The following is a 72,089-nucleotide window of genomic DNA, read 5'->3' on the forward strand; positions in this document are numbered from 1 at the left end:
ATTCACTCAAACCAAAGCTCTGATACCAACTTGTAACGACCATAAAATTCCAACCAATTTAAACTTTTAAAAAAACAATCCGATTTCATTAAATTATTACAAAAAGGTTTTCAATACAATTAATTTAGAGTATTCCCAGAATCACATCACAACATAAACATGAGGAGCGGTACGATCACGCCTTTTCCTTGCCACGGTCTCCTGAAGAACCTGAAAAACATTAAACCACAACTGTAAGCTCGAAAGCTTAGTGAGATATCCCCAAAATACCAACCACATATACCATACACACATAACATGCCATATCATATTCGATCACAGAACAGCCATGCACTTCGGGTCTACTGTGTGGCTGGTCCGCCGCACCGGCCAACAGTCCCCCTGGTCCACCCTCCGAGTCTAGCCATATACATCAAGTCTGCAGTGTGATTGGTCCGCCCGCACCGGGCCTTCAATCCACCTGGTCCACTCTCTGATTCTACAGTATGACTGGTCCGCCCGCACCGGGCCTTCAGTCGGCCTGGTCCACTCTCCGAGCCTCAGCACGTCTGGCCCGCCCTCTTGGGGCCTACAGCCTATCCGGACCGCTTGCTGGGCCTTCGGGACAACCGGTCCGCCCTGGGTATCTTGGCCTACAACAAAAAGCAGGACCCGCCTCAACCCAACTCCAGTCCAACAACCATGTGCACATAAAAATACAATCATATAACAATTCACAGTCAACAAGCCGATCTAGCAGATCACATAACATATCATCATCCTAACCAGGATACCGACCTAACCGGTCACTAGCATAGCATCATCCTACATAACAGGATTCGGACCTTAACCAGGTCTCTAACATTTACCATCCTAGCTACCAGGATGCAAACATATCAAAGCAATAACATAACAACCAATACCCGGATCTCAATCCGATAAAGGGCCGGACTTGGTGCCTTAGACCCTGTTGATATAGTGAGGATAACTCACCTCGCACTTCCGAAACTCTAAACTGAAGAAGCAGATTCCCGAATCACCACCTCACCGAAAATCCCGAACTAGCCATCATAGCACAAATAATCATTAGGCTAAGCACAATACCCTTCCAAGGGTAAATTAACCAATTTACCCTTAACTCATTTCGGCCCAACACTGGATAAGCTTTCAAGCCCACTAATGGCCCAAAGTCTAAAAGTCCGAAGCAAAGCCCACTATTGGCCCAATTTACTAAATTGGGCCCACCACACCAAATGGGCCTAGACCCATGGTCCATAATAATTAATGGGTCCACAATACTCCATCCATAATGTCTAGTAACGGCCCAAAATCCATCAGCCCAATAACAGCCCAATCCCTAAGGCCCAAAATGAAAAACCCAACAGAGGGAGTATGTTGGGCGTACCCTCCTTGGTACGCTGGGCGTACACACTGATTCGCAAATGGGGATCGGGGAACTGGCCCGCTACACGGGGGCGTACTCCTAAGTTACGTGGGGCGTAACTTCGCTGCTCATTAACTCCTCATAACTTCTTAATGGCTTAAGCTCTTAAGCCCAAACTTCAGATCCTTAGGCCAAATATGCCTAAGATTCATAAAGTCTCAAACTTTATCACTTGGGACGTCTATAAAGCTCTTAATCCAAGGTCTTAATCCATTAAGACCTACTTATCTCACACATCGAACAACCACAGCCCTTGGGACCTCATTTTTCTCACTCAAGACCTCTCCAAAGGTCTGAAAGGACAGATAATCTCGGCCAACTCAAAGCATGCCCCAAGATGAGGACTTTTGGGACAAGAATGATGTCAAAACTTCACAATACTTAGATCTATGCAATATAAATGACAAGCAAGAAGCTTTATACCTCAGATAGGCTCCAAAGGATGATATCTTTCTAGATCTACAAGCTCTAGCCACTCCACTCCTTCTTTGACAACTTCCACTTTCTTCTTCTAGCCTCTCCTTTGCCACAATAAGCTTTTCAAGGCCAAACACACCCAACAATGGAGGTGGAACGGCTATATAGGGTTTCTGAGGTTAAGAGAGAGCTTATGGAGGCTAGGGTGTGAACCAACATGTTCCTTATATAGTGGCTGACCCTAATTTTAGGGTATTAGAACTTTGAGAGTACGCTGGGCGTACCTCTAGTACGCTAGGCGTACTCAACCTTGCACCCGCGTCCACTTACGCCCTTACGCTGGGCGTACTCGGCGTGTCCCTAAATTTCATATTTGGCCCTCTTTTTCCACTTTTCCCACAACATCACCAAAATACCCTTCCTCTTAAATATCGGGGACTCACAATTAAGTACTCTTAGGAACGGGGCATTAACCACAACGCACCACCTGGCATTAACCAAACCAGGTTCCTTAAGACACACCCTTCGAAGTCCGAACTCAACTTTCCCTTTTCTTGCGGTGTTCTGACCACCGCCTCAAGCTGGCCACCGGCTTCACCCTTTGATAACCACACTTATCAGATTCTACACTTATCAACCGAGTACCACTCCATGGCACTTTTCTCGATCCTGATTACAATAATCACTTGACTCTTACGAGCTAGATATAACCCTGAACCACCTGGTTCCCGATCCGAGTCCAATTCTATCCATTCCATGTTGACGTAATGACACATTCTTCAGCCTCCGAGCACTCCCACGAGTTCTCCTCTTACAATCGCATGCACATGCTGAACTAGCTCTAGCACCCTCGGGATGGGAAAACCCGTCACACTAACGACACCTCCAAACATCCCCCAGGATGAATCACCACTACATACACAATTCCTTGATCATAGTCAATCTGGGAATCCAAGACTCCATCCCTGAGGAGGGACATTTGGGAGTTCGTGTCGAAGTCGACGGACCGGACATTTGCTGAGCTCCTGGAAAATGCCCGGAAGAGGGAGATTGAGTTGGAGACTCAGGCCAGGGAGGAGACCGAGTCTCATAGGATGGATCAGCGGTCGGCTCAGTCTCTGCCGGTAGCCAAGCGGACCAAGTCCATTGATTCGAGGACTGGAGGCCAAAAGGGCTGTACTTGCGGGAAGTGCGACAAGGGTCATGAGGGGGCCTGTCGATCGGGTTCTTGCTACTAATGCGGCAAGGAGGGGCATATCGCCAAGGATTTCCCTAAGGGATTTATGGTTTGCTTTCATTGCAACCAGATGGGCCATCGGAAGGCCAAGTGTCCACAGTTGCATCAGGGATCTTCACCTGCTGCTAGGGTTACCGAGGTTCGACCAGTGAAGGCCGAGGCTCCGAAGGCTCGTGGGAGAGCTTTCCAGTTGACTACGGAGGAGGTCCGCGCGACACCCGATGTTGTGGCTGGTATGTTTTCTGTATTTATCTTTTTGTTGAGATATTGTGCTTATATGATGTTATGCATATGTACTGTTTGGTGAGTTCTGTACCTGCTTTGGTGTTATTTGACTCGGGTGCGATTCGGTCATTTGTTTCTTTGGCATTTAGTCAGCACATTAGTATCCGTTGAGAGGCGTTGAGTCGACCTCTGTGAGTTTCCATAGCTGATGAGCGAGCAGTGTATGCTACGGATGTGATTCGAGGATGTATCCTTGAGATCTTCGGTGTGGAGTTCCTGATAGATCTGGTCCCGATTGCGATGGGGGGCGTGTGTGTTATAGTGGGAATGGATTGGTTGAGCCGATTTGGAGCTGTTATAGGCTGCGAGCGTTAGTTGGTGACGATACGAGACCCCAGTGGGGGAGTGCTTACGGTGTATGGCGAGGGAACCCGATGTAGGTCAGCGTTTTGCTCGGCTGCCAGGACGAGACAGAGTTTGCAGTAGGGTTGCAGTGGACTCGTAGCCTATGTGTTGGACATGCGAGTGGCCGCTGGGAGGCCAATTTCGATTGCCGAGGTTCCGATAGTGTGCGAGTTCCCGGATGTTTTTCCCGAGGAATTACCGGGTGTGCCTCCCGAGAGGCAAATGGAGTTCCGTATCGATTTGGTTCCGGGAGCAGCACCTATTGCCAAGGCACCTTATCACCTCGCGCCGCCATAGATGCAGGAGTTATCCTTGCAGCTTCAGGAGCTGCTATGGAAGGGGTTTATTTGACCGAGTAGCTCGCCTTGGGGAGCACCGATCCTTTTTTTCAAGAAAAAGGATGGTTCCCACCGGATGTGGATTGATTACCGAGAGTTGAACAAGTTGACGGTCAAGAACCATTATCCGTTGCCGAGGATCGATGATCTGTTCGATCAGTTGAAGGGGGCATCTTGGTTCTCTGAGATAGACTTGAGGTCAGGTTATCATCAGATGAGGGTTCGGGATGAATATATCCAGAAGACAGCGTTCAGAACTCGTTATGGGCATTACGAGTTCATGGTGATGCCTTTTGGGCTCACCAATTTACCATCTACGTTCATGGATCTCATGAACAGGGTGTGCAGGCCGATGTTGGATCGGTCGGTGATCGTATTTGTTGATGATATTTTGGTGTATTCGAGGTCTAGAGAACAACATGAGGAGCATTTGAGGGAGATCTTTGGAGTTCTGAGATCGGAGAGGCTTTATGCCAAATTCTCCAAGTGTGAGTTCTGGTTACAAGAGGTTCAGTTCTTGGGACATCTTGTCAACCAAAATGGGATATTGGTCGATCCGGCCAAGATTGAAGCAGTCATCAGGTGGGAGGTGCCGAGATCGCCCACCGAGATCAGGAGCTTTCTGGGATCGGCCGGCTATTATCGAAGATTTATTAAGGATTTCTCCATGATCGTCGTGCCACTTACCAAGATGACCCGGAAGGGTGTCACTTTTTCCTGGGGTCCGGAGCAGCAGACCTCATTTGAGACACTTCGCCACAAGTTGTGCGAAGCCCCGGTGCTCGCACTCCCGGAAGGGATGGAGGATTTTGTGGTGTACTGTGATGCATCGATATCCAGGTTGGGAGCAGTGCTTATGCAGAGGGGGCATATGATAGAATATGCATCGAGGCAGCTGAAGCCTCATGAGTCGAGGTATCCCACCCACGACCTGAAGCTGGGGGCTGTGGTGTTCGCCCTCAAGATCTAGAGTCACTATCTGTATGGGGTTCGGTGTACCATATACACGGACCACAAGAGTCGGAATTACTTGATGGATCAGCCCAACCTGAATATGCTCCAGAGGAGATGGTTGGATGTGGTAAAGGATTATAATTGTGAGATCCTGTACCACCCGGGCAAGGCTAATGTTGTAGCCGATGCTTTGAGTCGTAGGTCGGAGAGCGCCCCGATACAAGACATTTGTATGAGGTTGACAGTGATGACTCCGGTGTTGGACACCATTCGAGGGGCCCAGGCGGAGGTTGTGAGACCGGAGAACCGTAAAATGCAACGGGTGATCGGGCAGGTATCGGAGTTCGTTACCGATAGTCGAGGGCTGATGACTTTTCAAGGCCGGATTTGCGTACTGTTTGTAGGCGGAGCGCATACCATCTTGATGGAGGAAGCCCATAGGTCGAGGTTCTCGATCCATCCCGGGGCCACTAAGATGTTTTTGGACCTAAAAAGGGATTATTGGTGGCCCTGTATGAAGAGAGATGTCGCATGGTTCGTGGAGAGGTGCTTGACCTGTCGCAGGGTTAAGGCCGAGCACCAGCGTCCACATGGTAAGTTGCAGCCATTGGAGATTCCCGAGTGGAAGTGGGAGCAGGTTACCATGGATTTTATCACCAAATTGCCAAGGACTGCTAGAGGTGTCGATGCAATTTGGGTGATTGTGGACAGGTTGACGAAGAGCGCTCACTTTCTTGCTATCAGTGAGAGCTATTCTATTGAGAGGTTGGCAGAGTTGTATGTGAGGGAGGTAGTATCAAGGCATGGAGTTCTGATATCGATTGTTTCAGATAGAGATGTGCGATTTACTTCCATATTTTGGAAGAAGTTTCACGAGGAGTTGGGTACGAGGCTACATTTCAGTACCGCATACCACCCACAGACTGATGGGCAGAGTGAGTGGACGATTCAGACGCTCGGGGACATGCTCCGAGCATGTGTGTTGGATTTCGGCCAGAGTTGGGACACGTACTTACCCTTGGCAGGTTTTACCTACAACAACAGCCATCATTCGAGCATTGGTATGCCACCCTTTGAGCTTTTGTATGGGAGGAGGTGTCGGACCCCCATTTGCTGGGGAGAGGTAGGGCAACGTGTGATAGGTAGTACAGAGACCGTGCTTTAGACGACAGAGAAAATACAGCAGGTCGGACAGAGGTTTTTGACCGCTCAGAGTCGCCAGAAGAGTTATGCAGACAGGCGCCGGTCTGAGCTCGAATTTCAGGTCGGCGACTTCGTGCTCCTGAAGGTCTCTCCTTGGAAAGGAGTGATCCGATTCAAGAAGAGGGGCAAGCTGGGGCCCCGATATATTGGTCCTTTCAGGGTGATCGCGAGGGTAGGAAGGGTAGCCTACCGGTTGGAGCTACCTACGGAGTTGGGTTAGATTCATGACACCTTTCACGTGTCGCAGCTGAGAAAGTGTATAGCCGACGAGTCGGCAATGGTGCCATTAGAGGATATTCAGATGGATGCGAGCCTGAACTATGTTGATAGACCGGTGGCAATCAGGGATCAGAAGATCAAGGTTCTGAGGAACAAGGAAGTGCCACTGGTACAGGTCCAGTGGCAGCATCGGAAAGGGTCAGAGTTGACTTGGGAGCCGGAGCAAGAGATGCGGGAGCAGCATGCCGAGTTGTTTGCAGAGTAAGACTTCGAGGGCGAAGTCTGATTCTAGTGGGGGAGAATTATAACATCCGAATTCCCAGGTATATTATTTATTCTTTTATTTTTGGAGGTTTTGAGGGGACTCGGCGAGTTACTGCTTAGACTCGCCGAGTAGGGTCGCGGATTCTAATCCGGGTTCATGGCTGGACTCGGCGAGTTCAGGAGGTGGACTCGACGAGTCCATGCTGTTTAATGAAACCCTAATTTCCTGGGTTTGGGACCTATTTAAAGGCCCTTAGGGCCGTCATTTGCGGCTACCAAACCCTAGAGAGAAACCCTAAAGGAGCTAGAGAGTTTGTGAGAGGATAGGAGCCATTTCTTGATCTTTATGATTGATTCTTGCAAGAAGGAGGTGTTTCTAGCTTAGAGGAGACCAAGTAGGTTGTGCATCTGTGGATTTCGAGCAAGTGACTTCATCTTTGAGGTATTATATCGCCCCTTTATCTGTTTTGTGGAAGGAATCCATAGATGTAGAGTTTTATGACCTTTATTGGAAGAAGACTGTGATTATATGGCCCTATTCACTTTGATACTTCAGATCTGGATCCATAGTGGTCTATGGAGCTTATCTCAGCTGACTTTATGTTGAGATATGGAGGTGTTGAGCTAAGGATGTTGCTTTTGGGGCTAAATCATCAAGTGAAGCGTCCTAGACGTCCCACGAGTGTCAAGACTTGAACTTTACGTGTTTATCAGTCTTGGGAAGGTCAGATTTATGGATTCAAGGAACAGATCTGACCTCAGGAGGCCATTTGAGTTTGTGCATGGCATGAACTCGCCGAGTGCAAGGAAAAACTCGGCGAGTAGGGTTTGGGTTTCCCGTGAGTCACTCAGTGAGTGGACTTGCCGAGTTGGGGGAATAACTCAATGAGTCAGGGGGGAATCAGAGGACTGGAGTTCAAAGCGGAACTCGGCGAGTTGATCTTGAGACTCGGCGAGTTGAGTCGGGGTGGCCCCGCGATTCATATCAGGTGGGACTCGTCGAGCAAGGGGAAGGACTCGACGTGCCAAGCGAGACTAAAGAGTTAGTGGACATGTGTAGACTCGCTGAGTCGCCCAAGTGCACTCGACGAGTCGGGTCAAAGTTTGACCGTTGACTTTTGTTGACTGATAGGATTGGTCAACAATGTGGCCTTTGAGTCAGAGAGGGGTAAAATTGTCTTTTACCCTTCTGAGGGTGCCAAGAGTGGGTGGAGTCTAGTCCCGAGAGATATATTTATGAGAGTATTTATTTTATGTGATTAGGCGGAGGCTAGATCGTATTTCTTCTGAGTCAGAGATTTACCGAGACATCTGAGATGAGTCTTCTCACTATACTGTACCTGGAAGGGTACCTATGTGTGACCGAAAGGTCTGGTATGCTATGAGATTTATGCATTGTATGCTATGAGTTGCCTGTTTCGTATGCGCTATGTGTGTGATATGTATGCTATGCTTGATATGGGCTGGAAGGCATTATGATCTGGACCGGAAGGTTGGGGAGTTATGGACCGGATGGTCGAAACGGGTAGGACCGGAAGGTCGTGTGGAGTATGGCCTGGAAAGGCGTATGTGTGTAAGTGGTATATTGGGGAACTCACTAAGCTTCTTGCTTACAATGTTTATGTGTAATGTCTTTCAGGTTCTAGTGAGGACCATGGGAAGGCAGCGGCATGACTCGTACACACACACAGGCGGATTCGGATATGATTGATTTTGGGATTGATATGTTTTGTATTACGACTATGTTACATTGGATTTTTTGGTTTGTCTTGAATGAAATTATGTTTTAAAGAAATGAAAAAAATTGGTTTGAAAATTTACGTTGTTATAGCATACACACACGTATGCCCAACGTAGTCAGCTACCACCTTTCTCAAATAAGGGACTTATCCTGCCAAAACTTCAAAATTCCATAGCTTCCTCGAGATAACTCCGTTTCCAATGAAACTCATACCCATGGAAAGGTGACGAGGTGCCTACACTTCTAGCAACTCGTCGCAACCCCGATGCTTCCTCATGCTCGGGTTGCAGCCCACGAACCCTAATCACAGACGATCCAAAACATGATGTTACATTTGTGCTTACAATTATTGATTTTTATGTGGTAGGTATTTCCGAGGACAGCGGGACGGAGAAGGTCTGATTGTAAACACTCGCTGGGAGATTTACTACTAGGACAGTTTATGAACTCTGATATTGTGATACTGGTTGTTTTGGGATAATTATATATTTGATAACTTGGTTGTAAAATCTTAATTTTGAAAAATTAAAAAATGAAAATTTTGGGATATGTTTTGTGTTGTGACATACATGTTTTCTAGCCCTCCTATAGTCACCTAAACTCACCTCAATCCCAAACTTTTTATAACATCCAATATGAGTTTTCTAATACTAATTTTCTATGTATGTAAAATTTCCTTGGTATAATGACTGCCTATCAAAGCACATATAACAATTGACTCCAACTCGAATTTCGTAGCATAATTGTATGTAAAATTATGTTTTAAATATTTAATCTTGAAAGAGTGATCATCACCCATCCATGAAGCCCATAAAGTACAACCTCTTTGACAACACATCACCAACAATCATTTAGTATCATTTTTTGAAACATAGTGGGTATCCATTTGTCATAGCATACTTACGTAACATATTTTTGATCACTTTAGTGGTCTAAACTATCATCCCTAATATAGGATTATGCTTTTTCCATGCTGAGTTCTCATTAAAAATGGATTGAACTTCAACATCGGGATCATTATCTCCTTACCAAAAAATTCATCATTAGTTATCTTGTTCATGCAACAGACTTTATCATTAAGTTCATCATAAAGTGAAAACGTATTCGGAGTATTTTCTCCATGTATACATGGTTCTACTTCATTAGGACTCTCCACTTCCCCTTTATCTCCTCAAACCATTCATTTAATGAATGATGTGTTTAAAACAAACTAGTTTTAATCCTAACAAAATCAAATGAAAACAAACACATGTAGACAGTGTACCTATCGATAGTAGTTTAGTTTAAGCAAGTAGGGTATCGAACACAGGGAACGGTAACAATGAAATTAAGTACTAGTATTATCTAATTAAAAACAATTAAATAAAAAAGGGGGGTTTTCTCTAGTTTTTCAAGACTAGAAACTTAATCAAGCACTTTAAAACTCAAACAAAGACAATTAACAACTAAGAAGAATAAGAAAGGACAACTACATTCAATGATAAAAGAGACGTCTGTTTAGATTCGATTCACTTATTCCTATGGTTGATTTCGTGGCAAGTGCAATGAATTAATACATCAATGGTAACCGATTCCTAATATGATTGGGTTCATGTTCATTATTACCAATCCTTTACTAGACAAGTTGATTCAAACAGTGATCAAGTGATTAAATTAACAAGTTTCATAGTGTTCAGTTCGTATCAAGCAAGACTTATAATAATAGCTAATCAAATTTGTTCAATTCAATCAACTCATGTATAGATGTTCATCACACATGCTCACACATTGATTTACATATTTTATAGTTAACCCTAGTTTCATATTCACTATTCCTAGGCATACAATCTTATATTCATAAAACTATATGAATCAAGTAATCAAGAAGATATTCATGCAACTCAATCACTTATTTGTTAACTACAAATATTTATCATCAATACATAAGGATCTTTAATAAGCTTACCAAGATGAATAACCAAATTAATATCAAATCAACCACTCAATCAAACCATGTTCATAAGATTATCTCATCCAAACAGAAGTAAAAAGCTTTTAGCTCATATCTACATCAAATAATAACCTAATTTCAAAATCTAATGATTCAAACATGGTTCATAACAAAGATTAAGAAAAGAAGAATGATTATTTGCCTTTGATTCTCTTTGAAATTGTCTCTTATGTTGAAATCTCGAAAATAGCAGCTCCAAGAACCCTTCTGATCTTCAAAAGTCGTAGCTAGCCTCTAGCAAAAGTTAGGTTTTCGGGCCTATAAGTTATCTATTTATAGTTTCCAAAAATCGGCCCAACTCGTCGACTTTTTTAGAATAACTCGACGAGTTTCTTTAGTAAATCGCGTGGCCAGCGTGTACGGTAAGGCATCCTTAAATCTAGAATATTCTAATAAACTCGTCGAGTTTGTGCTAAAAACTCATCGAGTTTCTTCTTTTATTTAGCTTCTTTCTTTAATCCTTGATCTTTAAGCTTCCAATCACTCAATCCTCTTCCTTTTTCATCCAAGCATGTCTTTTATTGCTGAAATTGAAATATTAAGCTAATTAAGTATCTTTTGTTCATAAAATGATATAAAATCAACAATAATTAATAAGATAATGAATGATTTATAAGACTAAATAAGCCCATATCAAAATACCCCACACTTGACTTTTGCTTGCCGCCAAGCAAAACCGAATTTTAGCACAGTAATACCACATAAGACAATCTCAATCGAACCCAACCATTATGCCAAGACCGCAATGCATGCATTTGTGTCTAAAATTTTCCTAAGAACCCCCCTCAATTCTAAAAACTCACAATCCTCATAAACACTCGCCCACTTCTTTTGAACAACGCTCATTTTATGCATCCCTGCGAATCCATCCCCAGAAAACTTTCTTAACCTCAAGTCATTTTTGATTAAATCCCCAAGCACACATACGAAAAAATAACCTAGAAAAGAAAATTATAATAAATAAAACAAATACAACTTTTTGATTGAATCTTCTGTAACTTTTCTTCATGATATTCTTCTTTGTCTTCATAGCTCTGTAGATTCTTTATTCAAACATTTCATCACTCTTTTTTTTCACGCACTTTTTTCACTCAAAACTGAAAACCTAGAAAAATATATGCTTAAGCAAGGGAATTTAACTTCATCCTTTATTGGTTAAAGGCATTAGTCTAGTGTGCAATGACTATTTAAGTTTTCCTGGATACATTTCAAGTACACGATGATAAACATGTTACGATCTTCAAACTAAGCGAGGTTGTGTTTTTGTCCTGTTATTTCACTAGAATAAAGGCCGCCACAAATGCACTATAATGTATATAGGCTCAACTAAACATTTGGGTCCTCTTGCAATCATCAAACATAATATTAACATGGAATCCTAATTGCTTTACCAAATTTTTCTAAATTAGGCCCTAGCAATTTTTATGCAAATTTTCAAAAATTAAACCTAGGATTCTAATATAACTAATGTAATCAACCCTCTACCCCACACTTAATTTATGCAATGTCCCCATTGCATGTTATGCATGAAAAACTACATAAAAGTAGAGAAAATTAGAAATTGCTCGGAAAATAATCATTGATAGCACAGTCAATTGCCTCCTTAAATTGTAGTCAAATCACCAACTCAAAGGTAAGAAAAAGAACCACTCGCCGAGAATAAAGTGAACTTATTAAGTTTAGTTGCGAAAACTTCAGATTAGGGATTCTTCGAAGGAACTCATCGAGTTTATTTAAAGAACTCGACGAGTTTTGCTATCTGTGAACAACATATTCCCCAACTTCATTTTTCGATTGTGGCTTTGAAGGGAATGATTATGGCAATATTTCCCTTCATTCTTCTATAGCAAAACATATATTTTTAGTTTTTTTGTTCACCACTCTTGCGAATAGACGTAATCCTCTCACTCTTCTCGTTTTAGACTCGATTTCACTTCATACCCCTCACGCTATATTCTTTCATTCTTTCCCTCAACATATATTCTGAGAACAATAAAAGAAACAAACAAAAAGTAATAAAAGGAAAACACACCAATTAAAATCCTAAATTACTAGAAGTTTAAACATCAAAATAAACACACCAAACAAACAAAAATAAACAAAGAAAAATGGTTTAAACAAGACAACAAAATAAAAGATAAGGAAAGGATAATTAATCTTCATCTTCACTTTCTTCTTCTCCTAACCCGCTTCCTCCGGCTCCACTTTGACGCATACTCTATCTTTCACTCCAATTCCTCACATATGGATATTCTGGTTCATTTTCTATCCTTGGAATCATCAAATGAGACATCAAATGAGCTAAATTCCTATGTCCATAATTCAAGCTGCTTGCAAAGTCATCTTGAAACGCCCTTTGCTCAACATTATAAGGATCCATGCAAAGCTCATCATTTATTGGAATAACGGGAGGATCTTCTTGCATATGTGTTGGTCGTGGACGAACCTGCCTCCCCGGTTGTGCCGGTAATTCCGCATCATCCACTAATGGAATATTAACATGGCCCTCGCCATAATCTACAATAATTTTAGCCCTTCTAAAAAGAAGAGGACTAAATGTGGGTTGTGGCACCATTGTTAATTGATTTCCAACCCTCCCTTCAAGAATTCCATAAGATCTTACCAATTTGGTTATGAACATCCCACCACATATCCTTCAAGTTGATCTTTCCTTCACTCCACTTTCCGCTAAATACTTTGCTAAACAATACGAAATGTTACAAAACTGGTTAGGTGTAAGAATACACAATAGAAAGAAAACATCTCGGCTTGGCACTTTATCATCATCCCTTCTCATATTGATTGCGCTTGCGATAAGGCGATGAAGAAGATGATGGACAGGTGATCGGATGCTTGCTTCTTAGGCCGCGGATGGAATATAAACTCCATTGACAATCGTGCTCCACCACCTTGCTGCATCCTCACTATTTGGAAAATCCTTGTGACATGCTTCCATAAAAATCCCAAAGGCTTCCATCATTGCCACATCTCGTTCATACAAATCCATTCGCCATGCTAGTTCTACCACACTACATTCCCGTAACTCACCCCCAAGCATTAAAGTAAGAGCATTTGTATCAAAATAGTCTTCACTCCCATGGAACTTGATAGTAGAATAAAAATCCCAACATAATTCCTGGTATACTGGCTCTTGCAATCGGAAAAGTCTCCTCCAAGGATCACATGTAATCCTTACTCCATCTTGCATGAATACCTTGGTGAGATGAGGATTCATTCGTTCAACCAACCCCCATTGCTCTAGACAAGACCAATGTATTTCATTAGGCAAGTAGAACTCCTTTTTCAGTTTCTCCAGTTTCCTTTTCCATGCTAACAATGTGGATTTTGAACCAATTTGTGGAAAATCAAGCCATGGACAACCCCTTTGACTTCCTTTAGAACTTTGGCCCCTATTTCTGGACATCATTCTGCAAAACCATAAATCACAGAAACGCAAACAAACATAAAAAATGTTAAAAACAAAATAAATTGGCATCCCAACGTCATGAAGTCGTCGAGTTCATGCAGAACTCGTCGAGTTCCGCAGAAGATCCAAAAAAAATTTCGATCTCCAACTCTCTTAAACTCAAAGATTACTTTAGGGTTTGCTTGGGGTAGATATTTAAGCATTAATCCATGGAAAGAACTAGCAAAACCATCCTAATTTAGTCTAATTTGAAACCCTAATGTTTATAGGAAAATTCAAAAATTGAAGAACTTTAAACCAACTTGGGCCTACATATACTAAAAATCGGAGCTTTAATAAGAAAAAGAGAAGAAATCTTACCTTTAGAAGAGATTTAGAATACAAAACACCAAAAAGTGAAGAGCTTGATTGGGAGGTTTCTCTTCTTGCTGTCGACGTGGGGAAGAGGATGAGAGAAAGACAATGGTTTTAAGTTTAGGGTTAAAACTTATACCCAGCAATAAATAAAATATATTTTTTTTTTCAGAAAGACTGAAAATCGCGATTTTTTTTTTAAATGGACTCGTCGAGTTTTTAGAAGAAACTCGACGAGTTTTTCTTTCTGTATGAAAAAATTATTTCTACTGAAAACCACAAAACACCCCACACTCAGCTTTGATAACCCTCCCAGCAATCATTTAAGCAAAATCTGAAGATGAAGACTCATAACACAACATAAAAAAAATAAATGAAAAATAAAGTACTACAAGAAAAAGAAAACAAACTCAATTGTCGGGTTGCCTCCCGCAAGCGCTTCTTTTTTTTGAGGAGTCTTTAGCTGGACTCCTTTCCGCCCTACGTTGTAGCGGTTGCCTCCAAATCGAGCTCTTCTTCAATTTCCGCTTCCTTTAGCCTGCCCTCCTCATATCTTTTGATCCTATGCCCATTTACCTTACAACTTATTCCATCTTTATTCCACAATTCAACTACCCCATATGGAAAAACATGTTTAATTGTGAAGGGTCCGGTCCAACGAGTGTGTAATTTTCCTGGAAAAAGTTTGAGTCTTGAGTTATATAAAAGTAATTTTTTCCCTTCTTCAAACTCCTTATTTCCCTTCAATCTCGCATCATGCCATTTCTTTGTCTTATCCTTATAAATCAACGAGTTAGTGAAAGACTCGTTCCTTAATTCCTCCAAGGCATTCATTTGCAAGAGTCGATTGGTACACAACTCATTGGGGGGAAAATTGCACGTTTTCAAAGCCCAATAGGCTTTGTGCTCCAATTCCATTGGTAGATGACAATTTTTTCCATAAACCAATCTATAAGGTGTTGTTCCAATAGGTTCCTTGAATGCGGTCCTAAATGCCCACAATGCATCATCTAACTTATCTGCCCAATCTTTCCTATGGTTGCCTACCGACCTTTCCAAAATTCTTTTTGAGGGCTCTATTCGTTATTTCAGTTTGGCCATTTGTTTGCGGATGATAAGGTGTTGCAAATCTATGGCGTACACCATATTTTTGCAAAACCTTTGCTAGTTGTTCATTGGCAAAATGGGTCCCTCTATCGCTTATCAACGCCTTTGGTACTCCAAACCTAGAGAATAATTTCTTCAAAAATTTCACCACCACCCTTGCGTCATTTGTTGGTAGCGCTTGTGCTTCGGCCCACTTTGATACATAGTCCAACGCCACAAGTATGTATTTGTGCCCTTTTGATGATGGAAATGGCCCCATGAAATCTATACCCCACACATCGAAAACTTCACACACTTGGATGCTTCTTTGAGGCATTTCATTCTTTGCAGAAATATTTCCTTATCGCTGGCACGCATCACACTCTCTCACATAGGTAGCAGCATCCTTGAAGATTGTGGGCCAATAGAATCCTGCATCAAACACCATTTTAGCAGTGTATTGCACTCCATGATGTCCTCCTACAGGCCCATTGTGGAAATGCTCTAGAATGTCACGGATCTCCTTTCCAAACGCACATCTTCTAATGATTCCATCTGCATAACTCCTAAAAAAATATGGCTCATCCCAGAAATAATATTTAATTTCTGACATGAGTTTCTTTTTCTGCTGATGAGTTAGCCCTTTTGGAAGAAAGTCCCCAGCTAAAAATTTTGCAATATCTGCATACCATGGTTCTTCTCCCATTATCGCCATCAAATACTCTTATGGAAAACTATCCCTAATAACCTTGTGGTCAGATGCATCCCTTTCTGGATTCTCCAATCTTGAGAGATGGTCAGCCGGTACATTTTCCATTCCTTTCTTGTCCTTGATCTCGATGTCAAAATCTTGAAGCAATAACACCCACCGGATCAACCTTGGTTTTGCGTCCTGCTTAGCAAATAAAAATTTAATTGCAGAATGGTCAGTAAAAACAGTGGTTTTGGACAATATAAGATAAGGACGGAATTTATCAAAAGCATATACCACGGCCAATAATTATTTTTCAGTTGTGGTGTAATTTTCTTGAGCCGGACTCAAGGTCTTGCTAGCATAATAAATTGGTTGAAAATGTTTATCAACTCTTTGACCAAGCACAGCACCTAAGGCAAAATCGCTTGCATCACACATAATTTCAAATGGTAAATTCCAATTCGGGGCAATAATGATTAGGGCGTTAGTTAATTTTGTCTTCAATATTTCAAAAGCATTTAAACATTCTGTTGAGAAATTAAAAGGTGTATCTTTTAAAAGTAGTTGAGTTAAAGGTCGAGTTATTTTAGAAAATTCTTTTATAAAACGACGGTAAAAACCCGCATGACCCAAAAAACTCCTAACGCCCTTCACATTGGTTGGTGGTGGTAGTTTAGCAATGGTGTCGATTTTTGCTCGATCCACCTCAATCCTCGCCTTGGACACTTTATGACCTAACACAATGCCTTCTTTAACAATGAAATTGCATTTTTCCCAATTCAAAACTAAATTGGTCTTTTCACACCTAGCAAGCATTAAGTCAAGATTAGTAAGACAATTATCAAAATAAGAACCAAACAAGGAAAAATCATCCATGAATACTTCCATATACTTCTCCACCATATCGTGAAATATTGTCGTCATGCATTGTTGAAAAGTGGCAGGCGCATTGCACAACCCAAAAGGCATTCGTCGGTATGCAAACGTTCCACTAGGGCGGGTGAAGGTGTTTTTCTCTTGATCATTCGGATCGATTGGTATTTGGAAATAACCTGAAAACCCATCTAAAAAACAATAATAGCAATGACCGGATAATCTTTGAAGCATTTGATCAATAAAAGGTAAAGGGAAATGGTCAGTAGCATCGTTTAGCTTTCGATAATCGATGCATACTCGCCAACCGGTTACCGTTCGTGTAGGAATAAGCTCGTTCTTTTCGTTCGCCACGACTGCCATCCCTCCTTTCTTCGGCACTACATGAACGGGACTTACCCATGGACTATCGGAAATTGAATAAATGATCCCCGCATCCAATAGCTTTACCACCTCCTTCTTAACCACCTCTTGCATATTTGGGTTCAATCACCTTTGATGTTGCACCACTGGCATTGCTCCTTCTTCAAGATTTATTTTATGAGAACAATAAGAAGGTCTTATCCCCTTTATGTCAGTGATTTTCCATGCAATGGCGTTCTTTTGTTTCTTTAAAACCTTAACTAATTGATCTTTTTCAATTGGGGTGAGGTTCGATGCAATGATCACAGGCTTCTGCTCACCTTCTTCGAGAAATGCGTATTCTAAGTGTTCTGGTAATGTTTTCAGCTCCAATTGTGTCCTCTGAACACTAAACACGTCGATTTCTAGAAGTAAACTCGACAATTTTAGAACAAAAGTTTCCTCAAATCTTGATTTTTCGTAGCAACTCATCGAGTTATTGGAATTAACTCGTCGAGTTTCTTGTTCTATAGACTTTATCAGTTCTTCATATTTTGATTCTTCAAGAAGTCTTTCTAACTCTTTCAAATCTCTCTCAGCATCAAAATCATCTTCTAGAGTCGAAATGTGTTCGCTTGTTTCGTCTTCTTTCCATCCTTCTAATAATTCTTCCAAGACATCTACTGAAAAGGCAGTATCATCACTACAATTCGAATGTTTCATGGCTTGATCAATTCCAAAAATAACTGACTCTTCTGCCACTCGAAGGGTAAGCCTTGAGTCTCGTATGTCGACTATGGCACCTGCGGTATTCAAAAATGGTCTTCCAAGGATTATTGGCACTTGATGGTCCTCCTCCATATCTAGCTCAATGAAATCTACCGGAAAGACAAACTTATCGACTTTTACCAATAAATCTTCACATATACCTCTCGGGAATGTCACTGTCTTGTTTGCTAAGTGGATCGCCATTCGGATTGGTCTCGGTTACGGAAGGTTTAGCTTTTTAAAGAAAGAGTATGGCATGAGGTTCACACTTGCCCCCGAATCTGCCAATGCATAGCTAGTGGTTAAATTCCCGAATTGGCAAGGAATGGTTAGGCTACCCGGATCACCTTTTTTCTTTGGCAGTTTTTTTAACATTGCGGCTGAACAGCTCTCATTTAACACTACCTTGGATGCTTCCTCTGTCTTCTTTCTATTTGTGAGAAGTTCTTTTAGGAACTTTGCATACTTTGGCATTTGCGCGACTGCTTCGATGAAAGGAATGTTGATTTGCAAGGCCTTTATGTGCTCCAGGAACTTCTGGTAGTCTTCATTTTGCTTCTCTTGTCGATCTCGGCCCGGGAATGGTAATGGTGGCTTAAATGGCTCAGCTTTTGAATTATTTTGCTCATCAGGTGCGGGACTCGTCGAGTTTCTGTGAGGAACTCGACGAGTTTTGTCTACTGTTGGCGAATTCAGATTTTCTTGATCTTTTTCTTGTGCCTCTTCTTGATCTGTACTTGGGATTGGAGTGAGGGGTGTGACTATCTTCACACTCCTTGTTGTCACTATGTTAACGTGCGCGCCCTTTGGATTTTTTTCCGTGTCACTAGGAAGCCCGCCTGGTGTTCTTTCGTTGAATTGCTTGGCAAGTTGCCCAAGCTGTTTTTCAATATTCAAAATTGAAGCTTGCTGATTCCAGAGCAGAGATTGTTGATCCATCATCATTGTTTGGTGCTCCTTCATCATCTTTTGTTGATATCTAATGGCTGCATCGGATTCGTCATGCCTTTTTTCGGAAGCACTAACAAATCGACTTAACATAGCTTCAAGATCCGTCTTTTTCTCTTCCACTGGTTCTTCTTTTTGATAAAACCCGCGTGCTTTTTGCATATACTTCTCCTCCTTTGCCTTCTTGTACTCGTCGTAGGGGAGCCCTTCCTTCTTGGGCTTTCGCCAATCATCATCAAACCTATCGCCACTAAAATAACAAACTTGTGCCTTCCGGTTGCCGTTCTCATCAAGATCGCAATCCTTAGTAAGATGGGGACCGCTACAATTGTCACAACCCACCCTTATGGCATGGATGGATTGATCCATCTTTGTCATCCTACGATCCATACATTCTAGTTTGGCCATCATTGCTGCCATGTCATCGAAAACTGAGTTAACCATGCCTCTAGTTGTGTCGTTCCTTGGATTATGGTATTCTCTTGAATGTTTGGAGAATTCTTCTACCAATGTTTTAATGACAGCTCGTGCTTTCTTCGTGAGGGATCCTTGGGAGTCTAGTATTTTCCTAGTTGTGACGTTCACGCCATCATAAAAGATGAAAACCTCTTGTTGCACGTTTAGGTCATTTTGAGGGCAATTTCTTATTAACCCCTTATATCTCTCCCATGCCTCATAAAGTGATTCTCCCGGCAATTGTTCAAAGTTAGCGATTGCTTTCTTCAATTTTGCAATCTTAGAAGGTGGAAAAAACTGGTCAATGAACTCCTCGCGCATCTTTTGCCATGTTGTAATGGATCCGGGGGGTAAAGATTTCAACCTTTCCTACGCGGCTCCCTTGAATGTAACCGGTAACATTCGTAGTAAGACAGTATCGCGAGGCACATTTGGCATGTGGAAATAGTCAGCAATGTCCATAACTTCTTCAACATGCTTGCAAGCATCTTCGTGCTCCTTTCCATGGAATGGAATGTCTTTTAGTTGTGCGAGGATGTGACCCTTCAACTCAAAATTAGCGGTAGCTGGGATTGCAGGTTGCACGAGTCCCGGCTCGGTACCATCTCTTATGCGCTTCTTGTAATCTCCCATCGGTATGTCGACGATGTCGGCCATATTATCTCCTTGATCGGAATTGCTTTCTTCACCAAACGTGGATGTGTCGGACTCGATCTCTTTTCCTCTTTGTTTGCGAATAATCAACTTCGGATCGTCTACGGGTGGCACTAGTGTAGAACCGGAGCCTCGGGTCATAAAAACCTAAAATAAAACATAAAAATAAGCGTAAAACGAACAAAAACAAAGAATTTACGAAAGTGTCAACAAAAGAATAAACTCGACGAGTTTTAATAATAAACTCGACGAGTTTAATGCAAAACTATAGAAAATCAATAAGAACTGAAAACAAGTAACTTTATGCAAGAAAGATCTAACACAAAGGATCGATAATACCAGCAAACAATATAATTATTAGAACCGTTCCCCGGCAACGGCGCCAAAAACTTGCTGTGTTTAAAACAAACTAGTTTTAATCCTAACAAACTCAAATGAAAACAAACACACGCAGGCAGTGTACCTATCGATAGTAGTTTAGTTTAAGCAAGTAGGGTATTGAACACAGGGAACGGTAACAATCAAATTAAGTACTAGTATTATCTAATTAAAAACAATTAAATAAAAAAGGGGGTTTTCTTTAGTTTTTCAAGACTAGAAACTTAATCAAGCACTTTAAAACTCAAACAAAGACAATTAACAACTAAGAAGAATAAGAAAGGACAACTAGATTTAATGATAAAAGAGACTTATGTTTAGATTTGATTCACTTATTCCTATGGTTGATTTCGTGGAAAGTGCAATGAATTAATACATTAATGGTTACCGATTCCTAATATGATTGGGTTCATGTTCATTATTACCAATCCTTTAGTAGACAAGTTGATTCAAACAGTGATCAAGTGATTAAATTAGCAAGTTTCCTAGTGTTCAGTTCGTATCAAAAAAGACTTATAATAATAGTTAATCAAATTTGTTCAATTCAATCAACTCATGTATAGATGTTCATCACACATGCTCAAACATTGATTTACATATTTTATAGTTAACCCTAGTTTCATATTCACTATTCCTAGGCATACAATCTTATATTCATAAAACTATATGAATCAAGTAATCAAGAAGATATTCAGGCAACTCAATCACTTATTTGTTAACTAAAAATATTTATCATCAATACATAAGGATCTTTAATAAGCTTAACAAGATGAATAACCAAATTAATATCAATTCAACCACTCTATCAAACCATGTTCATAAGATAATCTCATCCAATCAGAAGTAAAAAGCTTTTAGCTCATATCTACAGCAAATAATAACCTAATTTCAAAATCTAATGATTCAAACATGGTTCAAAACAAAGATTAAGAAAAGAAGAATGATTATTTGCCTTTGATTCTCTTTGAAATTGTCTCTTATGTTGAAATCTCGAAAATAGCAGCTCCAAGAACCCTTCTGATCTTCAAAAGTCGCAACTAGCCTCCAGCAAAAGTTAGGTTTTCGGGCCTATAAGTTATCTATTTATAGTTTCCAAAAATCGGCCCAACTCGTCGACTTTTTTAGAATAACTCGACGAGTTTCTTTAGTAATTCGCGTGGTCAGCGTGTACGGCAAGGCATCCTTAAATCTAGAATATTCTAATAAACTTGTCGAGTTTGTGCTAAAAACTCGTCGATTTTCTTCTTTTATTTAGCTTATTTCTTTAATCCTTGATCTCTAAGCTTCCAATCACTCAATCCTCTTCCTTTTTCATCCAAGCATGTTTTTTATTGCTGAAATTGAAATATTAAGCTAATTAAGTATCTTTTGTTCATAAAATGATATAAAAAATCAACAATAATTAATAAGGTAATGAATGATTTCTATGACTAAATAAGCCCATATCAATGAATCACCAGACTAATCAACAAAATAGGATATTTCACCACCGTTACTGTAAGCATGTCTATGACGTGTGTATAATCTCGTTCATGCTTAATATATATTGTTCCATATAACAATAGTTGATTCAAGGTATAGTAGTACTGATTTACATATATTTTTTGCATGAAACATTCGAGGAACGTCTTACATTCAGTAAAATCCATACCATTAGAGTCGTGGTTACTTGATAAGAACATCTTACCATCAAAGTAAGTGAAAAGATAATGCAGAAAAATTTCATCGAAGTTCAACTCAACTCTCAAGTAAACAAAATTCGTATTTACATATATCATTCTTATAGTAAAAACCTGAATATCTTTAAATCAATTAACCTACAAATGAACTAGGAGTTGGATACTTATGACTAGTACCCACAAAACTCCTAATAAAATTTTGTTCTTTTAATAGCTATAACAAAAATATAGTTGAAGATGAAGAAGAAATAAATGAGTAGGAATCAATAAATAAGGGAGGGTTTCCATATAATACACGTGCTTACACATGGCCAAGAAATAGACTTTTTTTTAAATAGCAAAGATTTAACAAACACTAGCCTTAAATAAATGCTAGCCAAACGCTAATAAAACATGAACAATGAACAACAAGAAAATTAGAACCCATGAACAAAGAGGAAAGTTTTAAACGTCAACAAATTATTGATGAGTCAAAAGCAAGGTTCTAAATAATGTTCAACCTCAAATGTTTACGATTCGTGACGACCCACGTCGTTTTTAATACGTGACTTAAGGCGACAATTATATATATATATATATATATATATATATATATATATATATATATATATATATATATATATATATATATATGACATAAGGCAACATTTAGGATAAAACTTTGCATTAAATACAAGCATTTTAGTCATGACGAAATTTTTAGAATTTTGGTATAAAGTAAAGAAGTAATGGAAAAGGATAGAGGGAAGGTGAATCCAAAATTCAAAAGATCTAAAATCATGTATTATTTTGTTATTTTTAAGTTTACTTGTTTTTTAATTTTAATTTTGTTTGTTACCGATCATATTATACTAATAGTTTGCTTAATTAAATGATTATATATTTAAAAGATATTTTGATATTGATGAGATAAAATCTCTTGATCGTTTAGATCTTTCACATGTAAATCAATGAACAACAAACTATTAAATCAAACAAGACAATGAACACAATATAGAATCAATATAAAGCTTACGATTCAAACGTAGTCACGCCTCAGTAGAGCTCGATTAAGAACTTCCACTATAGAGGCGAGCTAGGGTTTACAATACTATAATGAGAATTATCAAAAGCGTTAAGAACAAAGGACGCATGCATGCACCTTAAATACTAAAACCCTAGAATAAAATAATGCACGGTTGGACAGGCCCAAACCGGTTACAAAATTGGGCTGATAAGAAACGAGCCCAAGACGCAACACACCAATCCCAACAATCTCCCCCTTTGCGTCAATTGGGGCGAGACCTTCACTTCGGTTGACTGACTGCAGCTCGCTTCACCACCTTGAATAAGCATGGAATCACAGCAAGAAGAACATGGCGAAAGTGGATATACCATCTTATTATATCTGTGAAGTACTTCTTATCGCTTTCACTATTCTGCTTGCATCTGTGAATAATCCCCAGAACATACTCCAAGCACGAAGTAGTAAAGAGATGTTTATCAGTTAAAGCGAACATGCATTTCTTACCATCCTGTTTGGTGAACATCACAGAGTTTAACACCGGATCAATCTTTCCCATCTTCATCTTGTTGACATCACTTGCAGAACCAACATGCAAAATGGTAGGCTTCTTCCTGAGAACCGAAGCGATCTCTTGATCCATTTTAGCTACCTCCAGAATGTAGCAGACTAGCAATCTTTTCAGATGATCAATTATTGGCTCATACTCAACGGGGTTGGAGAGTAGAATGTTGTGCAGAACAATCCAATCATCAGGATTGAGATTGGGTAGATCAGCAAGGGAGAAGGTATGCTCAGTCAAGGCCGAACCTCTGGTAACTTTCAACTTGACGTTGATGTATTTCCCTGCTGCTTGAGCCTTAAGGACCCGAACAGTGATAATTTTCTGAGCGCTCCAAGTGAGATATTGTGGTTGAGCGAACTCCAAGTAGTAGTCAATGAGCTCATGATCAACCTTCGTGTCTAGATATAGGACTTCTGCAATTGGAAGAAAGCAGTGAAAAACAAATGCCTTTCGGGTGATAGGCATATCAAACTGAGATTCCTTTGTGTTTTCACAATCCAAAGACACTACTGGCTCAAGCCAACGAGTGCTAGGGGATTCAATGGCTTCTTTGATCAGCTTCTCCAGATTCCAAAAGGGAAAGAGGGTTTTCTTGCTTTCTAGGAGATCATGAGCCTCCTTTAATCTTCTTTCTTTCTCTTCAGCTTCCTTTACAATCTTGGCGTTGAGATCGATTTCCCTTTCCTTTGCCTTTCGCTTTAAAGCTTCAGCAATTATCTCCTCTTCCTCATCACTGTCATCCACAGTACCCTTGCCTTTAGCCTTACAGCCCGAACTCGAAGCATGCTCAGTCTTCTTTTGTTCTGGCCGGGAAGTAGGAGGAGGTTGAGACTTATGAGGAGGTTGAGACGAAGATGTTAGTCCTTGTCCCCCTTATTTCGGAGGTACCATAGTCTGAAACACCTTCAATGCGACTCAACATCCCAAGGGCAGGACGGAATTTGTCAGCAAGATGGCGTCGAACTGAGATTGTCAGGATAGGGTCGTGAGCCTCCAGGACGTTCAATAAAATAGCGTGTACGTCTGAGACACAGCTTTTGACAACGACCCTTTCAGAGCGAAGTTGATTGACCTCGTTGTTCGCCTGAGAAAGTTGGACATTCTTTGTTTTTAGCTGAGTAGTCTTAAGAGCAAGCTCATCCATGAGTGATTTCTCCATGGCTAGATCAGCTTGAGGCTTAGTTAAACGTTCATTGAGAGAGGATAAAAGGGAAGCATTATCCTTTTGAATATCTTCGCGAAGAGTGGCAAAGTTTTGCTTCTCAGCAGCAAATGCTTCTTCAAGTTTTGTAATTGAGCTGGTCACTCTAGAAGCGTTCAACTCAGCTACTCCCTGTAAGGACTCAAGAAAAATATTAGCATCTTGAATTAGTTTATCGACTTTTTCGGTCGCTTCTGTACACACTTTGGTTGAGGCGGTAATAGCTGTTGTGGCATTAGAAATGGAAGCATCATGAGCCTTGACAAAGGAGTCAAGCATGGTCTGAATGGCAGCTTCAGAATAGGGATGGTGAGATGAAGAAGAGGCCATGAGAGTGTCGAGTTTGGCATTCAGCTCCTTGATGTGATTTTTGGTAATAGGGGCATCATCATCTTTATCACCCTGAATACGGTAGGGGCTATAGTAGAAATAATCAAATTGCATGTCTTCACCACCAAGGGCAGTGTTGGTTTCGGTTGAGGGTGTGGGAGATAGTGGTTTGGTTGTCTCGGGGACTGAAGACCGAACCCCTTATTAGATACGTTGGTTGGAACTCCAGTGGTGGTTGTTGTTGTTGCTTCAGAAAATAGAGGAGTGGGAATGGGAATGGTAGAGGTGGGTTGTGATTGAGTATGAGCATAACATCATTCCTATGGTGTTCATGCAACCCTAATTGCTTTGATCTAGGTTTTTCTAATTAAACATACAACATTGTGTACCAAAGCCATAAACCCTAATTGACTAGCATACAAATCTGAAATTGACATATGATTAAGGTTAGAATCATTAACTTGATTGTTATGTAGCAATAACAATCTCAAATCCTCCTTGTAATGGCTTCAGAAAGCTTAGAGTCACAAGTGTGACTCCTGTAATGGCTCACAAACACTAAGAGCAAGAGGATGAAGAAGGAGAAGAGGAGAGGCACCCAAAAACGTCTAGAAACCCTAAAGAAACTCTTAGCTAGGTTTTTTGGTGCCCTAGGGGTCCTTAAATATGTGAGGCTATTAGGGTTATCTAACAAGGAAACCCTAATTTGACTGCTTAGGCCCTAAGCAACCCATGGACTCCCTCCTTAGAGGCCTTGGACGATTTCTAATGGGTTTACCCATAGATTTCGTCCACTCCTCTAATATGGAGTCCATTAGCCCAATATCCAACTATCACACAATTGACAGTACTAGTCCCCTTTATTTAATTAATGTCTTTTAGCCACAAAATTAATTCTTGACTAATATTAATTAAACAATATGATTTCTCCTTTAATATATTATTCTCATAATATATTAATAAATCGTAATTAATCCTCTCTCTCTCTCTCTCTCCATAATTCATCATATCATGTTGATTTGGTGAAGGCAACCCAACAGGACCATGCACCATCGGGTCAAGTACATACCAAAATAGTTATGGACTTAGACACTAATCAAACAGTCTCCCACTTGGATAAGTCTAATACCTATTATGCGTATGACTTCAGATCCTGATCCGCAATCGTAGCTTTTAAAATCCGTTGTCAACTCTGATCTTATCAGATAGCATGTCCTTTAGATAAGGGATCATATATTCCTCTATTCTAGATATCGTATAGACGTGAGACATGGATTTAAATCATTCTCTCAGTGTATGTGTTGTTTCCCGATTTCCGATTTATGACGACTGACAACGGACTACAAATGAACACATCAACTTAGTTTCAGCTTGGCAAAGCGCTTAGGGTGTCATCACTAAGTCATCGAGGGGCCCATATATATCGCTTTTATCCAAATTTGGGTAAAAGAAATGGATAAACTTTGACTCAATGCTCGCTTGTACTCACTCACCGAATTACACAGAACAATACGTTTTATAACAACAATTGTCCCATGCTCTTAGCATCCACACTATGTTTACCTATGGTCCTTACTTTGTGAAATAGTATAATTGAATAACATTTTCAATCACACTCGTTTCACAATTCCTAATCCATTAGTGTAAGAATACAAAATTCTCGCCACTACTAGAATATGTTAGATTCTAACATTTTATGCAACAGTCCTTTTGTAATGTCACAGCACAAAAGTCACCAAGACTCAGCCATTGAAATTACAAAGTACTCTATTGTAGATTCTTACAAGACAATTCCATAGTCATGAAGTCTCACATTCAAAGTACATTCCTTTGTACATCCATTTTGCATAAAAGTTTCTAATCTAGACATTGATTCTCGATATCCAATCTCCCAATATGGAAACATTTCTATATTTTCCATTTGACAACTCATTTAAAATAGAATCTTATCTATTCATAATAATGTCAATATGGTCCATCCATGACTATACTTCAAACTGTCCACAAGCGACCAATCTTTGGCGAACCTTAGATTGTCCTTGGCAGTTGTTTAATTTATTTTAGTCAAAACCGGTTCTATTTCCTTTTTCCCTCTAAGTGCCCTAGGCATTTGAAAAATTTTAGAACTGTCGAATATTACAGCTTATGCAATTGATCCTATACCCGAAGCGTATGGGATACAATTTATTATGAAAAACGTGATACTTTACCAGTTTCTTACTATAAGATCGTCCTAATATTTCTATTTGCCGTATTCTAAAAATTCAAACTATGAAGAGGGGTGCCATAATCCTAATCGAACTTTAAGAATGCAAATAATAAATATATCCTTGACTAAATCAATTAAAATTTCTAGATCTAAGCTTTTAGATTGGAAACGAAGTATAACATTCTCTCCCTTAATTATAGCAAAAACAACTTTTCTACCCCTGCAACCTTGCAAAGTGAAACTTTTGTTTTTCTATAATTAATATTGCCAACTTGCAATACTTGAATAATAATCATGCTCCCACTAACATGATGATTATATCCATTCCAGCATAACATTTATGCTCCCACTAGCTTTGACACGTATTTAGGAACCAACTAAACTTCTAGGAAACAATATTTATTGACTTCCAAAGTTCATTATTTCTAATACGACATGCGACGATAAGCCTTTATCTAAGCTTCTTAAAATCACACACCTTTCCTTAGACAGCTCATATGTGTGTCTAAACTAATTCAGAACTTATTTTACCAAGTCCCAAATCTTCAGACTAATTGCCAAATCTCACAATTCGAACTATGAAGAAGGATGCCGTAATCATAATCGAATTTGAGAATGCAATTTACATAATCGCTATCTCCTTAAAATCTCTCTTAGTGAAAGCGTTTCCTCACAATCATTTTCATGAAGGAGAGAAACCTTATGGCACTTAGATTTTATGGTGTATGTGTTCCTATCCATGTGAATTTGCCATAACCATAATCGAAAGACAAATTCAAACTCTTATGGACATCACTTGTTCATTCTTAATTTCTTGCCATCAAGGGTCACACCATTGCTTCCAAGTTATCTAGCAGCTCACCTATTCCAGTCAATGTACTTTCATTGAATAAGGTGCTTGCCTTATGCATTCTATTGAGAACTCGTAGAACTCATATGCATAATCACTCAACAGGATTGATACAGAAATAGAATTTTGTCAACACGATAGGTTACAAACCTCAAGTCGTATGCTAGTGGTTAATAATTTTACTCTTCAGGCTCCCACTGACCTCTTGACATATTAGATTCTCTTATCAAGAAACATTTCTTGATAAACAAATATCCAAGAGTTAGTGTGTGTCTATATCAAGACAAACCATTACACACATTTGGTTTTAGTTGGTCCTTTTCTTCTCCAAGACATCACAACTTACCAACTTCAAACCTGCAAGAGTAAGAAAAACAATTTTCTACTTCACATTTGATGAGTGTGTTAGACCTTCTTAAAATATGTCACTCAATTCACAATCTTGGAGTATGACTCTAAGACTTGATTTTGGAACGAAGTATGACTCATCCTTTTGATTTAACCATTTCAATAATTTCCGATTCCTCTTCTTAGCCATACTAGTGCACTAAGATGTCCTTAGAAGATCAATTGTGATACGATTCTTAATCATTAAAACGATGATAAAACTGATATAGAATTACACTTAATCTTGTAAGTATAACCTTCATTGATTCTTCTTATTCGTTCTGCTATTCATTGAGACTTTCCAATGATTCAGAATTACACTTAATCTTGTAACTATAACCACATTTACCAGACTTTTGGTAAATTGTGACGAATAGTCTCATTGTTATTTGTGGTGGACTTGACTAGTGCACAACATTGTGTTCTATTCCTTTAGTCCTTCACTTGACTTACGTACTTGTGTGATCAAGGAATTAGTCTAAACTCCCTAAGTACCAAGATTTCCATACATCACATGATTCAAATCATATGATTCCAAGTTTCTGTCCATTTGAAACTTGGGTGATGGGAATCTTTCCTTACTTAGAAAATTTTGATACTACCATAAATAACATAACTAAGAATCACATCTATTTATAGAAAAACACAAACATCAATTCACAATGATTTCATTGAAAGGATATATATAAATAAGACAAATCAAAAAATTATTTTATTCATAAAAGCAACAGAAAACATGTCCTTACAATGCAAAATCAACTGAAAAACTATGTAATCAAATATTCCTAACAACTCTATCATAAGTTTGTAAGCTCAAAATTTGATCTTCGAATCCATGCGATCGTGATCCATTTCTTCGTGATCAGACTCATCTTGCTCCTCCATCAAGCTTCCACTCTTTTCACTGATCCTGTAAAACATTCAAATGCAATCTTATCACATTATGTATTAACAATCAATGAATAGGAACTTAATGGAGTTAGATAGTGGATTTTACCTGAAGTAGAGCCATACGCCTTGACTCTCCCATCTCTTAGATTTCTCAGGTTGATTTGGCATCTTCATCTCCAATGCCCCTTCTCTTGGCAATAAAAGAAAATTGACTCTTTTGGAACAGCACATGGAACTACTTCAGACTTTGCCTTTTTATTATGATCAAACTTTTCGACCACGGCATGCCTTTCGTTGCCATTGCCTATGTCCATAGAGGTCTAGAAGGCAGATCCACCAATCAACTTTGCTTTTCCAGTGCGCTAAATCATCGCTGGTTCAGCAGCAATAAGCAAATAGGTGAGATCGATGAGGGTCATGTCGTGGTCTATCATATAGTACTCTCCTACAAACTCACTATATGAGTCAGGAAGCGACTAAAGAACCCAGTCAATAGCTAGCTCCTCACAGACAACGGCTCCCAACATTCTGAACCTATCAATGTGTGACTTCATCTCTAAGATGTGTGCAAACATTGACTTTCCTTCTTTATGTTTACTTGCCAAAAGGGCATGAGTGAGTTTGAACTTTTCAAGCCTTTGAACTTGTGGGTTAAGGAGAACAATAGGAGGAGGTGGAGGAAGTGAAGCATGATCTCGTGTTCCTCGATCGAATCGTGGAATATCATCTTCATGTGGAATGCTTGTTCCATGGGATTTGGGAAGACCATAGTTGTCATACTTTGACATCTACAAAAACGGGAGAAAAAATTCAAGTTAGTTGATTGAGTCCTTAATAAATCACCCAAATGAGATATTAAGGCTAGGACCCAACACAATATTCCACAACTTGGGATAGGGATGTCGTAACCCAAATTGCAGAACATTTGAAGGTAAGTGAATGATGATTCACTAATTTTCCACCATAAAAAACAAAAAAGAGATTAGGTTTTCAATGTATTGAAAAATTCCTAGATCCTTTGAGATTCATTGAACTTTTCAATGGCATGGTTAAATCTCGATATGCCCCTCGATTTGTGATTGGGATGCCGAGGATCACAAAACAGGGTGTGAATAACCATGCAAACTTACATGGTGCCCCAATGTTACATTCACCTATTCGATGTGTTGGTCAACCACACACGCTCCACCGAACTATGACAAACATCGAGTCACCCTTTGATACCTTTGCTTAGAACCATTTAGTATGCCAATTAACCACACACGCTCCACTAACGTCTTTGCAAGGGTATAAAGTGTAATTTCATGGAATTGAATCAAATTCACTTTTTCCTAATGTAACTAAGATTGGGAATTTTGTAAAAAAACATTTGGTTACCTTATACTTCATTATACTTTTAATGGAAAGGGTTTGCGCTATCCTACTCGTTCGGCTAACGACCCTCCACCAATCAAGGAAGCGGTGGGTGAGAGTGGACACCCATTAAACGGACATTTTATAGGCCATAACCTTATACCCCCCTTATAGATCGGCTTCGTGAATGAGGCCTACTAACGGTAAGACTAGCAGTTTAAGTTATACATATATAATATTAGACTTTTAATGTTATATATAGTATAAGGGTGTATTTTATACTTTTAAAATACTAGGTGGTTTAATTTAATAAATTAAACTTTTAATTTGATTAACCTTAAACCATATAATCATGGATTTATTAACTCTCTTTTAATTATACATTTAATTAACTTAATAAAACCATAAGGATGTAATTTGAACTTTTCAAAACTAGGGTTTTAGAATTTAATATTTCAAAATTAATACTTTTTAATTTAAATTATAAATTCCAAAACTTGAGGACAAATTTTGAAACCTTTCAAAATATAAGGGTATAACTATTTAAATTTCAAAACAAAAACCTTTTGAGTTCAAATTTAAACTATAAAACCTAAAGGGTGTAAATTGAAACTTTTCAATCTTATAGGTCAAATATTTGACAAATAATAATCCTATATTATCCATATTTAACCAAATACATAAATTTTGATAAGGATAATCATTCCAAACATTGAAAATCGATTTTAGGCAATAAAAACTAGTTTTGGTAATTGTCCTTAACAAAATCTGCTCAAAAAATCGAAAATCCTGTCAACAGCACCCTGGACTCGCCGAGTCCACTAATGGACTCACCGAGTTCAGCCTACTCGCCGAGTCCACTAATGGACTCGCCAAGTCGGCAGCGCAGACAGCAAAAAAAATTCGACTTTTTGATCCTTCGGCAGTTCACTTTTGCATCTATTCTACTAGAAAAACGACCTTGGCTCTGATACCACTGATGGAGTATGACATAACATCATTCTTATTGTGTTCATGCAACCGTAATTGCTTTGATCTAGGTTCTTCTAATTAAACATACAACATTGCATACCAAAGCAATAAACCCTAATTGACTAGAATACAAATCTAAAATTGACATATGATTAGGGTTAGAATCATTATCTTGATTGTTATGTAGCAATAACAATCTCAAATCCTCCTTGTAATGGCTTTAGAAAGCTTAGAGTCACAAGTGTCACTCCTCTAATAGCTCACAAACACCGAGAGCAAGAGGATGAAGAAGGAGAAGAGGAGAGGCACCCAAAAATGTCTAGAAACCCTAAGGAAACTCTTAGCCATGTTTTTTTGGTGCTCTAGGGGTCCTTAAATATGTGAGGCTATTAGGGTTATCTAACAAGGAAACCCTAATTTGACTGCTTAGGCCCTAAGCAGCCCATGGACTCCCTCCTTAGAGGCCTTGGACAATTTCTAATGGGTTTCCCCATATATTTCAGCCACTCCTCTAATATGGAGTCCATTAGCCCAATATCCAACTATCACACAATTGACAGTACTAGTCCCCTTTATTTAATTAATGTCTTTTAGCCAAAAAATTAATTCTTATTAATTCTTGACTAATATTAATTAAACAATATGATTTCTCCTTCAATATATTATTCTCATAATATATTAATAAATCATAATTAATCCTCTCTCTCTCTCTCTCTCTCCATAATTCATCCTATCAAGTTGCTTTGGTGAAGGCAACCTACAAGGACCATGCACCATCGGGTCAAGTACATACCAAAATAGTTATGGACTTAGACACTAACCCAACAGGTTGTGATGTGATAATTGGGAAGATTGTTGGTAAGGAAATAGGAATAGAAGTAGGTGGAGAAGAAGGTACCGGGGAGCGAACGAGTACCTCGGGTGTAGGTGACCTAGGTGGAGTATCACCACGAACAAAAACCTCCTCATCAGAGCTTTCTCTCAGATGTAGTGGGAGAAGGTTGTTTATTGCCAGTAGGAAGATACTCAGAGTCTGAGTTGCTGGAAGATTGAAGGATGAGCTTACGGGCTGGATTTTTGGTTTTCTTCTGCTTTGACTGTGAAGGAGCTGCCTATTCTGACTTTCGCTTCCGTGGAGTTTGCCCCTTAGCTCCATTGATAACCCTCACTTCCTTTTGTTTTTCTTGTTTCTTTCCCCTCTTTGCCAGCTTGTCTGCTTCCTATATGGAGCGAGTCATAGCAGGTGTGAGTTCCCTTGGACCCGAAGAAGGAAGCTTCTTGTATTCTTGACTAACCAGGCTCGCCTCAGACACACAAGCATACATGGATGCCGGAAGGGATCCAACAAACGAAAATTTTGACGGATCAGTGACAATAATCTTCGTGGTATAGAAAGTTGCGATTGAGGAGAGAAGCTAGTCCGCCATGATTGGATCATGAAAACGATCCATCGCCCACTTCATGACAATCGACCAGAACCTGCCACATGACACTTCAGAATGTTGAGAGGAGGAAGTTAAGCTCTAAACAATCTGTTGCCATAGGATCGAACCATAATCAAGATGTATCCCATTGTACAACCCGTAAAGGATGGTCATGAACGATTTACTCGCCCCATCTGATCCAGCACTGCGTTCTGAAAGACCTTTGAACAAGAGAGTGAAGAGGTCGTTCCATTGTGGGGGAAGGCAGCATTTCTTGAACTTCGTTACAGTGGTTAGGGTTTCAGTGTACCCCATGTTGTAGAACATTGAGAAGAATTGAACAGTAGTGATGGAATCAGGGTTTACCATAGTGGGTTCATGGGCAAGACCTAGCAGTGAGCAGAATTGATTTTTGGAAATCGAAGTCTTCTCATTGTGAATGTCGAAGTGGATTCGTTCTGCAATTTTATCATAGTGGGCAGTGGAGTAGATATGAGAGAGATAGGACATGGGAACTACTTCCACCTTTGTGAGAGCATTGACAAGAGGAGAATATTTGAGGCATTCCACCACCTGCAACATGTAGGGTTCATAGGTGAATGGCGTAAGGTCAACCAAGAGGTTTTGTTGAGGCTTGATAGTTAGAAGAGTGGAACGAATAGAAGTATCTTGAACAGAAAAGGATCCCGCCATGGATGAAGCTTGAGAAGAAGATGATGAACAGTGAGAGAAATCGTCATTTTCTTTTAGAAGATTTGAGAGCGATGAAAGAGTAAAAGTAATTGGGAAAAACCAAGGTTCTAAATGGCGTGAGGCGTGGCATGGCGACAAGGCCAAGCCTCAAGCTTAACGAGTCATGGCGAGCCATGGCGTTTTTCAAGGTGTGATGTAAGGCGGTGATTTTGTATTAATTTAAAATTATATTACCACATAAATATAAATTTATATTAAATATAACTAGTTTTTAGAAGTGTTAGATCAATAACTAATAACAAAAAGTTAACAAAAACCACAATACTTGTATCTCCGATTTGAAAAGACATAACAAAGAGCAAAAAATCATGTCTCAAACGAAAAACACACGCCATAACGCGCCATGGCGCGCCATATCACGCCTTGCCACGCGCCACGCCTAACAGCAACGTTATGAAGCTTTTCGTAACGGCGAATCCACGCCTCACGTCATGGCGTGCGCCATGGCGCGCCTTTTAGAACACTGGGAAAAACCCTTTTATAGGTGAGAGTAGGAGAGAGAAAAATCCGACTGAAATCTTGTCTTTTGTGAAACGGTTCCTGATGCAATGGGAATTAGACAGTTGGCAACCCCGATGATGACGTAGGACAGAGAAAAACGTTTCACTTTTACGCGCCTTTCCATAGATATCACCTTTTTCAAATCGACGAAACTATTGGATAACTGTTGACTCATCTGTTGTGCTTTATCTTCAACGTCACCAACATAAATCACTTGAACCTCTATCAACCGGATTGTTTCATTTGAGAACTGCCATAACACCTTTAGAGTACAAGCTATACGAAAAATAACTTATACAAACGAGAACCAGAAATTTTGGAAAATCAAAGATTTTCGTGCATAGAGTGTGAATAATAAAGAAATAAATGAAACTTTGTGGGATATTGTGATGTCAATTAAGACATGAAAGTGTGGATCCCGGGCACGAATCTCGTCATTTCAAGTCAAGAGAGACTTCAAAGTGTCTGTGAGGTTTCCAGTTAGAATACGATCAAGTGCCTTTTAAGAAGCAATGAAAGGCATCTTTTATATATAAGGCTTGTAAGGGTGGCTTTCGCTTCGATTCAAGTTCCGGTTCTTGATATAAGACCGAAACAGAATGAAGAACTTGTGAGACCAATGTGGCCTATTGAACAAGTAGGTTTGACATGTATTCAATGACTTGTTGAAAATAAGAAATCTCAAAAAAAATAAATAAATAAATAAATTGGATCCTTGGGGAAGAAAAGTCTTGGTGATAGACAATTTCAAAAGGATCACTCAAAATAAAAAGAGATTTCATTGGTGAAAGCTAGAATATAGTAATTGTTCACCGTCAATGCATTATGGGTAATGAATTGTGGGTTCACTTAGTACGTAGTGACACAAGACTAAGATCATAAACATAGATTTTTGTGTAACCATAAACCTCAGTGGTAGGTGCTGAGAGTCTCAAGGGTTAAATGAATGATATGAAGTGAGATGGAGAAAAATGATGTAGGTGGTTTAAGAAGCGAATGTACCTCTGCTATAAAAGTCGGACCAAGCAGAAAACTCTAAACTCAATATGAGAAGAGTAAGGTAGCTCACGATTAGAGTGAATGTAACAGCCTAATTGGGAAATCATGATTTGTATATATCACAATATTATGGCTTCACTCAAAATATTTAGAGGCTTTGGTCAACATGCAGCAGCATGCATCTAGTGACTCTTAACTAATCTATAGAAAAGAATTTATACCTGATTCAGCTCCATCATTGAGAGTAACTTTTATACAAAGAAAAACATGAGAAAAATGAAATAAAATGGAAAATATTTTTGTATTTTGTGAAAAATTTCTAAAGAAAGAGAAATAAGAACAAAAGGGAAATTATTTTTGGATTTTGATGAAAATAAAATAAAATAAAATAAATGAAAAGAAAAACATAAAAATGAGTATGTAAAAGAATGTACAAAAGAATACAACTAAAATACCTTTTAGTGAAAAAGAAGCGAACTGAGTTCAGTAGGACCGAACCCGAAATAGACCGAGCGTTCGGTTCATTTCGGTTCCCGTGTGAACCGAACCCGAAATAGACCGAGCGTTCGAACTGACTCTAATCTTGCAACTAGAGCGAAGGTCTCTTCATAATCTATACCTTCTTCTTGACAGTATCCTTTCACAACCAACCGAGCCTTGGTGCGAATCACATTCCTTTCCTTTTCCATCTTATTCCTGAATACCCATTTGAGACTGACAACCGAAGCATCCTTTGGAGTTGGAATTAGTCGCCATACTTTTTTTCTTTCAAACTCTTTCAGCTCCTCCTTCATGGCTTGAACCCAATCGGAATGATCAAGAGTTGTATTTATCGTCTTTGGTTCAACTTTGGAGACGAAAGAGTTGAACATGCAAAATTCTATTAGAGAGATTAATGCAACTTGCTTCGCTTTCAGCTGTGATTGCGTTAAGACCTTTTCAGAGGATTCTCCAATGATTTGACTTTGAGGATGATCTTTGGTCCATTTAATGAGAGGAGGGTAATTTGAATCACAAGAGGGATCCAGTTCTGCATTGATTTCTTCTTCAAATTCTGATTGTGTATAATCATCATTAGCATTCGTACAACTAGGAATTTGAAGCCTTGTAAACATTGAACAATGATAACAAATGTGAACCAACAATGTGAAAGCATGTAAGATGCTTATTCAATAACAACAAAATTTCAATCAAACACTTCATACATGCACTACAAATAGCCAACAAACAATTGGAAACCCTAGAAATCCTTGTTTGAGTCCATTTTGGACTAGGATTTCTTTATTGGGCCCAATGGACCAATAAGCTCCCAATTGGACTATCTTGGGCTTAGAACTCCTGAATAGGCTCTAATTTGGACCCACTTTCATTTATTTTAATATTTTTGGCCATATTGGGCCTACAATGAAACAAAATATTTAAATGGACCTTATTGGGCCATAACTAACCTAATTTAGCCCTAATAGGTCATAAAAATCATATTTATATTTATTTGGGCCAAAAATCACTCAACATAACCATAAAATTTGGGCTTAAGCATTTAAGGCCCAAATACTCTTTCTTCCCTCTCCATTCTCGGCCCAAGCCCAATCCATGAAGAAGAGTTGACTTATGCTTGCCACCTCATTTTTACATGGAGGTTATCCATGCAATTGACCCAAATCTCCATGCACCATCTCATCACACTCTCTCTTCTTCCTCTCTCTCTTTTCTTCGGTCGAGAGCAAGAGAAACACACACACTTCACAACTAAATTTCTCTCTAAACCACTCAAGAATCATCCACTCTCCTTCATCCAAAAATCTTGAAATTTCTTGTGTTTCAAGAGGCTTTCACCAAGTAATTCATCATCTAAGGTAAGTTGATGACAAATCTATGATCTAACCCACTTCTTTTCATCAAAAATCATCTCTTAATCCATTCAAACTCATGATCTTGCATCTTAGAGCACACTAAGTTCGAGATCCATCCAAGGAACTTGCTAGGGCCGAAAATAGCACCAAACTTATCCAAATCTTCTTCAAAACCGAAAACACACTCAAGGTGAGCTTCATACCCCTTTCTTTTCGATTTTATGAGTTTTATAGGGGAGAATAAAATGTGTAGATCTATGTGTATATGTATGATATGTGTGATTTGATGCATGTATGTGTGTGATTTCTTGTGTATTGTGATGAATATGTTACCAAGAAGGGTGTAAACCCAAGATCGAAGATATGAGAAAGGAAATAAACATAACTTAAGCTATTTTACACTAAACAAGTCAAGAAAAAAAATAAATTGATCAGGTTGTGATGAACATACTATAACATAAAACCCATTTTAAGGCTTAAAATATCAAAAATACAAACTTGGGGTAAAAATCAACAAGTCACGATTTCTTGAAGGTTAAAAAGATTCAAAACAGTTTCTAGAAATATTTTTCTGAATATTAGAAATTTCTAGGGACTTAAAATGTAAATTTTTAACCTAATGGGCTAATTATGGGCTTCTCGGCCCAATAAGCCTCAAAATTTGAAATTTATAAGTTTGAGGGGTTGGAAATGCAATTTTCTGTAAAACAGGGGGTAATTAGCATAACAAAATGTTTATAAGGTTCAAAAATGCTTTTCATTATCAAAAAAGGACTAAGAATGCAAACTTTTTAGATTTTGTGCCAAAACTGTAAAAGTTGGGAAAAATGGGTCCTTAACCGAGAATCACTATTCTAGGGGGCTGAAGCTGTCAACTAAATAAACTTTGGGTAAAAATCGCATTTTCATCAAATAAATTATACAGAAGTGTCAAGAAAAGTGTTTTAAGGACTAAAAATGAAATCCTTTTATATAAAAGGACCAAAAGTGTTATTTTTTATAAAAGGAAGGAAATGAAAAGGACCAAGCTCCATTTTCAAACAAATTAAGTCAATAATACAAAATACAAGATCCACGACTATCGACGAAACGAAAAACAATTACACTTTCAACAACAAATATCGTTACAAAACAAATTGATTCGGTCTCGAATCGATAACAAAACAAAATCGTTAAACCCATGCATTTCAATGAACACGCGATAATTAGGATGAACTAACTTACAAACTTTGGGCTTAGAAGTTTCAAATCATGCTTGTTGGGCCTTGCTAGCCCATCAACATGATTTTTGGGCCCAAAGGGAATATGCTTACGTGATATTGGGCCTTCTATGACCCAATTCCATGTAAAAGGACTTTCAATAGCTCTAATGTGTTATTGGGCCCTAATGGCCCAGTAGTACTGCTAGCGAGGTCGAGAAGTCAAATGTGAGTGGGGCCAAGTGTCTTTTGCATTCCCGGTAGCCTTGAATAACTCATGGAAATAAAGGGACTTCGTACTCTCTTATCTCCTCGGTTGTTGGGCTTATGAGAAATCAAAGTAAACAGATTCAGGACGATAAACAAGAGTAATCATGGTGGGTGGATTAAGTGAGTAGTAACGGCCGACGCCTTTAAGGATCGTTGGTAAACTGTAGTTATAAACTAGTCATTTTCTCGAATGCGTGATTATAACAACTCACAACCCTAATTAATCCAATGTCACTCGGGTAATCAAAATCATTCGACGTATTGGTATAACATTAGACAAGTCACCGTATTTTATGTGTTGGGAAAACGTCGGGTTTTCCCGGGAAGTTCAACAATTTCACTTGCGTGATTTATACAAAAGTTCAACAATTATACATGTTTTAAAAATCAACAAGCATATATTCACGGATCTTCACACTTTTTATAAACAATGATCTTTTCAGAAAATATCGGAATTTCTGGGTTTTACAAACTACACCAAAACATTTTACTACAACATTACTTATGAACTCACCAACATTTCATATGTTGACGTTTTTCAAAATAACTTGTATTCTCAGGTAGCAGGTAAGCCGAAGAATAAGTACCAAGTTATGTCATGGTGTTTTGCTTAGATTATCTATCAAACAGTTTATGTTATGAAATTGTAATGTCTAAAACAATGTACTGGATGTAAACAATATCAGTTGTATTATTTCAATGCATGGTGATGAATGATGTTATGATTCATGTATATTCATTGTGATGGTATTCAATTTAAGTCACAAGAGCCCTCGGACGTTTCCACCATCTGGTTCGGGGTGTGACAGGTTGGTATCAGAGCTCTGTTTATAGTGAACTAGCATATCTAACCACCAATTGATATGCAACTATAAACCAAAAGAGGGACTAACACAACTCTAAACAAAACATGTAAAACATAACAATAAAAACATCCTTGCTTGTATTAGGAAAAAGAACATAATATCGAACCAAACAAGATAATGCTAGCATCTCGGTTAAGCCAGGACTGTTCTTAGTCGTATCAAGGAGTGGATGTAGCCTTATCAACTACATTTCCACCAAGGTACAACTATCACATGTCCCAAGGAAATCGTGATGACTAGGGAACCTAAAAACATACCCATTTATCACCAATAAGAGAACATCCGTTCAATCTATACAATAATTGTAGCGTCTTAGGAATATTGTTAGCCTATTTACACACTCTCGCAGACAGCATGGCTGGTTTCCATCACCCCGGAGATCCTTATTTCCCTAATCAGGGGAATAATGGATGGTTGGAAGAGTCCGAGGAGGAACCCGAGGAAGACCTCAAGGAGGAATCCGAAGGGGAACCTGAGGCGGAAGCCGAAGGCGGACCTGCCGAGCCAGTGGTAGACCAAGAAGAGGAGGAAGTCGAAGGAAATCTTGAGGAGGAACCCAGCGATAACGAAGAGGGTGATTCGGACGCAGAGTCCACAGTCATCAACCCCCCTTATCCAATTAGAGTGCCTGCTTACCGGGTGGGCTCCACTGGTCCTACACCCCCCTGGGGTATTGATCTTTGGAGGTGGAGCAGACAACAGGGACAGCGACCCCCGTTCGGCATGTCAGGCGAGTTCTTTGACCTGAGGGACGGAGGACCGGCTGACCATGCCCTTCCAGTCATGGTGAGACGATTACGGAACACAGGCGACCTAGCTCAGAGTACCACCGATCAGGTACACCAGATGTGGACTAGGGTTGAGCGTGCGTAGCAGGAGACGCGAGACGTCCTCCGAGAGTTCCACATGAGGCAGGTAAGGTGGGAGTCCCGACTCCAGAATGCAGAACAATAGGTGGCTCGTCTTCAGGGAGCATCCACTTCCTCAGCACCACCCCCTGGCACATCCCACCGCCATTAGGGCTAGCCGTATCAGTCTTTAGTACTATGTTACTAGGATCTATGCTATGTATCATCAACTCTATGTTTAAGTGATTACACTACTCATAGAGTCGTTATGCTTTCAGACTTGTACCGCTTATGCATGCATCCTATTTGATACCGGAGCAGAATGAACTTTTGTGAACAATAAGTTAAAACATTTGTTAAAACAACAACCCCAGAAGCTCAATGAAACCTTTACGGTGGAAATGGCCAATGGGAAAACAGAATCCACTAGGGAAATCTATATCGGATGTACCCTAGCCCTAAATCAACACGTCTTTCAAATAAACTTAATGCTTGTTTCCATTAGGAGTTTTGATGTGATTATTGGCATGGACTGCTTAAGCCCCCACCATGCTGAAATTATGTGCCACGAGAAGGTCGTTCGCCTTCACCTTCTAAATCATGAAACCCTAGTTATTTACGGAGACAAACCTAGCACAAACCTTCGTCTCATCTCATGCGTCCAGGCACAGAAGCATCTGCGAAAGAACGATTTGACGTTCCTGGCGCACATAGTGGATAAAACCAAGGAAGAGGTTAACGTTCAAGACATTCCTGTAGCACGTGAATTCCCAAACATATTTCCTGAAGATCTTCCTGGAGTACCTCCAGAAAGACAAGTTGAATTTTGAATTGATCTTGTTCTAGGAGCTACTCCCATCGCTAAATCGCCTTACCGATTGGCTCCTGCTGAGATGCAGGAATTGTCCAGCCAACTCAGTGAACTCCTGGACAAGGGATGCATCCGACCCAGCTTCTCACCATGGGGAGCTCCAGTCCTCTTTGTCAAGAAGAAAGACGGATATTTTAGGATGTGCATTGATTACAGAGAGCTAAATAAGCTCACTATCAAAAATCGCTATCCACTCCCACGAATCGACGATCTATTTGACCAGCTCGAAGGAGCTAGTTACTTCTCTAAGATAGATCTACGATCTGGGTACCATCAACTCAAGGTTCGGGAAGAGGATATTCCCAAAACTGCTTTCTGAACTTGTTACGGACATTATGAATTTGTCGTAATGCCCTTCGGTCTAACGAATGCCCCTGCCGCATTCATGGACCTAATGAATCGAATTTGCCGACCATTCCTCGACAACTTTGTTATGGTATTCATTGACGACATTCTAGTTTATTCTCGAAGCGAAGAAGAGTATGGCCAACATCTCCGACAAATCCTGGAAACCCTGCGAACTGAGAAATTATATGCAAAACTCTCCAAGTGTGAGTTCTGGCTCCGTAGTGTGAACTTTTTGGGTCATGTTGTTAGTCAGGAAGGAATACATGTGGATCCTTCTAAGGTCAAATCCATCGAAGGATGGACAGTCCCGACAACACCCACAGAAATTCGTCGATTCTTAGGGCTAGCAGGTTACTACAGGAGGTTCATTCAAAATTTCTCTAAGATCGCCAAGCCACTTACCTCACTTACACAAAACGGCGTACCATTCAAATGGATGGACAAACAAGAAGTTACATTCCGAACTCTGAAGCAAGCACTCTGCAGTGCCTTGGTACTATCACTACCAGAGGGAACGGAAGATTTCGTAGTCTACTGTGACGTGTCAAATCAGGGTTTAGGTTGCGTTCTCATGCAGCGTGGAAAAGTGATAGCTTACGCGTCCCGGCAACTAAATACACACGAAGTGAATTATACAACCCACGATCTGGAATTGGGAGCAGTGGTCTTCGCCCTGAAGATTTGGAGGAATTACCTTTATGGTACAAAGTGCACCATCTTCACGGACCACAAGAGTCTCCAGCACATCTTGAATCAAAAAGAGTTGAATATGAGGCAACGAAGATGGGTTGAACTATTAAACGATTATGAGTGTGAAATCAAGTACCACCCAGGCAAGGCTAATGTGGTAGCTGATGCCTTGAGCCGGAAAGAGTACTCTAATCGTCGTGTGAAAACTCTCTCAATAACCATCCAATCTCACCTAACCACTCAGATCAGGGCAGCCCAGTCAGATGCCATGAAGGCGGAAAACAAAACAAGCGAAGCGTTATGCAGAATGGAGAAGAATCTCGAGGTGAAAGAAGGCGGAGTATATTATTTCATGAACCGTATTTGGGTCCCTAAACTTGGAGGATTTAGGGAAGTAGTCATGAATGAAGCTCACAAGACGCGATACTCCATCCATCCGGGTTCGGACAAAATGTACTTGGATATTAAACCACATTATTGGTGGCCTAACATGAAGGCATAGATTGCCACCTATGTTAGCAAATTCCTTACTTGCGCCAAAGTAAAGGTGGAATACTAGAAGCACTCGGGGTTATTACAGCAACCAGTAATTCCCGAGTGGAAATGGGAAAGGATTACTATGGATTTTGTGACCAAGCTGCCCAAGACGTCAGATGGATTGAACACTATATGGGTAATAGTTGACAGACTGACGAAATCCACTCATTTCCTGCCAATAAAAGAATCCTACAAGATGGAGAGATTGACAAGAATATACATCCGAGAAATCGTGAGACTTCACGGAGTGCCAGTGTCTATCATCTCAGATAGAGATAGTAGATTCACCTCACGTTTTTGGCAATCCCTTCAGAAAGCACTGGGAACCCGTCTGGACATGAGCACTGCTTATCACCCACAAACGGATGGTCAAAGAGAACGAACCATTCAGACGCTTGAAGACATGCTTCGCGCATGTGTGATAGACTTTGGGAAGTCCTGGGATACCCACTTACCCTTAGTTGAATTCTCATACAACAACAGTTACCAAACAAGCATCAAAGTTGCTCCTTTCGAAGTGCTATATGGACGTAAGTGTAGATCACCATTGTGTTGGGCTGAGGTGGGCGACACCCAGCTAGCGAGGGAACTAGCATCAGACAAGATGTTAACGAGACCGGAGATCATACGTGAAACCATGGAAAAGATAGTTCAAATCATAGCTCGACTACAAGCATCACGCGACCGAAAAAAGAGTTACGCTGATAAACGGCGAAATCCCTTAGAGTTTCAGGTCGGGGATTGAGTGCTGTTAAAAGTTTCTCCCTGGAAAGGGGTCATTTGTTTTGGAAAATGGGGAAAATTGAATCCACGATACATTGGACCTTTCGAGATCCTTGCCCGAATTGGTCCAGTAGCGTACAGACTGCAGCTACCCGCTGAGCTCAGCAGCGTACACCCCGTGTTCCATGTTTCCAACCTAAAGTAGTGTTTATCCGACGAAACTCTCGTCATTCCCCTTGACGAAATTGAAATCAACGAGAATCTCCTGTTCGTCGAAGAACCAGTCGAAATCATGGACAGGGAGGTGAAGCATACCAAGCAAAGTCGCATCCCGATTGTGAATGTAAGGTGGAACGCAAAGCGTGGACCAGAATTCACGTGGGAACGCGAAGATCAAATGAAGCAAAAGTACCCTCATCTATTCTAACATTCTCAAATCGGGCTTTCAAAAGAATTTCAGGACGAAATTCCCTCTAACGGGGGGATGATGTCACAACTAGGAATTTGAAGCATTGTAAACATTGAACAATGATAACAAATGTGAACCAAAAATGTGAAAGCATGTAAGATGCTTATTCAATAACAACAAAATTTTAATCAAACACGTCATACATGCACTGCAAATAGCCAACAAACAATTGGAAACCCTAGAAATCCTTGTTTGAGTCCATTTTGGACTAGAATTTCCTTATTGGGCCCAATGGACCAATAAGCTCCCAATTGGACTATCTTGGGCTTAGAACTATTGAATGGGCTCTAATTTGGACTCACTTTCATTTATTTTAATATTTTGGACCATATTAGGCTTAGAATGAAACAAAATATTTAAATGAACCTTATTGGGCCATAACTAACCTAATTTAGCCCTAATAGGTCATAAAACATCATATTGATATTTATTTGGGCCAAAAATCACTCAACATAACCATAAAATTTGGGCTTAAGCATTTAAGGCCCAAATACTCTTTCTTCCCTCTCCATTCTCAGCCCAAGCCCAATCCATGAAGAAGAGTTGACTTATGCTTGCGACCTCATTTTTACATGGAGGTTATCCATGCAATTGACCCAAATCTCCATGCACCATCTCATCATACTCTCTCTTCTTCCTCTCTCTCTTTTCTTCGGCCGAGAGCAAGAGAAACACACACACTTCACAACTAAATTTCTCCCTAAACCACTCAAGAATCATCCACTCTCCTTCATCCAAAAATCTCGAAATTTCTTGTGTTTCAAGAGGCTTTCACCAAGTAATTCATCATCTAAGGTATGTTGATGACAAATCTATGATCTAACTCACTTCTTTTCATCAAAAAATCATCTCTTAACCCATTCAAACTCATGATCTTGCATATTAGAGCACACTAAGTTCGAGATCCATCCAAGGAACTTGCTAGGGCCGAAAATAGCACCAAAATTATCCAAATCTTCTTCAAAACCGAAAACACACTCAAGGTGAGCTTCATACCCCTTTCTTTTCGGTTTTTATCAGTTTTATGCGGGAGAATACAATAAAATGTGTAGATCTATGTGTATATGTATGATATGTGTGATTTGATGCATGTATGTGTCTGATTTCTTGTGTATTGTGATGAATATGTTACCAAGAAGGGTGTAAACCCAAGATCTAAGATATGAGAAAGGAAATAAACATAACTTAAGCTATTTTACACTAAACAAGTCAAGAAAAAAAATTGATAAGGTTGTAATGAACATACTATAACATAAAACCCATTTTTAGGCTTAAAATATCAAAAATGCAAACTTGGGGTAAAAATCAACAAGTCACGATTTCTTGAAGGTTAAAAAGATTCAAAACAGTTTCTATAAATATTTTTCTGAATATTAGAAATTTCTAGGGACTTAAAATGTAAATTTTTAACCTAATGGGCTAATTATGGGCTTCTCGGCCCAATAAGCCTCAAAATTCGAAATTTATAAGTTTGAGGGGTTGGAAATGCAATTTTTTGTAAAACAGGGGGTAATTAGCATAACAAAATGTTTATAAGGTTCAAAAATGCTTTTCATTATCAAAAAGGACTAAGAATACAAACTTTTTAGATTTTGTGCCAAAACTGTAAAAGTTGGGAGAAATGGGTCCTTAACCGAGAATCACTATTCTAGGGGGCGGAAGCTGTCAACTAAATAAACTTTGGGTTAAAATCGTGTTTTCATCAAATAAATTATACAAAAGTGTCAAGAAAAGTGTTTTAAGGACTAAAAATGAAATTCTTTTATATAAAAGGACCAAAAGTGTTATTTTTTATAAAAGGAAGGAAATGAAAAAGACCAAGCTCCATTTTCAAACAAATTAAGTCAATAATACAAAATACAAGATCCACGACTATCGACGAAACAGTAAACAATTACACTTTCAACAACAAATATCGTTACAAAACAAATTGATTCGGTCTCGAATCAATAACAAAACAAAATCGTTAAACCCATGCATTTCAATGAACACGCGATAATTATGATGAACTAACTTACAAACTTTGGGCTTAGAAGTTTCAAAATCATGTTTGTTGGGCCTTGCTAGCCCATCAACATGATCTTTGGGCCCAAAGGGAATATGCTTACGTGATATTGGGTCTTCTATGACCCAATTCCATGTAAAAGGACTTTCAATAGCTCTAATGTGTTATTGGGCCCTAATGGCCCATTAGTACTGCTAGCGAGGTCGAGAATTCAAATGTGAGTGGGACCAAGTGTCTTTCGCATTCCCGGTAGCCTTGAATAACTCATGGAAATAAAGGGACTTGTACTCTCCTATCTCCTCGGTTGTTGGGCTTATGAGAAATCAAAGTAAACAGATTCAGGACGATAAACAAGAGTAATCATGGTGGGTGGATTAAGTGAGTAGTAACGGCCGACGCCTTTAAGGATCGTTGGTAAACTGTAGTTATAAACTAGTCATTTTCTCTAATGCGTGATTATAACAACTCACAACCCTAATTAATCCAATGTCACCCGGGTAATCAAAATCATTCGACGTATTGGTATAACATTAGACATGTCACCGTATTTTATGTGTTGGGAAAACGTCGGGTTTTCCCGGGAAGTTCAACAATTTCACTTGCGTGATTTATACAAAAGTTCAACAATTATACATGTTTTAAAAATCAACAAGCATATATTCACGGATCTTCACACTTTTTATAAACAATGATCTTTTCAGAAAATATCGGAATTTCTGGGTTTTACAAACTACACCAAAACATTTTACTACAACATTACTTATGAACTCACCAACATTTCATATGTTGACGTTTTTCAAAATAACTTGTATTCTCAGGTAGCAGGTAAGCCGAAGAATAAGTACCAAGTTATGTCATGGTGTTTTGCTTAGATTATCTATCGAACAGTTTATGTTATGAAATTGTAATGTCTAAAACAATGTACTGGATGTAAACAATATCAGTTGTATTATTTCAATGCATGGTGATGAATGATGTTATGATTCATGTATATTCATTGTGATGGTATTCAATTTAAGTCACAAGAGCCCTCGGACGTTTCCGTCGTCTGGTTCGGGGGTGTGACACATATTATTCCCCTCGAATGATGACACGAGTTCAAATTTTGGATCAGAACACTCCCCTTCGTTTGGACTTTTGGTTGAACTTGATGACGGTGTTGATGGGTTCTCCCCCTGGAATGATGAATCTTGATTATTTGGAAGAGACGAACCCTCCCCTGGATATAAGGAAAATCACCGGACGGTTCGCTTGAGTCTGGCCTTCCAATTGCCTTCGGTTGTTCATCTTCCATCTTCTTTGCAGCATCATCAATAATTTGCTTCAAATTGTCGACTTGGTTATCTTTAGCCTTGGATTCAGAATCAATAGCTTTTTCTGGTTCATTGAAGAGTAGCATATATTGCTAGAAAAGATTTCTATAGTTTCTTTACTCCTCATCTGATTCTTTCTTGAAATCATCCTAATGAAACTTTGTAGGATCCTTATTAACCTTTCTATTGATTATTGGAGTGACTACATTTATCTAAGTGGGTTATACGAGAATGGGAATGTCTAAAGAATCTATGAAATTAATAAAACTTAAATTTTTACGAAGGTCATCCTTTCCGGTCTTTCTATAATTACAAAGTGTGTATAGATTCTATATAATTCAGATCAAATAGACCTTCGAATAAGTGATCATACTCTAAAACCACAGCCAAACAAGGAACATGAAATAGAGTGAAAATCACTTATTCTAAGTCTATAAAATCTCAACTATATATAAACTTAACGTATACACTTAGTAATTATAGACCTACCAGAAAAGGTCTTCTAAAATTTCCTAAAAGTTATTCATGGTACCTAAAATACTCCTACAGTATTTTAATTATATGATTGATTATTGAACTTCTTAATATATGAAGTTGATAAGTTTTCAGTTTTGTTGCTATAACATCATAAAATACTCCTATAGTATTTTAAACTTTATGTTTGGTTCTAGAATCCTTCTGGTACCTAGGTAAGTTTTAGACTTGTTGCAACACTACAATCACTCCCAAACACATGTTGGTCATATCTCAAATAAATATAGTTGACTAGGCTATATTGATCCTAGATATGATTACATAAATGTCTAGGTTTAACTGTAATGTCCAACATCCAAATACTTTTGTTTTGTTCTTCTTGTGATACTCGTTCTAGTTGTATATCTTTTATGACTGATATATTGAGTTCGCTATAAACAACGCTCTGATACCAATCTGTCATACCCTCCAAACCAGAACGGCAGAAACATTCGGGAGCGGAGGACATCATGTAAGTATCACAACACATGCATTATAGTAATCAAAGTACAACCAACCATTGCATTAATAATTATAAGTTTTACATAAGTGTTTAAACATTACATATTCAAACATCAAAGTAGATACGGTAGAAGACAAAAGACGCAGTACGATACTAAGTCGTCTTCTCAAAAGCTTCGGGAGTGTACCTGTCTACTGGATTCCTGAGAATACAAGTCTTTTTGAAAGAGAGGACCAACATTTAAGCCGGTGAGTTCATAAGTATTTTAGTTATATAAAGTATACTCCAAGTTCTTGGGAAAGTTCGCCTACTCCTCCAGAAAATCCTATATTTTCTGATATGATAAAATGATAACCATAATAGTTCTTTCTGCAATTACTTATTTTATACTAATTATATACAACCTAATATCGGACAGACAGTTAAATGTGTGAATCTGCCCTAAACCCACAACCAAACAAGGAACATGAAGTAAGGCGGAAATCACACATTCCACCGCCTATCGGATATTTCTTATATATAACTTTGATGTATAAACTAAGGAATTATAGAATTAACCACTAAAGGTCCTTTATGTTATACTAGTTTAAAGAAAGTGAATGACTACATTCCAGAAAATCCTATATTTTCTTCTTTACAACTGATAAGTAGTTTTAAATCCCCATAAAACCATTCTGATAAGTAGTTTTAAATCTCCATAAAACCGTTCTGATAAGTAGTTTTAAATCTCCATAAAACCGTTCTGATAAGTAGTTTTAAATCCCCATAAAACCGTTCTGATAAGTAGTTTTAAATCCCCATAAAAGTGTTCTGATAAGTAGTTTTAAATCTCCATAAAACCGTTCTGATAAGTAGTTTTAAATCTCCATAAAATCGTTCCCTTTTGTTGGTGGAAAGTGATTAATACAGTACTATTTGTAACGCTCTAAAAATTCCAACCAATTTAAACTTTTCAAAAACAACCCAATTTCATTAAGTTATTACAAAAAGGTTTTCAATACATTTATTATCAGAGTATCCCCAGAACTATATCATAAAACATAAACATGAGGAGCGGTACGATCACGCCTTTACCTTGCCACGATCTCCTGAAGTACCTGAAACATTAAACCACAACTGTAAGCCCGAAAGCTTAGTGAGATACCCCCAAAATACCAACCACAATACCATACACATATCATATCATAACCAGAACAGAACAGTCATGCACTTTGGGTCTACTGTGTGACTGGTCCGCCGCACCGGGCCTACAGTCCACCTGGTCCACCCTCCGAGTCTAGCCATATACATCGAGTCTATAGTGTGATTGGTCCGCCCGCACCGGGCCTTCAATCCACCTGGTCCACTCTCTGAGTCTACAGTGTGATTGGTCCGCCCGCACTGGGCCTTCAATCCACCTGGTCCACTCTCTGAGTCTACAGTATGACTGGTCTGCCCGCACCGGGCCTTCAGTCGGCCTGGTCCACTCTCCAAGCCTCGGCACGTCTGCTCAGCCCTCTTGGGGCCTACAATCTATCCGGACCGCTCGTTGGGCCTTCGGGATAACCGGTCCGCCCTGGGTATGTTGGCCTACAGCACAAAGCAGGACCCGCCACAACCCAACCCAGTCAAACAACCATGTGGACATAAACATATAATCATATAACAACTCACAACTAATCAACCAATCTAGCAGTTCACATACATAGCACATCCCTACCAGGATACCGACCTAACCGATCACTAGCATAACATCATTCTATAAACCAGGATACCGACCCTGACCGGTCTCTAACATATACCATCCTAACTACCATGATGTAAACATAACAAGGCAATAACATAACAAACAACTACCCGGTTTTCCATCCGATAAAGGGCCGGCCTTGGTGCCGTAGACCCTGTCGATATAGTGATGATAACTCACCTCGCAACTGCCGAAACTATGAATTGAAGAAGCAGATGCCCGAACCATCGTCTTACCAAAAATCCCGAACTATCCAAAGTAGCAAAATAACCATTAGCCCAAGCACAAAATCCTTCCAAGGGTAAATTGACCAATTTACCCTTAACTCAATCTGGTCCATGACTAAGGCCCACAATCAAAATATGAAAGGCCCAACACTAAGTAAGGTCCTAAGCCCACTACTGGCCCATATTCCCTGACTCTTGATGGCCCACTAAGGCCTAAAGACCCAAAGTCCAAAGCGCAGCCCACACCGAGGCCCAAATACTCAAGGCCCAACTGGCAGCGTTACGCGGGGCGTAACTCAATGTACGCTTAGCATACCAGCTCCATGACGTGTACGCTGGGCGTACCTGCATGTACGCTCAGTGTAGTGCTCTGTTAAGTCATTCCCTCATTAAGTGCTTACTACTCCATTCCAAGGGCTAGGGGTGTCGAACGGGTAAAATTTTTGGGTTTCGGGTAGAACGGGTATTTCCTTAACAAAAATAATACCCGATACCCGACCTATATTGTAATTCGGGTTTTTGGGTTTCGGGTTTTCGGGTTTGAGGTCGGGTCGGGTAATTATCGGGTATACCCGGAAATTTCTTAAATGACACTTATTGATATTTTTTTTTACATGTTGGTTGGTTTAATAAAGAATTGGGTAGGAAAATACTCCATACAATTAACAAGTACATCTATAATAACAATACAAATCGTTATAATATGTTATGTACTTTTTTAATTTCATTACGTGCGATAGAGAGAAACTGAGAATTGTGATGACGGTTCAGGACTTCAGCTTCAGCGTCGTATTCCCTTTGCAAGTTTGACTCGACTGTCGAGCCGTCGTTCATAAGAAGGAAACGAAGAGTTTTTTTATTTAAAGTGTGCGTACGTGATTGCATTGTATATTTGGTATTATTTAAAAAACGAATTCGGGTATTCGGGTATACCCGAAAATAAATATTCATACCTAAAACCCAACCTATATTATTATCGGGTTAACCTATTATCCAAATGTTCATACCCGTTACCCGTTCTACCCGACCCATTCTACCCGAATTCGGAACGGGTCGGGTGGGTAGAACGGGTTTCGGGTTTTTTCGACAGGCCTACCAAGGGCTACAAACTCAGATCCAGGTCTTATTTCACGACTTAAACCATAAAGTCACTGACTTGGTGACTTAATATGGCTCAAACCAACTCAAACTTCCAAAATGATCTTCTACATCCAATAAGAGAACTAGATCTCATGCATGGGCTTAATAGGACCATAAAGGTTGGAACTTTACTGCTTATGGGACTCATATGACTCTAAGGGAGGCAACCCTGGTCTTAGAAACGAGCTTAAATCACAAAGACCCAATCTTGGGACCAAAAGGTCCATAAACTTGTACTAGAGGAGATCTAAGAGGTTAATTATCAATCTCAGAACTTTTTACCTCAAAAGGGCTCCAGAAGATGATGCCTTTCCAGATCTACGAGCTCCAGCCACCCCACTCCTTCTTTGATAACTTCCTCTTTCTTCTTCTTGGCTCTCCTTTGCCAAAACAAGCTTTCCAAGGTCAAACACACCCAACAATGGAGGTGGGACGGCTATCTAGGGTTTTCTGAGGGTAAGAGAGTGTTTATGGAGGCTAGGGTTGGAACCATAATGTTCCTTTTATAGTGTATGTCCCTAAAATTAGGGTTTAATGACTCTAGGCGTACGCTGGGCGTAACTCTAGTACGATGGGCGTACGCGTCCTGGTACCCACCATCACTCACCCTACTACGTTGGGCGTAACCCAGCTTACGATGGGCATACCCACGCGTGTCCCAAACGCATGCAAGGTCTTTTTCATCACTTTTTCCATTATGGGCCATAAATGTCAACATCTTTAAAGTGTCATAACTCCTTCATTCTAAATCCGTTTCCGACGGACTCTATATCCACGAAAAGGTGGCGAGAAGCCCTACGCTTCTAGCGACACACCCTGGCCCGAACCCCCTTTCGAATAACAACCAATATCCATAAAAGACCAAAACGCCATTACTCTTGATCTCCGAAACCCAAAAATAGATATTTTAAGAACGGGGCGTTATAATATTTCTTTAAAATAAACTACCCGAATATTAACCTATTTAATTAGGATTAAAATGTGATAAAGTTGTAACCATGTTGGACTAGAATGAACACGACGACCTACTGGTGTCGAAACTGAATATGTGACATTTGTCACCCCATGGCTGGTCTGCCGGACTGTAGCTAACAGTCGGAATGTTGGATTTTCAGTCATGTATAGATCTATACACACAATGCCCGTTCTCCCTCCAAGAGATTTTGGTTACAAGAATGTAACATAGCAAGTTGCTATGTTTTGAGTTCGTAACATCACATTTTAGTTTGGGTAAAGATCGAATTATACCCTTTTCTTGACAAAGTAATTTAGACCTCATATACTTATCTAGAAAATAGATTTCTCATTGGTTTCATAAATTATACCTATTATAATTTATACGTTCTATCTGATTAGCATGATTTCTCATGAGTGTACCCCTTTGCTCAGCATGATACAAAGGTAATAATACCGATTGAAGTAACCTTTTATATTCCCATATGTATAATATATATATATATATATATATATATATATATATATATATATATATAACTAAGAAGGAAACAGCCTTCGGACAAATAACCCCACCTTAGGCTCACATCCAAACAAGGAAAATGAAATAAGGAAACTCATTAGTCCTAATCCCTTTAAGTCTTATTTATATACTTATACATATATGAACATAATTTTGAAAATTATAAGTTTAAAGAGCGGTGGGGAATCCGCTCCCGGGTCGTCGCTCTGCTGCGTCTGGTCATCTTGTGTGTTGGTCGAAGTTACAATAGTGACGATCCCTTCATTTATGTGCCAGAATAAAGAGAGATTTGGTAGGAAAGTGGAAGATACTTTTTTTATATGAAAATTGGCCTAGTCTCTCGCCCAGCCTTCGCCTTCTTCAGTGGCCAAGTTGAAGCGTTATAAAAACATTTAAAAGAGTTTAACGGTATTCTAAAAAGAGTTTAGGTTACTTTAAAGAGTTCGCATGACTTTACGTCATTATGGAATTATTTGGTAATCCTTAAAAGCATAAGGAAATCTTTTATGTGATTGATATCACATGCAATGATTAACACAATTAACTTGTGTTCAACTTGTATCCCCCCCCCCCCTAAAAAGCATTTAAAATCATATAAAAGGTAGATTATAAGGGTATGAACTCACCTGATGTTGTAGATTTGATTGAAGATGGGATATAGGATGTTTGGTGTGCCTAGTGAAGTCCCGAGCACAAATGGATCCTATTTGGAATATACTGACACATATAGGCATACAATTAGTGTATATGACTATAAAAAAGTAAGGGAAACAACTCTAGGAAGTAGGAAACACTTTCAATAAAGTGTTAGAACCACAAATGGAAGGTTGAATGATGATCATGGCCACCTAAGAGGAGTTCACGGCCCAAAGGAAGGTTCACAGCCAAAAAACACATGAGTGTTCACGGCCCAACATGAAGGGTTCACAGCCCTATGAAGGGTTCACGGCCGTGAACTCTTGAAGATCATGAAGATCATGAAAAGAAGTATTGTATCTAGGCTAGAATCATGTGTTTCAAACGGACTACAAGAAGAGGGATGAGATACTTACGTTTTGGAGTGAAAAGGGGGCTTTCACTTGATGATACTTGAGAGAGAATAGGGTGGTTCACGGCTGGAAGATGTGAAAATGAAGAGAAAATGGCAACACCCTATTATATATACGAGGGTTCACGGTCCGAAGGGTTCACGGCCGTGAACCTCGTTTAGGGTCCGAAGGCGGTGGTGGCCAAGAACATGACTACGATTGTGAGGGTTCACAGTCTGAGGAGTTCACGGCCATTAACCTTTTGCGGCCCGAAGTGTATGGTCCAAAGTTTACTTGTTCTCGGTTGCAAGGTTGGTGTCCGAAAGGAAAGAAAGAATGAGTTCCGGACTTTAAGTTTTCACCTCTTAAACATATAACACCTTGAATATGAGGTGTATACATTTATAAAACATTAATCTAATCCATTTAAATTAGAATAAGATTTAAGTTGATTTAAGTTGAACCATGTTTGACTTTGATTGACTAGGGTTGACTTTTCAAGAAGAAAATAACGGGTTGTCATACGTGCTTAGGTTGGGGAGAACACCATTCTTAATTTTTATATGTTTTATGAAGATGATGCGCTTTTAATGTGTGAATGGGGTACTGATAACATAAGAAAATCTTATTAGTATTATTCGTTGTTATTACTTTGCTTCTGGATTGAAAATAAACCTTCAAACGTCTAATCTTTTTTGAGTAGGTGTTGACTTAGCATATTCGCAGTCTATGGGAGCTATCATTGGGTGTAGAGTGTCAACCCTTTCCTTTGTTTATCTTGGGTAACAAGTCAGTGATCTCATGTCTAGAAAGAATGGCGGGATAGTTTTCATGGATCGTTTCCATAAACATCTTTCGAACTGGAAACTTAAAATGCTTTCCATAGGGGGTCGCCTTACGCTGCTTAAGTCAGTTCTTGGGAGTTTGGGGATTTACTACATGTCGCTGTTAAGACTTCCAATTGGTGTTGCTCAATCTTTGGAGTCCAGTCGAGTATCCGAGCTAGATTCTTTTGGGGTGCAGAACCACATGAACGAAAGTTGTATTGGGTGAAGTTGGATGTTATTTTAAACTCTGGAGGTAATAGGGGTTTAGATGTTGAGATTTTGTCCTCTTTTAATTTTGCTTTGTTATATAAGTGCAGGTGGCATTTTTTAATGATTCTAACTCTCTTTGGGTTATAGTCATTAAATTTTGTTATGGGTTGTTTGGTGGATTTGATAGGGATCATGCTAGAAGTGGGCAAAGAGCGGTATGGACCGGGATTTTGGGGGTGATCAATAAGTTGCATGATAGGTAAATTGATTTATTGTTTTCTATGAGCAGAGTTGTGGGGAATGGGATGGCTACAAATTTTTGGACAAATTTGTGGTGTGGAAACGAACCCTTTCAAAATTGTTTTCCTAGATTGTTCGCTCTTACGAACAGTCAAAATGCGGTTGTCAAAGACATTTGGCTTATGCAAAAATGGAGATTTTTCGTGGACCTGCTATTCGAGGTGGTGAAGAGAGCACTCAACTCTTTGCTTTGATGTCTTTGCTAAGGGAGGTCACCATCACTGATTCTTTGGATAGATGGAGGTGTAATTTGGGGCCGTCCGGATTTCACCAGATCAGTGCGACAAAAAATTGATAATGTGGTTCTCCCAACTATTGACATACCTACTATGCGGAACAAGTTTGTTCCTATAAAGGTCAACAAAAATGTTTGGCAACTAGTTCTTGATCTTCTTCCTACACGAGTGAACTCGGATAATAAAGGGATTGACATTGACTCAACTTTGTGTCCTATTTGTTCTAACCATTTTGAGGATGTCAACCATTTATTCTTCGGTTGTGATTTGACTCTTGAGATATGGCAAAGAATACGAGTTTGGATAGACATGAATATTTCTTATTTTCAAATGTCACATATATGTTTCAATGGATTGATTCACATATGGTGGTTCAATTCAAACGAAAAGTCTTTGAATCGGTTTTTTCTACACTTTCTTGGGTTTTGTGGTCTTACAGAAACGCTATAGTTTTCCGACATCAACAATACAAAAAAGTTTTCATAGTTGATAATACTTCAGCTTTTGCTTTTAAATGAATTTGCTAAAAAATACTAAGACCAACCATTGTTGGACTCTGTAGGTCAATAACCTAGTCATTTAATTTTGAATTATGTTCTTTTTTACTAGCTTCTAGCTAGTTGTTCATCTAATCCTCGTGCCGTTTAAAAAAATTCTAAAATGAAATGATAAAAATTAAAATTGATCACTTTCCTTTTTTAGTATTTTTATTCTTTGTGTATTTTCCTTATTTAAAATAATACGACCAATGAATTAGACGGTTGTGTGGGCCATATGAACGTTTCTTTTCCTTTATAAGTCATTTCCATGTCCAAGTAAGCAGATCCGATTCCAGGACCCGATTGGGCACTCCAACCCAAACCCGCCAGGGGTTGGGCATGCCTCCGCCTCACGCCGCCGCTCCATCCGCCTCTATGCCGCCGCTCTCCTCCCCTCTCTACAAACAGAAGTCATGGTCGCCGGACGTACACCGAGACGAGGAATGGATGCGACGGAAGGGGAAACACCTCCACCGTCGTCGTCGGAAGAGCAAAAGCGTCACTGATGAAGATATCGACGAACTCAAAGCTTGCATCGAGCTTGGATTCGGATTCGATAACTCTTCTCCCAATTTGGATGATCGCCTTTCAACTACTTTACCAGCTTTAGGCTTCTATTACGCCGTCAACAAGCAGTATCACGACACGATCTCCAAGTCTTCATCCATGTCGTCGTCGTCTTCTTCCTCATCGATTTCATACTCATCTCCTCCCTCGGAGGCTGATTTATCTTCACCATCGAACACCTCTCATACCATAATCAACCGAGGTAATTCTCTTTCTCTAACTTAAATCGCTTATATTCATCGTAAATCAATCTAGATCTCGAATCAAATCTGAATTCGTTCCTATTCGAACATATTTCCTCCAATTTTAATTAGAATTATGTTACAGACTGTTATTGCTACTAAATTTCGATACATTTGAGCGTAAATTCATGAGTTTTAGTGATCTTAATTCAAATATCTTCTTATGATTTCTAAATTTTTGTGTGTGAAGGGGATAATCCACAAACGGTGAAGACAAGATTGAGACAATGGGCGCAAGTTGTTGCTTGTTCGGTGCGACTTTCATCATCATCATCATCACCATGAATAAAAAAATAGCCAACCATGGTTAGATATAAACCCAATACTATAGTTTAAAGAAAATTCAGACCAACCAATCAATATCTATGTTTAATTTCCAAGATATTTTCTTGATATGATAATGATGTGAGCCCATCATGTTTCTTGCCTTAATTTTTATGTATAATTGTTTTTTGTTATTATGTATCATGGTTTGTGTGTATTTGGTTAAATTTGTCTTGTTTTGCTTTTTGTTGTTGGATTGACTAGTTTTGGTTAAATTTTAATGTATATCCTTTTGTTATTATGTAAGGGTTGTTAATTCGTTTCTTTATTGTGAAAAGGGAAAGTTTTAGATGTTTCTATGTGATTAGAATGCGATAGGAGAACAAATTATTTGGTAATTTAAATTGATGTGATGTGATCTTTATTTTTCAAATGTCTTTGTAGCTTTGAGTATAATTTTGATTTGAATTTCTTTTTTATAGAATAAGGGGTTATTTTGTAATAGACCTATCTATTTTATTAAAATATAAATTAAAAAAGGGTTTAGGTCATTTTTGGTCACTTAATTTTTGGTTTTGTGCTTATTTGGTCACTTAACTATTTTTAAGTTTTAAAAGGTCATCAAATTTTTGACTTTGTGCTAATTTAGTCACTTAACTTTTGGTTTGGTCATATTTAGTCACTTAACTTTCAGATTTGTGCTCATTTGGTCACCTAACTTTTAAAATTTTGCTCTTTTAGTCACCAAACTTTTAAAAAAATTTAAAAGTTTAGTGACTAAATGAGCTCAATTTTAAAAGTTAGGTGACTAAATGTGACCAAACTAAAAGTTAAGTGACTAATTGAGCACAAAAGCAAAAGTTTGATGACCTTTCAAAAGTTAAAAAGAGTTAAGTGACCAAATGAGCACAAAACCAAAAGTTAAGTGACCAAAAATGACCTAAACCCATTAAAAAAAGATCCGGATGTATTTAATGATAAAAATTACAATTTTAACGTTGTGTTTAAAATAATAATATGTATCAAAAAATATCAAAAAAATTTAAGAATTCATACGATGCGTTGCTAAAGTGAACAAAAAAAAACCCAAAATGATTACATAAAACAATGAACTTCTATTTGCCAAATCAACAAAATCGATTCACTGGCTGCTTTCTTAAGCTGGATGGTGTCCTAAATTTTTTACCAGTGCCACCAAGATTCAACATAAATGATTTATTGTTTTCCCTATGAAGATTTGATATGAGGGTGTGGTGTTTAGGAATACTAACCGGTAAAGATGGAGGGAAAAAGATTGATTTTCAACGGCAAAGAATGAGAGAGATAGCGGTCAAAACTCACCGTAGGCACACTGCTGCCGGCAAAAAAAGAAACACGGTGCGGTGTTTACCGGTGGTAAACATGCAAAATCAGCAACCATCGGCGTATTAATATAGGACACCTTTTAGCCTATCTAACAATTGGTTCACCTACAACGAGAATTAAGTTTTAGCTCCTATGGGAAAAAAAATCAATCTATATATAGTTCTAAATAATCCATATTACAACTTGAAAGGTTAATACATATTCAACCCTTCAAGCACAATTACAAAACAAGCCACTGCAGCGTATATACTATTTTTACTTTTCGCTTTCTTCTATCATCTTAACGCCACCTTATTTTCTCAAACTTTCATTTTATTATTCAAAATCCAAGAAATAGCCACATTTCATTTCACCTCATTAATTTTTTAAAATATATTTTATATCAATATTATACTTTATGTGTAGAAAATTAAAAGCCATAAATTATAATGTATATTTTATAATTTTTTACTATATATATAATTTAGTAAATATTAAAAAAAAAAAAAAAAAAAAAAAAAAGGAAAAATGACTTTGTTGTCCAATCAGGAGAGGAGAAAGTGTCTAAGGAGGGTTACCCACACCCATTTTCTTTCACCCTAAACCGCACCTAGGTTGTGGTGTTCCTGGGTTCAGTTCACTGCCTAGTTATCAACCGCACCATGCGGATTTGGATACACTGTTCAGCCCAAGAGGTGCACATATATCACGTTAATGAGAGATCATTAGAGTCTGATCCTTTATTACTATCATACATAAAGATTATTTTAAAACACCTGTTATACATGACCTGTTCTTTTAAAACTTGAAAATTGCTTTTATCAAAAGAGTATTGCATATAGCCATTTCATCATATTGTTCATATGCAAGTAAAATACAAACATGTTTAGAAAATAGCTTTTATACTAATAAACTACAACGAACTACAAAATAGATAAAGAAAGAAAAAATTGAAGGAAAAAAGTCAAAGACTATAAACTACAATGGACCTTTTCATACAAATATCAAAACCATGATTGAACTTAGAGACTGTTATAGATGTGCACCTCTACTTAGAGGTCAACTTTTATCATTAAAAGATTCCATGGTTCATATAAATAAACTATAAATATTCTTTCCAGTAATCTCGAAAATCAAATCAATATAACAAGAAATATAACGATTTAGAAATCAAAACATCACACAGGGGTTGTTGTATAAAGACTCCATGGAAATATCAACATAAATATTTCAGGCGTAGTTTGTAGCTTAGGGTATAATTTGATTAGAATTTTTTTTTATGGTAGAATAAGGGGTTGTTTTGCAAATCTATATGATTAAAATTTAAATTAGACATAGCCCGGAATGGATGTGTTAAATGATAAAAATTACAATTTTACGGTTCTGTTTACAATAATAATATACACGAAAAAACTATCAAAAAATTTTTGAAATTCATACGACACGTTATTAAAGTGAATAAAAAGAAAAAACTCATAAGAATTACGTAAAACAATGAACTATTTGCCAAATCAACAAAAACAATTCATGCATGTTCTATTAATAAGAGTTGCTTTAATCAATTTGAATGAAGTTCTAGCTCATATATATATATATATATATATATATATATATATATATATATATATATATATATATATATATATATATATATATATATATATATATATATATATATATAAAAATAAAAAAAAATAAAAAAATTCATGCATGTTCTATTAATAACAGTTGCTTTAATCAATTAGAATGAAGTTCTAGCTCATAAATGATTCAATATGTAGGTGTTAATAATCCACATTACAACTTAAAAGATTAATCCATATTCAACCCTTCAAACATAATTACAAAGCAATCCAATAAGACCGGAAGATATACCTACTTTCACCTTTCACTTTCCTTCCACCTTAACCACTCTCATTTCACTTTTCAAAACCCCAAAAATTATCACTTTTTACTTCATCTCATTATTTTTTAATATATTTTATATCAATATTATACTCTATGTATAGAGAATTAAAGCCATATATATATATATATATATATATATATATATATATATATATATATATATATATAAATTATAAAAACTGAAAGAAAAAAGTTTAAGTTGTTGCTCAATCAGGAGAGGAGAAAGAACATAGGAAGGGGTACCCACACCTCATTTCTTTCACACTAAACTGCACCTAGGGTGCAGTGTTCTTGGGTGCAATTCACTGTCTAGTTATCAACCGCACCATGTTGGTACACCTTTCAACCCAAGAGGTACACATTTTTGACACATGAAAAGTGACTCCTTAGCAATCCGAAGTGAAGCCAATTCCTAAATAAGAAATGTTCCGAGATGATGCTGATTCCGAAGTGAAAATATGTCTGAGACACATCCTTTGTTACTTGTTATATGAGTCTGTAATGTGCATTAAATGTTCCTAGTACTAGTTTGTTACTTAGTCGTTACTTTATTGTACAATACACGTGACAAGATCAACAGATGCGGCTTTGTCAGTCTGTTGATCTTCAGTCGTCTTTTAGTTCATGCACTTTAGTAGATTTGTCTTACTTGACATTCATTGTCTTTTTAAAGAATTGTAACTCTAGTGTTATATACATGAGTGAAACATTCTCTTTCACGTCAATACCAAGAATCATTAAGTCAAATCATTCCCTTTTACATGCTTATTGATCTTAAATTACTTTACATTGTTCATACTTAGTAATCATTCATATCTTGAGAATTTTGTTGAACATCTCTATTCTGAGACAAAACTTGTTTACCAGACCTGAGTGGATCTTCATTAGCTGCAGACATTGATCTTAAGTTAATTCAAGGTTTGAGTTTTCAAACCTTGTCTGTGTAGATTGTTTTAGCCTTCAAAATTGGTATCAAAGCCTAAGTGGTTGTCATTGGAATCCATAAGAACATATTATAGTTTATCGAAGATTACGTTGGTATCTTGATCATTTCTATGTTCAAGATAAAAGTTCGTCTATATACCACTTCTGCTCTAATATTAACTTCAATGGATGCTTCTAATCAAACTCAATAAATGTATTCAATGCAAATAGAAAATAGTGTAGGTTGCCCAATTTCTAGTTGTTGAAGAGTATGATCACTAGAAAGTTATAATGGAGAGATTTTCGCTTGGTACGGAAAAAGGTGAAGATATATGGAGATCAGTGAAAGAAGGTCCTCATGTTCTCGTAAGACAAATGGTCAGAGATGTTGCTGCTATACTCATTGGTCAAGAAGATCTCCGTCCAACGCCACTAACTGCATCTGATATTGAGAAGCTTCATGCAGACCAAATTGCTTTCTCAGAAATGGTGTTTGGTGTTCCTCCTTCTCTCTTCGAACTCTGGTCCTCCAAACAATTGTGTTATTGAGGAAATCATTCCTGAGACAAACAGACATGACTTGGACCAATCCAATTCATTTTGGGCATCTATTGATAGTGATGTGGAACTTAAGAGTGATGATGACATCTCGTCTGACTCTTGTGTCTCTAATTCTAAGGTGGTCTTTAAATAGACTCTAGTGCCAATTAAGCCTCATTTCAACAATCCATCGATTGGAGAAACTTTTCTTCTTTGAGATCACTAATACCGTAATTAAAGTTACAAGGGTGCAAGGGGGAGAAACGGAGTTAGTTGGTAAGGAAGTGAAAGTAAGCAAAGGAGGAGAGGAGAAAGCAAAAACAGTTGGCAAGGTGATTTCAACTCAAATTCCAACTCCCATTAGTACGAAAGTTACTACAGTGATGACAACAAAAAAAATGACAAGACTTATTCAGAAGGGGATTGTTATTGGTTCGGAAGTTGTTGGAGGGATTTAAGCTCTTCGAAACCAAAAACAACTGAAGTTGATAAAGGAAAAGGAAAGGCAATTTTTGTTGAAAAGTCAAAAGATGAGAAGAAGGCAGAAATTGAAGCAGAAATGGAAAAGCAAAGACAGATACAAAGTATTCTCAGGATTCGTGAAAATGATCCACCAACAATGGATAAAGGCGATCCAAAGAAACTTCACAGCTATGAAAATATTGAAGCCAAAGTGTCATACAACCACATGTATGCATTCGAAAAGAAGCCAAGAAGAAGCTATTCTATCGATGATACTTATATGAATCAGCTTGATTTTCTAATAAATGAAATGATGTTCATCACAACACCATACAAAATTATTGAGAAGTTTCAGAATAAAGATGATTTTCTCCATATGAAATTAAGGTTTCATGATGTGGTTGGAAAAGATCAGGAGGAGGTATGGTCCCTTATCAAGATAATTCAAGTGATAAGCGTGACAAAGGATGTTATGCTCGAAAACATGATCCAAAATTTTCGGTATCATGTGGTAAGGGCGAACAACGTGGCATGTGATTTCTCTATAGCTGATTTCCCATTGATAAACTTGAATGATCTTATTCAAGTTGCATTATGTGACATCCCCAAAATCACGGCCAGAAAAGACCGGTTTAATTTATGTTTTTAAAAAAATTTCAGAGTAATCCTTTGCTTAAAAGAGTTGCGGAATTTTTTCCCAAAACGGAATATGATAAAATAAGATTTACCAAAACATTTCTTAAAGAAATGTATTTTCATTTTATAACAAAACTCAGGATGTCATGTTCCGATAAATTGACCAAAAGCATAAACATTACACAACAGACCTTACAACAGTTAAATATAACAACACGTCTATAATCCAAAAATAACTTGACAAGTCATCCAACTTATGCTCTGACGCCACTACCTATAATACAAAGAAAACTAAGTGGTTCAGGCTTGGGAGCCTAGTGAGCATATAGGGTTTTCAACACACAATAAATAATTAATTTAATTTCATCAACCAATAATAACCCAATTATCCATTCTCGTTATTCTCACTTTACGTCCCTAAAACAACTATCACAGGGGACCTAGTCTAAGAATATTTCATCGGGGCAACAACACATGCTTCGGGGGTTCCTCAGCAATATAAGTCAAATAAGGCAACCATGAGGGGATGGAATACAGCGAATGAACACCCAAGTTCATTAACACCTACAAGTTATGAGTCTGCTGGTGTTCCACGGGACTGTCTAGAAAGAGTCCGTGGTCGTCATCTAAATTCCGCTAGATGACTGGATCACAATGACATCGAGGCCTCTCAACATTTTTTTATTTCATCACACATCACTATCTACCCATGTTCTACGCACATATTTGTAGATAAAATATACTTGTTTATATACAACATAAAACATGTATAACAAATTCTTTCGACACTCATATCACATGACAAATAGTATATATTCACATAGCACGTATTTTATAGAGTATAATTTATATATGTGTGTTAACAGAAAGCAACCACACACACTTATCCATTCCAAATAACGAGATAATATACATATAACACATAACACGTATTTTATAGAGATACTTCATATCTATGTGTTAGAAGAAAGTAACTACACACTCACTTGATCAGAAGATGATCGGACAACACTACGGCTCTAAGAGTAGTATTCTTCGGTGAAACCAGGATCACTTCACACGCCGGACTTCTCGCGGGCAGAGCTTCGGCTCGGAAACTCTTTTCTTCTCGGGATCTTCGGGCTTCGGGACTTGCTTCGGGTCTCGGGATGATACTGGGGTTTTGAGGGTACTTCTTTGCCCGTAAATCGAGGTAATATGGGTGAGAGAAGGGTGAATTAGCAACCTTGGCCGGCTGCCCCTTCAAATCTATTTATAGGGCAAATTTTTCATTTTCCACGTCGTGGACAGTGTTTCCACGTCGTGGGCTTGATCGTCACTGCATGTGTCATCGCAAGTTGGGTCTGGCAGACTCTAGGAGGAGTCAGAAAACATGCCACATCGTGAACACTGTTTTCATGTCGTGGCCTCTGACAGTTTTGGGGTTTCGCGCCCCGAACTTCAGAAATTCATAACTTTTGCATACGAACTCCATTTTCGACATTCTTTATATCGACGCGTAGGTGAGATTATTCTCTACAACTATCATTTAGACTCCGTTGGCTAATTTTGACTTTATTTTTAATATATTATAAATATATTACTTTTATATTATTTTTAGTAGCCGGGATAGAAAAACTTCATTAGAAATTCATAACTTCTTCAGCCGACGTCCATTTTCGTCTGTCTTTTTACCGTTAGACTACTATCAACGAGATCTTTGATTCTCGTTTAGATTTTTTCGGCTAAAAATCACTCGATCTCATATTCAAGTATTCGGGTTGCATATCACTAAGTCGAAACTTCGGAAAATCATAACTTCCTCATACGAAGTCAGATTTGGGCGTTCTTTTTATGCACGCTCTCAGTTTAACGTATTCTACGACTTTCATTTAGATCGTTAAGTCCAAATATATCTCTAACGTAAATTCACTATTTACGTCGCGTTGTGTCGTGTCGGTTCTGTCGCGAAACTTTGACAGGTCATAACTTCTTCATTATAACTCGGATTTCGGCGTTCTTTATATGTACGGAATCCTTGTAACATATACTACAACTTAGTTAAGATTACTCCTTCTAAATAATCTTTCATCAAAAAGTCATTCTTGATGCTTATCGTCTCTAAATTGACTAGCCCAGATTTACGGGCGTTACAAATTAATTCTTAAGGATATGGATGCTTCGAAACTTCAAGGAACAAGCAAGGAAATTTTGAATATTAGGCTTGGTCACATCAAAATTTTCATAGACAATTACTATAAATGTCTAGCATTGATCGATATAGAGTTATCTACTGCATTGGGAAAAGAAGTAAAAGTGGATATGAAAGTTGTGAAGTCTCAAGTAGAACTTAAGAAGTTTGTTGATGGAGAAATTTGTTTAAAGCCAATGTGGTTAGTCTTTTCGGGAAAAGATAAGAAGGGAAAAGCAAAGAGATTTCTATTTCAATCTTCGGAAGTTGAAAGATATACAACAGCTCAGTATACGAACTTTATTGTTCGTATGAACAACTGTAAAAAGAACAACGAAGGAGATAAAGTAGAATTAAAGAGGGTGATGAGCTGGTACATCGAAGTTAGAAGGATGATGCATTTTGCTACTCAAATTCTCACAAACTAAAGTTCGACACTGATTACAAAGGGGGAGAATGTTGAGTCAAATATGTTGTAATGTGTCGAAGTTTGTTGAGTCAGTTTCGAATGTTATGTAATCTATTTACTAAGGCATTTTAGTTTCATTGTCTAAATGTCGAGTCCTTAGTATTTTTTGTATATTTTCAGTTCTTTTATAAATAGGAGATGTACTCTGACATTCTCTTTGTAAGTTGAAAGTAATTATGTCTAACATTCTCTTTGTATGTGGAACGTATAAATGAGCTGAAACCAGATTGTAACACCGTAAAAATTAAAACAATTTTTCGCATTTTCAAACACATTTTTACAAACTCATTCATTCATAAAATGTCATAGTATCATGTCTTTGTTTCACAAAATATCTCCCAAGATCAATATACATAAAATCCCATGTGTGTGTACGAATCAAGTCGGCGCCTTCCCGCGGTCATCACTGATACCTGAAACACATAACACGTAACACGGTAAGCATAAGCTTAGTGAGTTTCCCAAAATACCACTCTAACACATAATAGCCACTCGAGGCTGAAACTCTGTCGACCCTCTGGTCAATGTGTCTCAGCGGGGCCCTCCAGCCCGAACTCTCTGTGGGCCCTCTGGCCCTAACTCTAGGGACCCGAAAGTCCCAACTCTGTAACTCTGAATCATGAATATCACATATCACAATAAATCACAACACATAAATAACACACAATTACACTGGCATATAACTCTATAGTACTCTGTCACAAAACTCTGTTACCACACTAGGTAAAGTATAGTGAGAAGACTCACCTCAGGCTTCTCGGTAAATCTCTGACTCGATGGAAAAATATTGCCTAGCCTCCGCCTATTCACATAAATAAATACTCTTATAAATATAACTCTCGAGACTAGACTCAACCTGCCATTGGCACCCTCAGAAGGGTAAAAGACTATTTTACCCCCCTCTTGTCACAAGGACTCCATTGATGACCAAACTCTAAAAGTCAACAAAAGTCAACGGTCACACTTTGACCCTACTCGCCGAGTGCACCCTGGTGACTCGGCGAGTTCACACATATCCTTTAACTCTTTATCCCACTTGACATGCCGAGTTCCTCCCTATGCTCAACGAGTCATGCCAGATAGGAATCGCAGGTCCACCCCGACTCAACTCATCGAGTCTGAAGAAGAACTCGGCGAGTACCGCCTTTAACTCCAGTCCTCTAACCCCCTCCTAAATCACTGAGTCATCCCCCAACTCGGCAAGGCTATTCACTGAGCAATTTACATGAAACCCTAACCCTACTCGCCGAGTCTCAAGAACAACTCGGTGAGTTCATGCCATGCACAAACTCTATTGACCTCCTGAGGTCAGATCTGTTTCCCCAAACCATAGATCTGGCCTCCCCAAGCATGAATGTTACGTAAAGTTCGAAACTTGATTCTTGTATAACCACAACAAGGCATCAAAAGGAGATTTAGTCCCAAAAATGGCAACCTAAGGCCAATAACCCCAAACTGGTCCATAAAGCTCCAAGGGTCAAGGTCTCTGGACCTCTTTGAGTCCAGGTCCAAGGCACAAACTCGAAGAGGGACCATTTGCTCCACATAATCACTCTCCAAAGGGGTTAGAAAACCATAAATCTAATGATCAACACCAAAACTGAGGGAGGTTCGAACTATTACCTCAAAATGAAGTCTCTAAACTCTGGAACTGCTTGAATCGCACCTCCTCTTTGCTCTTGTCACCTTCTTCTTGCTAAACCAAGGGTTCAAGGATCAAAAAGTGACTTTTTCTCCTTCACAACGATTTGGCTCACTTAGGGTTCTCTCAAGGGACTGGTAGCCATAATGGGAGGCTATAAGTGCCCTTAAATAGGCTCCAAACCCGGGGAATTAGCGTTTCATTAAACAGCGTGGACTCGCCGAGTCCACTAATGGACTTGCCATGTCCGGACATAAACCCAGATGAACATTCACGACCCAACTCGGCGAGTCTTGGCTCCAACTCGCCGAGTTCCTCCTCAAACTCCAAAATAATTAAATAAAATAATATACCTGGGAAATCAGGATGTTACAATTCTCCCCCACTAGAATCAGACTTCGCCCTCGAAGTCTCACTCTTGAAACAACTCCGGATGCTGCTCACGCATCTCGCGCTCCGGCTCCCAAGTAAACTCTGACCCCTTTTGGTGTTGCCACTGGACCTACACCAGAGACACCTCTTTGTTCCTCAGAACCTTGATCTTTCGATCCCGAATAGCCACCGATCTCTCAACGTAGTTCAGGCCCACATCCACCTGAATATCCTCTAATGGCACTACTGCCAACTCATCGGCTATACACTTTCGCAGCTACGACACATGGAAAGTGTCATGGATCTGACCTAGCTCTGCAGGTAGCTCCAACCGGTAGGCTACCCTGCCTACCCTCGCGATCACCCGAAAAGGACCGATATATCGGGGCCCCAACTTGCCCCTCTTTCTGAATCGGATCACTCCTTTCCAAGGAGAGACCTTAAGGAGTACAAAGTCGCCGACCTGGAACTCGAGCTCGGACCGGCGCCTGTCCGCATAACTCTTCTGACGACTCTGAGCAGTCAATAACCTCTGACTGACCTGCTGTATCTGCTCAGTCGTCTGAAGCACGATCTCGGTACTACCCATCACACGCTGCCCGACCTCTCCCCAACAAATGGGGGTCCGACACCTTCTCCCATACAACAGCTCAAAAGGTGGCATACCAATGCTCGAATGATGGCTGTTGTTGTAGGAAAACTCTGCCAAGGGAAAATACGTGTCCCAACTCCCACTGAAATCCAACACACATGCTCGGAGCATATCCTCAAGCGTCTGAATCGTCCGCTCGCTCTGTCCGTCAGTCTGGGGGTGGTATGCGGTACTAAAATGCAGCCTAGTACCCAATTCCTCATGAAATTTCTTCCAGAATCTGGATGTGAAACGCACATCTCGGTCTGAGACAATCGAGATTGGCACTCCATGTTGCGATACCACTTCCCTTACGTACATCTCTGCCAACTTCTCTGCTGAAGAGCTCTCACTGATAGCAAGGAAGTGAGCGCTCTTTGTCAACCTGTCCACAATCACCCAAATGGCATCGACTCCCCTAGCAGTCCTAGGAAATTTTGTGATAAAATCCATGGTAATCTGTTCCCACTTCCACTCGGGAACCTCCAACGGCTGCAACTTACCATGCGGTCTCTGGTGCTCGGCCTTAACCCTATGACATGTTAAGCACATCTCAACAAACCACGCGACATCCCTCTTCATACAGGGCCACCAATACTCCCTTTTCAGATCTAAATACATCTTAGTGGCCCCAGGATGGATCGAGAACTTCGACCAATGAGCCTCTTCCATCAAAATGGTATGCGTCCCTCCCACAAACGGTACCCAGATACGACCCTGAAATGTCATAAGCCCCCGGCTATCGGTAACGAACTTCGATACCAACCCGACAAATCGCTCTCTCTTCTGGTTTTCTGTTTTCATGGCCTCAGTCTGGGCCCCACGAATGGTGTCCAACACCAGAGGCATCACGGTTAATCTCAAACATACATCTCGCAATGGGGCGCTCTCCGCCCTACGGCTCAACGCATTAGCTACAATGTTAGCCTTGCCCGGGTGGTACAGGATCTCACAATCATAATCCTTGACCACGTCCAACCACCTCCTCTGTCGCATATTTAGGTTGGGCTGATCCATCAAATATTTCAAGATCTTGTGGTCCGTGTATATCGTACACCGAACCCCGTACAGATAGTGACGCCAGATCTTGAGGGCGAACACCACTGCCCCCAACTCTAGATCATGGGTGGGATACTTCGTCTCATGAGGCTTCAGCTGCCTCGATGCGTATGCTATCACATGCCCTCTCTGCATTAGCACCGCCCCCAACCCCAAAATCGACGCATCACAATACACCACAAAGTCCTCCATTCCCTCTGGGAGGGCTAACACCGGGGCTTCGCATAGCCTCTGGCAAAGTGTCTCGAAGGAGGCCTGCTGCTCTGGGCCCCATGAAAAAGTGACACCCTTCCGGGTCAACCTGGTGAGTGGAACGGCGATCTTGGAGAAATCCCTGATAAATCTCCGATAATAACCTGCCAACCCTAAGAAACTACTGATCTCGGAGGATGACCTCGACACCTCCCAACTGATCACTGCCTCAACTTTGGCCGGGTCGACCAATATCCCTTTTTGGTTAACGAGGTGCCCTAGGAACTGGACCTCTCGCAACCAGAAATCACACTTGGAGAATTTGGCATAAAGCCTCTCCGATCTCAGAACTCCGAGGATCTCCCTCAAATGCTCCTCATGTTGCTCCCTAGATCTCGAATACACCAAAATGTCGTCGATGAATACGATCACCGAACGATCCAACATTGGCCTGCACACTCTGTTCATAAGATCCATGAACACTACCGGGGCATTGGTGAGACCGAAGGGCATCACCAGAAACTCATAATGCCCATAACGAGTCTTGAACGCTGTCTTCTGGATGTCCTCATCTCTCACCCTTACCTGATGATACCCAGACCTCAAATCGATCATGGAGAACCAAGATGCTCCCTGCAACTGATCGAACAAATCATCGATCCTCGGCAACGGGTAACGGTTCTTGACCGTCAGCTTGTTCAACTCCTGGTAATCAATGCACATCCGGTGTGAACCATCCTTATTCTTGACAAAAAGGATAGGCGCTCCCCACGGCGAGCTGCTCGGCCGAATAAACCCCTTTCCCAGCAACTCCTGAAGTTGCGAGGATAACTCCTGCATCTCTGGAGGTGCGAGGCGATATGGCACCTTGGCGATAGGCGCGGCCCCCGGAACCAAATCGATACTGAACTCCACCTGCCTCACGGGAGGCATACCCAGCAACTCCTCCGAGAATACATCCGGGAACTCACGCACTATCGGAACCTCATCTACTGACCTCGGTCGCTCTGAATCAACCCTCGTATCCATCACATACACTACAAAGCCCCTACAGCCCTGTTGTATACACTGTCTCGTTCTAGCGGCCGAACAAAATGCTGACCCAGAACGTGTACCCTCGCCGTACACCAAAAAAACTCCCCCACTAGGGTCTCGTATGGTCACCAGCCGTCGCTCGCAGTCGATAACCACTCCGAATCTGCTCAACCAGCCCATGCCCACGATAACACAGACATCCCCCATCGCAATAGGAACTAAATCAATCGGGAATTCAACACCGAAAATCTCGAGTACACACCCTCGAATCACCTCTGTGGCATACACCGCCCTCTCGTCAGCTATGGAAACTCTCAGAGGTCAACTCAATGCCTCACGACTAACACTGATGTGTTGACTAAAAGCCAAAGATACAAAAGACCGACTCACACCCGAGTCAAATAACACCAAGGCAGGTACAAAACTCACAAGAAAAGTACCTACGTATAACATAATATAAGCACAATACATCATCATCAAAATAAATACACGAAAGAATACATACCAGCCACGACATCGGGCGCTGCGCGGACCTCCTCCACGGTCAACTGAAAGGCTCTCCCTCATGCCTTCAGTGCCTCGGTCTTCATTGGAAGGTTCTCAGTAGCTCTGATAGCAGCAGGGGCAGATCCCTGAGATGCTCCCTGTGCTGATCCCCGCAGCTGTGGACACTCTGCCTTCCGGTGTCCGGTCTGGTTGTAGTGAAAACATACTGCAAACCCCTTGGGGCAATCCTTGGCCATATGCCCCTCCTGGCCACATTTGTAGCAAGACCCTGCTCTGCACACCCCATCGTGGCTCTTGCCGCACTTGCCACAAGTGCGGCCCCTCTGGTTCCCTGATCTCGAGTCAGCGGGCTTGGCCCGCTTGGCTACCGGCTGAGACTGCACCAGTCACCGATCCCTCCCCTGAGACTCAGCCTCTTCCCTAGCCTGGGTCTCCAGCTCTATCTCGCTCTTCCGGGCATTTTCCTGAAGCTCGACAAATGTCAGGTACGTCGAGTTCGCCACGAACTCTCGTATATCCCTCCTCAAAATACTCAGATATCGGCTCATACGTGCCTGCTCGGAGGACACATGCTCTGGGCAGAACATCGCCCGCTCATGAAACATCCTCGTAATCACTGTAACAGACTCAGTACCCTGCTTGAGGGTCAGAAACTCCTGGGCCAAACGCTCCCTCTCCACCTGGGGAACGTACTCATCTCGGAACATAGCAATGAACCTCTCCCAGGTCACTGCAGCAAGCTCAGCAGGTGAATAGTGTGTCGTCACAAACTTCCACCAATCCTTCGCTCCCAAGCGAAGCTGGTTCAGCGTGAACCGAACTCCCAAATGCTCTAGAGATGAGAAAGTAAAGAAACACCCCTCTATGTCTGAAATCCACCTCATCGTCGCAATCAGATCCTGGGTCCTGTCAAACTTCGGTGGTTTTGTGTTGC

The 72,089-nt window shown here is 39.4% G+C and overlaps 2 protein-coding genes and 1 non-coding gene across 3 annotated transcripts; 2 read left to right on the forward strand and 1 right to left on the reverse strand.

Moving 5' to 3' along the window:
* Window positions 1-18,179: 18,179 nt before the first annotated feature.
* Window positions 18,180-19,685, reverse strand: LOC145099694 (uncharacterized). Its single transcript, XM_079037221.1, has one exon. It carries the CDS (start codon window positions 19,683-19,685, stop codon window positions 18,180-18,182), a length of 1,506 nt encoding a protein of 501 aa, XP_078893347.1.
* On the forward strand, window positions 19,531-19,637 carry LOC145103519 (small nucleolar RNA R71). The gene has a single exon (XR_013706606.1). It is a non-coding gene; the product is annotated as a small nucleolar RNA R71 (small nucleolar RNA).
* Window positions 19,686-56,455: 36,770 nt separating the features above from the next.
* LOC145097595 (uncharacterized) lies at window positions 56,456-57,615 on the forward strand. The gene is made up of 2 exons (XM_079035187.1): window positions 56,456-56,960; window positions 57,191-57,615. Exons 1-2 carry the CDS (start codon window positions 56,531-56,533, stop codon window positions 57,283-57,285), a joined length of 525 nt encoding a protein of 174 aa, XP_078891313.1. The 5' UTR covers window positions 56,456-56,530; the 3' UTR covers window positions 57,286-57,615.
* The last annotated feature ends 14,474 nt before the right edge of the window (window positions 57,616-72,089 follow it).

Source organism: Lactuca serriola, chromosome 4, assembly GCF_051521515.1.
Source record: "Lactuca serriola cultivar US96UC23 chromosome 4, Lser_US96UC23_V15, whole genome shotgun sequence".
NCBI classification, from domain to species: Eukaryota; Viridiplantae; Streptophyta; class Magnoliopsida; order Asterales; family Asteraceae; genus Lactuca; species Lactuca serriola.

Excerpts from the sequence above, each read along its gene's own strand:
- LOC145097595 (XM_079035187.1), top strand. The coding sequence starts at position 56,531 with ATGCCTCCGCCTCACGCCGCCGCTCCATCCGCCTCTATGCCGCCGCTC. Across the intron at positions 56,961-57,190 it reads TCATACCATAATCAACCGAG|GGGATAATCCACAAACGGTG; the intron begins GTAATTCTCTTT and ends TTGTGTGTGAAG.
- LOC145099694 (XM_079037221.1), bottom strand. The coding sequence starts at position 19,685 with ATGCGCGAGGAGTTCATTGACCAGTTTTTTCCACCTTCTAAGATTGCA.